Source organism: Salmo trutta, chromosome 16 (genome assembly GCF_901001165.1).
Source record: "Salmo trutta chromosome 16, fSalTru1.1, whole genome shotgun sequence".
NCBI classification, from domain to species: Eukaryota; Metazoa; Chordata; class Actinopteri; order Salmoniformes; family Salmonidae; genus Salmo; species Salmo trutta.
Window position 1 is genome coordinate 21260299 of NC_042972.1, and position 72089 is coordinate 21332387.

At 41.2% G+C, this 72089-nt stretch overlaps 3 protein-coding genes across 11 annotated transcripts in view; 1 reads left to right on the top strand and 2 right to left on the bottom strand.

Annotated features, from left to right (window-relative positions):
- Window positions 1–5900: 5900 nt before the first annotated feature.
- LOC115150302 (uncharacterized) lies at window positions 5901–34006 on the top strand. Its single transcript, XM_029693441.1, has 10 exons — window positions 5901–6155; window positions 15774–15887; window positions 16197–16259; window positions 17307–17477; window positions 18727–18916; window positions 26121–27032; window positions 27322–27512; window positions 27674–27720; window positions 31716–31778; window positions 32069–34006. The coding sequence occupies exons 1-9, from the start codon at window positions 6123–6125 to the stop codon at window positions 31768–31770; spliced, it is 1776 nt and encodes a 591-aa protein (XP_029549301.1). The 5' UTR covers window positions 5901–6122; the 3' UTR covers window positions 31771–31778; window positions 32069–34006.
- Window positions 34007–51748: 17742 nt separating this feature from the next.
- On the bottom strand, window positions 51749–58716 carry LOC115150303 (vesicle transport protein GOT1A). Its single transcript, XM_029693442.1, has 5 exons — window positions 58393–58716; window positions 58007–58098; window positions 53819–53997; window positions 52967–53030; window positions 51749–52510 (listed from the first exon to the last, which is right to left on the bottom strand). Exons 1-5 carry the CDS (start codon window positions 58415–58417, stop codon window positions 52469–52471), a joined length of 402 nt encoding a protein of 133 aa, XP_029549302.1. The 5' UTR covers window positions 58418–58716; the 3' UTR covers window positions 51749–52468.
- A 9529-nt stretch (window positions 58717–68245) lies between these two features.
- Window positions 68246–72089, bottom strand: part of LOC115150306 (pleckstrin homology domain-containing family A member 6) — a 179434-nt gene continuing 175590 nt past the window's right edge. For all 9 annotated transcript variants that reach the window (XM_029693453.1, XM_029693447.1, XM_029693452.1 and 6 more), the window contains one exon: window positions 68246–69071. The gene's annotated coding sequence lies outside the window, so the exon portion shown is untranslated. The remainder of the gene's footprint in view (window positions 69072–72089) is intronic.

The following is a 72089-nucleotide window of genomic DNA, read 5'->3' on the forward strand; positions in this document are numbered from 1 at the left end:
GCTGATTTCAAGGTTTTACTGCTAACCTACAAAGCATTACATGGGCTTGCTCCTACCTATCTTTCCGATTTGGTCCTGCTGTACATACTTACACGTACGCTTCAGTCACAAGACGCAGGCCTCCTAACTGTCCCTAGAATTTCTAAGCAAACAGCTGGAGGCAGGGCTTTCTCCTATAGAGCTCCATTTTTATGGAATGGTCTGCCTACCCATGTGAGAGATGCAGACTCAGTCTCAACCTTTAAGTCTTGGCCGGTTCCCCTCTCTCCACTGGGATTCTCTGCCTCTAACCCTATTACAGGGGCTGAGTCACTGGCTTACTCGTGCTCTTCCATGCCGTCCCTAGGAGGGGTGCATCACTTGAGTGGGTTGAGTTACTGATGTGAACTTCCTGTCTGGGTTGGCGGCCCCCCCTTGGGTTGTGCCGTGGTGGAGATCTTTGTGGGCTATACTCGGCCTTGTCTCAGGATGGTAAGTTTGTGGATGAAGATATCCCTCTAGTGGTGTGGGGCTGTGCTTTGGCAAAGTGGGTGGGGTTATATGCTGCCTGTTTGGCCCTGTCCGGGGGTATCATCGGATGGGGCCACAGTGTCTCCCGATCCCTCCTGTCTCAGCCTCCAGTATTTATGCTGCAGTAGTTTATATGTCGGGGGGCTAGGGTCAGTCTGTTATATCTGGAGTATTTCTCTTGTCTTATCCGGTGTCCTGTGTGAATTTAAGTAATCTCTCTCTCTCTCTCTCTCTCTCTCTCTCTCTCTCTCTCTCTCTCTCTCTCTCTCTCTCTCTCTCTCTCTCTCTCTCTCTCTCTCTCTCTCTCTCTCTCTCTCTCTCTCTCTCTCTCTCTCTCTCTCTCTCTCTCTCTCAGGACCTGCACTCTAGAACCATGCCTCAGGACTACCTGGCATGATGACACTTTGTTGTCCCCAGTCCACCTGGCCGTGCTGCTGCTGCAATTTCAATCGTTCTGCCTGCGGCTATGGAACCCTGACCTGTTCACCGGCCTCCCTCTCCTCTTTCTGTTCTGGTTAGAGACAGTATACACTGTTCTGTGAAGGGAGTAGTACACAGCATGGTACGAGATCTTCAGTTTCTTTGAAAATCCTTGCATGGAATAGCCTTCATTTCTCAGAACAAGAATAAACTGACGAGCTTCAGAAGAAAGTTGTTTCTGGCCATTTTGAGCCTGTAATCGACCCCACAGATGCTGATGCTCCAGATACTCAACTAGTCTAAAGAGGGCCAGTTATATTCTTTCTTTAATCAGACCAACAGTTTTCAGCTGTGCTAACATAATTGCAATAGGGTTTTCTAAAGATCAATTGTCCTTTCAAATTAATAAACTTGGGTTAGCTAACACAGGAGTGTTTGGAGTGAATGGACCTCTGTACGCCTATGCAGATATTCCATAAAGAATCTGCCGTTTCAAGCTACAATAGTCATTTACAACATTAACAATGTCTACACTGTATTTCTGATCAATTTGATGTTATTTTAATGGATAAAAAACTAGTGACCCCAAACTTTTGAACGGTAGTGTCAGGTTATGGTAAATAATATCAAAGGCTGCAATGAAATCTAACAGTACAGCTCCCAAAATCATCTTATTATCACTTTCTTTCAACAAATCATCAGTCATTTGTGTCAGTGCAGTACAAATTGAGTACCCTTCTCTATAAGCATGCTGAAAGTCTGTTAATTTGTTTACAGAGAAATGGCATTGTTTTTTGGTCAAACAGTTTGCTAAGAGCTTGCAGCTAGCTGATAGGTCTGCTGTTAGAACCAGTTAAGGCCACTTTACCACTCTTGGGTAGCAGAATTACTTTGGCTTCCCTCCAAGCCTGAGGTCAAAGGCTTTCCTCTAGGCTCAAATTAAAGATATGACAGATAGGAGTGGCTATAGAGTCAGCTACCATCCTTAGTAGCTTTCCGTCTAAGTTGTCAATGCCAGGAGATTTGTCATTATTCATCGAGAACAACAATTTTTCCACCTGTCCCACACTAACTTTACAAAATTCTAACTTGCAATGCTTTTCTTTCATTATTATATTTTTGTATGCATGAATACGATTTGATGAAAGATGGAGTAGAATTTCTGGCCATCATTTAATTGAAATGAATCTAAAGTTTCTTTCCATCATTCTTTATAGGATTGATCTTGGCTTCATAATACAGTTTCTTCTTCTTTTTGTTGAGTTTAGTCACATCATTTCACAATTTGCAGCAAGTCAGCTAGTCAGATGTGCAGCCATAGTTATTAGCTACTCCTTTTGCCCCATCGCTTTCAAACATACAGTTTTTCAATTCATCAAAGGCGGATAGTACTGATTCAACTTGTCAACTAATCACCAAGCCCTCAATGAGTTGAATGAGGTGTGTTTGTCCAGGGCTACAATGAAAATTTGTTTTTTTGGGGATACTTGAGGACCAGGGTTGGGAAACACTGCTCTACTTGATTGTGGTGTTGAAAACACAAACATTTGCCAGGGCAACAGGGCACAGATTCCCTCTCCTTCCTACGTTCTCGTAGCCGCCCATCAATCGGGGGAGTCAAGGTCCATTGGCAGCTTCCGGGCTGCGAGTTCATCTTTGATCATCTCCAATAATCTGTGAAGGAACATGTTGAACAATGCTTATGGGTTCCAGGCACTCTCAGCTGCCAACATGCAAAAATTCACCATGTAGTCTGCCACACTACGGGAGTCTTGACGTAGCTGGAGCAGCTTATGAGCAGCCTCTCTCCCGGACAACGGAGAATCAAACACCTTCCGTACTTCTGCCACAAACTCCTTCAGAATGAGGCAGATGGCGGACTGTTGCTCCCACACCTCTGTAGCCCAGGCGATTGCCCTCCCGGACATCAGCGTTATGAGGTTACGAGCGGTCTGAGGGGAACGAAGAAAGCTGCAGCTCAAAGATGAGGGCGCACTGGGAGAGAAAGGCCCTGCAGGTTCCAGAATCTCCAGTGTAGCGCTCCAGAGGAAGTAAGTGGGGTTTTCGGGACACTGGGGTAGGCTGGTAAGAAGAATCGCTGGTGGTGGGGTTGCTGAGAGTCTGGGGGATTACTGGTGTGGCCCGCTGCCTAGCAAGGAATCCGTGGAATTGCTCCAGCAATGTATCAATCACCTGGTCATGGCATTCTGCCAGAATAGTCAGAACCGAGAAAACTAGGAAACAGAACTTGAGAAACAGGAAGACGGGAAAGTACACTTGTAAGACCTGACAAGACAAGAGGAACTGGCTACAGACAAACAGAGAACACAGGTATAAATGCACCGGGGATAATGGGGAAGATGGGTGACACCTGGAGGGGGATGGAGACAAGCACAAAGACATGTGAAACAGATCAGGGTGTGACAAGGTTATTATTGTGGAGTAATTACAATGTTGTTGATCCATCCTCAGTTTTCTCCTATCACAGCCGTTAAACTCTGTAACTGTTTTAAAGTCACCTTTGGCCGCATGGTAAAGTCCTTGAACGGTTTCCTTCCTCTCCGGCAACTGAGTTAATAAAGACACCTGTATCTTTGTAGTGACTGAGTGTGTTAATTCAACATCTAAAGTGTAATTAAAAACTTAACCGTGCTCAAAGGTCTATTCAATGTTCGCTTTTTTTTACCAGTCTACCAATTTGTGCCCTTCATTGTGAATACTTATTGACTCAAGACATTTCAGCTTTTCTTTTGAAATAATTTGTAAAAATGTCAAAAAACATAATTTCACTTTGACATTATGGGGTGTTGTGTGTAGGCCAGTGACACAAAATCTACATTTAATACATTTTAAATTCAGGCTGTAACACAACAAAATGTGGAAATAGTCAAGGGGTGTGAATACTTTCTGAAGGCACTGTATACATAGCCAATAGGGCCTGGGGACTATAAAGACAGATGGGATGTTCAATGGCGATACAGATTATTCGATATGAGATAGAGGACCGCAATTATTTGGAGCATTATTGTCTGTGGCTTTGGGTATGCCAGAAGGCTAATGTGATCAGTGATGTCCAGTCTGCCAAGTGTTATAGCAGTGATTGGCTTTACTCTGGGTCAGACACCAATCTGAAAGTGAAATCTCAGCATCCTGACTTTTCCCCATGACCCAATGTACTGGAGCTGGGTCATCACTATATTATGTACTGACTCTGACAGCCTGGTCTCATGATTTAGTGGTCATATATTGACATTTTGAATGTCAGTATGTAATGAAAAAGGAATTTGACCAGTTATCTAGTTATTAGACCAGTTATTTGACCAGGCTATGGTTGAAACCTATGACCAGAACTGAAGAATTCACCTTAATAATAAATAAATACATAATCTGGATAATAAAGCATATGCATCTATCATCGCATTTGCAGACAAACAGTAAAATACTATTCCTAATGTGATGACTAGGCCTATGTCTAGATTTGGTACCAGTAGCCTAGTCACTGCAGGTTATTGAACTCAACGACTATTTGCAAAAATTACCTTCTGTACAGAGCGCACATTCGAGGCCCAGGGGTAAATTATTTTAGGCTGTCCTGGAAAATGTTGTCCTTTTACAAAACAATTGACCTCATTTTACAGACTGGAGAAATTAGCATCATCTTTTTTTATACCACAAAAAGACCAAAATGACAGGCTACTTTGATATTGACAAACTGAAAACAATAAAAACGATCTCCTCTTGAATGCAACCAATAGCATATGTGTACAAAAGGGAGACACATAGATTGTACAATATGATGTCAATCTAATCTAATTACATAATTCTTGCTATTTTTATTCAATTTACCAGGGGGTGCTGCAGCATCTCCAGCACCCGTACTTCCCGCGGCTATGAATTGCAGGCTTTGGTTTCAACCTACAACTAACTAAAAACACATTGCTCATATTACAAGGGGAAGGATGAGAAGATAAAAAATCCCATATAATGTCTGTGTAAACCAATAAGGATGATCATAAAACTGGTGTCACCAGTCTTTGACCTCTGTGACCTCTAGGTATGAGGTAATTTCCTTTTCTGTGTTAGTCAACTCCCTGATTTGATTGGAGACAGCATCTGGATATAGCAATTGGCAATTGCCCAAAAAAGGGCAAGGGAAATCTAATGTGAACCCATCTTTTTCAGACCCTCAGCATTTCAATTAAATTCAATGAGTGAAATCAAAATGATTTCACTCATTGTAAAAATGCACTGAATTCAAGGATTTTCTACACAAAGGGTATTTTCTAATTCAACTCTACAAACAAGACAGAGCTTTTGTGTTTCAATAATGTCTCATTAAAGATCACATGATCAGGCTGAATCCTTATAGCAATAGTTTACCATTGTGAACATACCGCCACCATGTTCACAATGGTAAACTATTGCTATAAGGATTCAGCCTGATCATGTGATCTTTAATGAGACATTATTGAAACACAAAAGCTCTGTCTTGTTTGTAGAGTTGAATTAGAAAATACCCTTCATGTTCACAGAGCTGCTCAAAGTACAGAGTCTTGAAGATATTACGGGCCAGTTACAAAAGGTCGTACAAGACAAATAACAAGTGGTCATACTGTGCCAAAGAGTTGGACTAAGATAGACATCTGATAGGACTCTTACTGCATTGGGTTTCATGTGTGCTCAACGGGGGCACCGCTCCATGTGTCAAGGAAAGTATGACTTGAGAAAGAGAGATTGATACACTAGATTTTGACAGCAAGTTACAGAGAGGAGATTGAGAATGAGAGAGCAAGTAAGAGGAACAAGATAGAGAGAGAGGGTGGCTGGGGGAGGGACGAAGACAGAGAGAAATAGGAGGGGTTTTAATACTGCCTCTCAAAAAAAAATGTAATGAGGTACCAGTGAGGAGAGGCGGTCACACACACACCCACACCCACACCCAATCCACACTCAGACTCGCTCAGTCATTCAGTCAGTGAAGACAGATATGGCTAAGCAGAGCTGAACTTCTTGTCAGTCAACATCCGGACATTGATCTTTCCCTCATTTGGTGTCACTTCTTTCCTTCTCTTTTCTCCTCATCGTTATGCACTTCAAGTGGGAAATAATTGAATCATCACCAGAGACAGGAACTCTGCTCCAATGACTCTAAACCTGGACTCTACTCTTTTCTACTTGCCTAGGTCAGCCAGATGAACACACACAAACCAGCCCACAAAGCCAAGGTAGGTCCCCCACTCTGGAACCTTGGCATTTTGGGCATCTCATTCGGATTCAACTTGTATCATTCCAAGCTTTCTTTGTTGTGGGCAAAAATGATGGGCTGGAAATTGTAAGCACCTGCTGAATGCTAGATATTTTGTTATCGACCTTTGTTATTGACATTAATGACATGTATTTATTTGTTTTAAATGATGTATTCATCATGGCTGTGCATTTTGTTTAGAGTATAAGGTCTAAGTTTGCAATTCACACAGAGAGTGATGCTTTGACTTGATTGAAGGCAAGTTTATTTTATTAAGCCACATACTTTATGTATGAATTTGACAAGACAGTTATTGAGTTGTAATTAACTGCATTTACTGTAGTAGCCTAGGCAATGCACAGAGAGTGGTTACTGTTACTGTGAAGAAGATCGATGGTTCCAGTCTGTACTGTGAAACACACCCAGTGAAGCCAATGGATCTTAGGGAGTGAGAAGAAATATTGGAAGCATTTTTTTGTTGCTTATGAAATGAGCTTGGGACGCGTCACAGGTTTATGAAACAACTTCTGTGGTCCAGCTAAAACACACAGTACCACACTGAAAAATTCACATTTAGGATGACATAAGAACACTATTTTTTTAAACGTCTCTTCTTGAACTTATTTGCTAAGCTCAGCAGAGATCTCTCTCTCCTGTGGTTCTTGTTGGTTCTTTGAGCTTCTAGTTTGTGTAACCATTGTAATGCCAGAAAGGCAATCCTGTAGGTTTATTCATAGTCACAGGAAGTTGTTTGGGGGTGGGGGTGCTGCGTTTTCCCCGACAGGCAGGCTCTGGGTGTATCATACATGTATATAACCGTAGTGAATGGGCTGGATGGGGAGATGTGTTGTGAAAAGAGGAGTGATTGAAGCAGACAAAAAGCCACATCAATGGAATTAGTCAATTTCCTGCACAAAGACTTCACAAGTTTAACCCCGTAAGGTCAATTTGTGCCCCCCGTGGAAATGTAATTAGCGTAAAAATAAATATATCAGTCCAAGTTAGAGATACCTGCTGTTTTGCATTAGATGCATCTCAATCCACCACATCCGCTATGTCTCACTTCCGCATCTGTGTAGAAAGGTGACAGAGCGAGAGCAGTGTTTGTCAGACCATGAAACATCCCTAAAATTGGTCTTCTCACAAACTAGTCTCTATCTTTCGAACGGGTTGGCCTACAAAAGACAGACGAGTCTCTCACGATGTCACATCTGTCGTCAGGAATGGACCAAGGCGCAGCGGGTTGCGTGTTCAACAACATATTTATTAAAGGACGTTGACCACGGAAAAACAAGAAAATACAGCAACACGACAGGAACAGTTTTGCAGGCTAATAAAACGCAGTGCAAAAACAACTACCCACAAAACCCAAACCAAACACACATCTAATTATAGGACTCTCAATCAGAGGCAACTAGAAACACCTGCCTCCAATTGAGAGTCCAACACCCAAACCTAAACATAGAAAACTAAACTAGACAGAACGTAGAAATACATACAAAAACACAAACCCTCTGCCACATCTTGACCAAAACTAATACAATTACTCCCTCTGCTGGTCAGGACGTGACAGTACCCCCCCCCCCCCCCAAAGGTGCAGACCCCGACTGCACCTAACAGAAAAGACAAAAACCCCCAAACAACAAAAAATATACCCCTAAACTAAAGGGAGGGAAGGGAGGGTGGCTGCCGTCAACGACGGCACTGTGCTACACCCCCCCTCCCCAACCCACCTATATAGGAGGCGGCTCAGGTGCGAGACGTGGACCTCGCTCCACCTTCAGCGTCGCCCACTTAGGTGGCGCCGATGGCTGCGCTGGGCAGACGGGCCACTCTGGCTGACCCGGGCAGACGGACCACTCTGGCTGGGCCGGAGGACAGGCGGGCAGCTCTGGCGACTCCTGACTAGCGGGCAGCTCTGGCGGCCCCAGACTGGCGAGGCTGGGCTGACGCACTAGATGCCTGATGCGTGGGGCTGGTACAGGACGTGCCAGCCTGGAGACACGCACCTCAAGGCTAGTGCGTGTAGCGGGAAACGCTGGACCTTAGAGGCGCACTGGCGGTCTCGAGCGCAGGGTTGGCATCACACCTTCAAGCTCGATGCCCACTCTCCCCTGGCACATGCGGGGCGCTGGTACTGCGCATACCGGCCTGAAAATACCAGGCCTCACCACAGCACCTACCCCAAAGCACGGGACCTGTCCAGTCTGTTTATGTCCAAAAAGGGTACGAGGAGCTGGCCTGGGTCTCTAATCTTGCCCCGCCAAACAGCCCTTGTGCTGGTCAGGACGTGACACACGAACACGTAGATGTCGGTTGTTTTGCTCTAGAATGCTCACAGGCCTCACAAGACTCGCCTGAAGGTCCCCGGGTATCAGTTGAAATATTCATGGAAGTATACTGATCAAAAATATAAACGCAACATGCAACAATTTCAAAGATTTTATTGAGTTACATTTCATAAAAGGAAATCAGTCATTTTAAATGAATTCCTTAAGCCCTAATCTGTGGATTTCCTATTACTCAGAATAAGGATATGCATCGGTTGGTCACAGATACCTTAAAAAAAATTGGCCACACAATGTGCCTCAGGATCTTGTCACGGTACCTCTTTGCATTCAAATCAAATCAAATCAAAATCTATTTGTCACGTGTGCCAAACACAACAGGTGTAGACCTTACAGTGAAATGCTTACTTACAAGCCCTAACCAACAGTGCAGTTTTTAAGTAAAAAATAGGTATTAGGTAAACAATAAATAAGTCAAGTAAAATAAAAAGTAAAAAACTATCAGAAATAACAGTAGCGAGGCTATACACAGGTGGCAGCGGTACAGAGTCAATGTGCGGGTACACCGGTTAGTCGGGGGGGTGGAAAGTTTGGGAGGGGGGGTTACCATTTGATTAGCTGTTCAGGAGTCTTAGAGCTTGGGGTAAAAGCTGTTGAGAAGCCTTTTGGACCTAGACTTGGCGCTCTGGTACCGCTTGCCATGTGGTAGCAGAGAGAACAGTCTATGACTGGGGTGGCTGGAGTCTTTGACAATTTCTAGGGCCTTCCTCTGACATCGCCTGGTATAGAGGTCCTGGATGGCAGGCGGTTTAGCCCCAGTGATGTACTGGGCCGTACGCGCTACCGAGCAGTTGCCGTACCAGGCAGTAATGCAACCAGTCAGGATACTCTCGATGTTGCAGCTGTAGAACCTTTTGAGGATCTGAGGACACATGCCAAATCTTTTTAGTTTCCTGAAGTGGAATAGGCTTTGTCGTGCCCTCTTCACGACTGTCTTGGTGTGTTTGGACCATTCTAGTTTGTTGGTGATGTGGACACCAAGGAACTTGAAGCTCTCAACCTGGCCAGGTCTCTGACGCCTCCCTATAGGCTGTCTCGTCGTTGTCAGTGATCAGGACTACCACTGTTGTGTCGGCTGCAAACTTAATGAAGGTGTTGGAGTCGTGCCTGGCCATGCAGTCGTGGGTGAACAGGAAGTACAGGAGGGGACTGAGCACGCACCCTGAGGGATTCCAGTGTTGAGGATCATCTTGGCAGATATGTTGCTACCTACCCTCACCACCTGGGGGTGGCCCAACAGGAAGTCCAGGATCCAATTGTGTTTGTTGTCCGTAGCTCATGCCTGCCTATACCATAACCCCACTGCCACAATGGGGCACTCTGTTCACGACATCAGCGAACCACTTGCTCACCCAATGCCACACACGTGGTCTGCTGTTGTGAGGCCGGTTGGACGTACTGCCAAATCTCTGGCAACAGCTTTGGTGGACATTCCTGCAATCAACATGCCAATTGCACACTCTCTCAAAACTTGAGACATCTGTGAACATTTTAGAGTGGCCTTTTATTGGAAAAACGCACCTGTGTAATGATCATTCTGTTTAATCAGATTCTTGATATGCCACATCTGTCAGGTCGATGTGTTATCTTGGCAAATAAGAAATGCTCACTAACAGGGATGTAAACAAATTTGTGGACAAAATTTGAGAGATAAGCTTTTTATGTGTATGGAACATATAACGTGTATGGAAATATATATGGGATATTTTATTTCAGCTCATGAAACATGGGACAAACACTACATGTTGCGTTTATATTTTTGTTCAGTGTAGATATGGAGACTGTTTAGTGACAACAATGAGGGGGTAAATACACTATATATACAAAAGTATGTGGACATCCCTTAAAATGAGTTGATTTGGCTATTTCAGCCACACCCATTGCTGACAGGTGTATAAAATCGAGCACACAGCCATGCGATCTCCATAGACAAACATTAGCAGTAGAATGGCCTTATTGAAAAGCTCAGTAACTTTCAACGTGGCACCATCATAGATGCCACCTTTCCAACAAGTCAGTTCGTCAAATTTCTGCTGTTACTGTGAAGTGGAAAATATATGGAGGTTTCAAGTTCCATCCCAGTGATAGAAAGTTGTTTTTGAGATTTTAATGCCTAAACTTAACCTTAAACACTTCAAAATCTGACTTTTGCAATAACTTCGAAATGTTACATTTGAGAAAATGGATGAACGTCTAATTTTGACATGAGACTATGAGAGCTAGTTGGTATATAGGACCTGCTGATACTAAAGGTGTCCTATTTCAGATACCAGACACAAATATGATCATTCCAATGGCATGTATACATCTATGGGATCAATGATTCGCATGAAAAGTTCAACAATTTGCCACAATCTGGTGTCTGTTACTATGACTGAAGATGTGAATTATGTCTGAATCCTTAAAAGTAAAGCATTTTTTGCTAACGTTTTCACAGAGAATATGATTGATAAGCATTATGATAGACTGAATAATCTCCTCCTTTACTTATTTTCCTTCTTTCCCTTCCTGTACTATTGGGTGGAATTCCCTGGCACTGTGGTATGGAACCTGGCTCAAACTGCTCAGACACAGGGTATTCTGCAACATGCAACAGCGGTAACCCCAATAGAAGGGTGTCATGTTGAGACAGTCACATTTTCGAATGCAACATTTTTCAACTATTCTGTTAGAATCTGGGTACGATAGCAAATTGAAGAAATTATGAATGATTGTATCGTCCTTTTTTGTAAAACGGATTAAATAAGCTTGGATGATACATAGGTGCTGTCCTATGGTTCTAAATATTCTGTGTTCAAAATATGATCCACTCCCTCAAACAGTGCTTTTGTTGCAAATGTCAGAAAATGCACCCAAACCTTAAAAGGGAAATCAGCAGTTGCTACATACATTTTTTTTACTTATAAATTAATACCTATTGATTCCTGAAGAATATACAGTGTCTTCAGAAATTAATCACACCCATTGACTTGTTCTTCATTTTGTTGTGTTACAGCCTGAATTTGAAATGGATTACATTTAGATTTTGGGTCACTGGCCTTCAAACAATATCCTATAATTTCAGTGGAATTCTGTTTTTAGACATGTTTACCAATTAGCAGAACATATAATGTCTTGAGTCAATAAGTATTCAACCTTTTTTTTATGGGAAGCTTAAATACGGACTCACTCTGTGTGCAATAATAGTGTTTAACATAATTTTTAAATGACTACATCATCTCAGTACCCCACACATACAATTATCTGTAAGGTCCCTCAGTCGAGCAGTGCATTTCAAACACAGATTCAACCACAAAGACCAGGGAGATTTTCCATTGCCTCGCAAAGAAGGGCACCAATTGGTAGACATTGAATATCCCTTTGAGCATCTTGGAGTTAGTGATTACACTTTGGTTGTTGTATTACTACACCCAGTCACTACAAAGATACAGGCGTCCTTCCTAACTCAGTTGCCGGAGAGGCAGGAAACCGTTCAAGGATTTCACCATGAGGCAAATGTTGACTTTAAAAGAGTTACAGAGTTTCAAATCAAATGAAATAGTTTTTGTCACATACACATATCTAGCAGAGGTTATTGTGGGTGTAGCGAAATGCTTGTGTTCCTAGCTCCAACAGTGCAGTAATATCTAACAATTCACAACAATACACACAAATCTAAAAGTAAAATAATGGAATTCAAAAATATATAAATATTAGGATGAGCGATGTCGGAGTGGCATTGACTAAAATACAGTATAATAGAATTCAGTATATACATATGAAATGAGTAAAGCAGTATGTAAACATTATTAAAGTGACTAGTGTTCCATTATTATAGTGAACAGTGATTATATGTCTATGTATATAGGGCAGCAGCCTCTACGGTGCAGGATTGAGTGACCGGGTGGTAGCTGGCTATTTAACAATCTGATGGCCTTGAGATAGAAGCTGTTTTTCAGTCTCTCAGTCCCAGCTTTGATGCAGCTGTACTGACCATTTCAGATCATCAGTGATGTGTACGCCAAGGAACTTGAAGCATTCCACCCACTGCGGTCCCGTCAGTGTGGATAGAGGTGTGTTCCTTCTGCCTTTCCTGAAGTCCATGATCAGCTGCTTCATTTTGTTGACTTTGAGGGAGAGGTTATTTTCCTGGCACCACTCCACCAGGGCCCTCACCTCCTCCATGTAGGCTGTCTCATCATTGTTGGTAAGCCTACTATGGTTGTGTCGACTGCAAATTTGATGATTGAGTTGGAGGCTGGTTTCCCTTTGTAATCCATTAGTGTCTGTAGACCCTGCCACATACATCTTGTGTCTGAGACATTGAATTGCGAATTGCTGTGATAAAACTGAGGATGGATCAACAGCATTGTAGTTACTCCACAATATTAACCTAAATGACAGAGCGAAAAGAAGGAAGCCTGTACAGAATAAAAACAATCCAAAACATGCATCCTGTTTGCAATAAGGCACTAAAGTAAAACTGCAAAAAATGTGACAAAGAAAAAAACTTTATGTCCTGAATACAAAGCGTTATGTTTGGGCTAAAGGACTAGGGAGTATTGTTTAGGATGAAAATAAACAAAATAGAGCTAAGCACAGGTAAATTCCTAGAGGAAAACCTGGTTCAGTCTGCTTTCCAACAGACACTAAGAGACAAATTCACCTTTCAGCAGACAATGACCTAAAACACAAGGCCAAATATACACTGGAGTTGCTTACCAAGACGACATTGAATGTTCTTGAGCGGCCTAGTTACAGTTTTACTTAAATCGTTTTGAAAATCTGTAGCAAGACTTGAAAATGGTCAACAACTAACTTGACAGAGCTTGAAGAATGTTTTTAAGTATAATGTGCAAATATTGTACAATCCAGGTGTGCAAAACTCTTAGAGACTGAACCAGAAAGACTCACAGCTGTTTTCAATGCCAAAGGTGATTCTAACATGTATTGACTCAGGGGTTTGAATACTTATGTAAATGAGATATTTCTGCATTTAATTTTCAATACGTTTTCATTTTGTCAATATGGGGTATTTTGTGTAGATGGGTGAGAAAAAATATTTTTTATCCATTTTGAATTCAGGCTGTTACACAACATGTGGAATAGGTCAAGGGGTATGCATACTTTCTGAAGGCACTGTAAATGCCACATGAGCTTAGTTTAACTGTTGTACCCCATCAGAAACCAAAATATAATCTTGTTTGTAAACAAAATACATGTAAACAAGCACTGTATAGCCTCAAAACATGTATTTAAAACTATTGTGTTGATATCATGCATGGTCATTACTTGGATCCATATCTCTGTCTATGAGTTTGACAGGGATTCAACATAAAAGTTAAACATTTCTTCCACATGAACGGACGCTACTAATAGAATTATCTTTTTATAATTGTTTGATATGAGGCTGTTTTCTCAGAAAGGCAATTCTTGGAATTCCTCTCTTCAGGAAACTGCTTCAAGATGTAGTAATAAGATTATTTTATTATTCCATTAAACATGTTAGATTTCATTATTGCATTTGATTTTTTTCATGAAAAATACATAACACATTCATTTTAATGCTGTCATTGTGACATAAAAATCTCTATATGTACTTTTTTTCAACAAAAGTCCTGTTTTATACAGTGGGTCACAAATGGTCTTCATATTAAACAAAGAACTACTGTACTCATATTGTTGGGATAGTGGAAGCAGGGTGTTTACATGAGTTGAGTTAATTGAAATAAAAATACTTGACTCAACATCTTCAGTGCTGTTGGAGTGCTTCATTAGAACAACACCCACCCATCAATAACTCTAGTTTTTGGCCTCCACGGTGCTAGCCGATGTGTACATTAAGATATTATTCACATGATGATTTTTTTCTGTTCTGTTTCAATGCATGTGACCGGTGGCTGATGTCTGAGTATGTCTTGAAATGAAGTGTTCTCTGGTGTATGGTTAGGGCCATGACGGAATCTATGGAGGCAACATCTTCTGATGAACACGTGTTATTTCAATATTATTCATTTTTTATTATTATTATAACATTTTATACTGTTGTGAAACATATCAATCTTCATCATTTACATATGCCATTTTTGCTGTGAAAGAAAGGGAAATAAATAAGCCCACAGGTTCCATCTGGTCATGATTTTGGAGAGAATAACCATAAAATACAAATGCCGTATCGTAATTTGATCCTCCTGTTGTTGCAGGAAACGCAAACTTGTATAGCCACAGGAAGTGTGTGTGTGTGGTGGAGGTGGGGAAGCTGGGGAATGTTTGGCTGCGTTACAGATGGCTATGTTGGAGTAAAGGCCCAGTGCACTACTTTTTGAACAATTTTATTACATTTTTTAAATGTACTTCTTATGATTTTTCAAGGGGTGCTGCAGCACCCTCACCCCCCTGCCTTCCGCGGCTATGAACTTGTAGCTTGTAATGTATTCTATGTTTTAAAAGGCTTCTAAAGTTTGTCATTTCCCTGACGATAATTGTATCGTGTACGTGTGTGTGTGCATGTGTGTGTGCATGTGCGTGTATTTGTTAAAGATGACATCTTTACGTCCTTATAAAAAATAATAATATTCATTTAAATTACAATTTGTAAAAATGACAACATTGTCTTGAAACAAGTGTCTTCAATCAGGTAGAACCAAATAATTCGTATTCACTGCTGCAAGAATTTAATTTCTCACTCTGTCTTTCACTCTCTCTTTTTTGATGTGATGATATAGGATATACTGTTAGCTGTTCACTTTTCCAGATGTTTATAACCAGTGATCTGCAAGAGTATGGGAATTGGCAGCAGAGACACTGTAGTACTTTACAATCACTTTCAGTATGACCCTTACAAGTTTGCTGTCATCAAAAACTCTGTGTTCTCAAATAAACAGGATACAATTTGATTTTAAATGAAACTAGCATGATTTTATTGATTATCAAATTTGAAGACATATCCAAAAATGTGTCATACCCAATGTGACCTAGAATTGTATATACTTAATATGTAATTTAGTTATCACGTGTGGATAAAAGGCACCATTGTGCCTAACATTTTGGAACACATTATTGAACATTATTGAGCCCAATTCATGGCTTTGCTCTTCTTTATGGGAACATATGGTTCAGTGTGAACAACTAAACTTTGACTTGTTGTTCCCTGAGCAGTAGATGTAGTGGAAATATAAGTTATTGTTGTAGTACTATGTAGTAGTAGTAGTAGTAGTAGTAGTAGTAGTAGTGGTAGTAGTTATGTAATAATACTGTTCTGTTAATTTCAGGCTAGGCATTTGTGCTTTGTCGTCCTCCTCTGCTTCCCTTTGGCGTGGGCTGGCGTCCCTGGTCCATGTCGGCACTCTGTGACAAAGGGTCACCTCCTCAACCTCAATCGCCTGGTGAGGACACTTCATACCACACTAAATCATGCAGTGATATCCACGAACTAAAAATCAACTTGAGATATAATTGCTTTCAATCACTCAAACTGTCATATAACTCATGCCCGAACATATTGATGTTAATGAAAGGTTTCCTCCCAAGTTAGTTAATGTATTATCTAAATGTAGGAATTTTCCTTCTGTGACCCACACACATAACTAATGAGAACAAAATGAGGCAGATGTGAATTCTGTATGGCTGCATGACTACCGAATTCCATAATTCTGTTTTACATTTCACTGTTTGTATCTTTGTTTATCACGCAGATTGACAATCAGTTGGAGAATGGCTGTTCAATAACCTATGCATTTACTGAGCTCCAGAGTTTGGTGAGTACTTCCTTCCTACAACACTGCAATCACATATTTCACAACAAAATGAGTTTGATGCGTGTACATAAAGGACATTATACCATAGATATACACAACATCACAACCAGTCACTGTCAAGTTAGTCTTGTTCTTTCAAGATGTGCCAGGCTGGCTTACTGATTCAAACTAATGCTCTCACCTCTGACATTACATGTCCAAGTTCCTCACATCTCTTGCTCCATCCAGCCGTTATGCAAAAATGGAATTATATTTAGAAGAAAAAGTATAATGCCATGAACGAGCCAGGTTGTTCATCCCCTGGAAGGGAAATGTTTTGAAAATACCTCTGAACAGTAGATAGATAAAGAGAGAGAGCTGTGTGGCAGTATGGAGTCAAGTCCCCCCCAGTTTAACTTGACAGCGATCAGGAAATGGTTTACAGGTTAACTGTTTACTGCAGTGGGCTAAATCAAGGTCACACAGAGTGTTTCTTGGTAGTCTTAAACAAATGTACTTTGAAACAAAAGTATACACCTCACACTCATGTTTATGGGCTTAAAAAAAGAAGACCCCTGTACCATGTCAGATATAGAGTTTAAATGTATTTTGAGTTTGCATCCCAATATTATACTTTATATACATGAAATAAGACAATATTATACTTTATATACATGAAAGAAGACTGAAATATAACAAAACTGTTTGACATAGAAACACCGGCATTTACATTTTTTTAAGGTTTATTATGTATGACATTATGAAAAATATTGATAACATTCCACCCATGCGGCCACTAGATCATTTGACTGCAGGAAAGGGCTATCAAGGTTTCTGAAATGGTGAAGGTCTGTTTAAAGTTTGTGCCAATAACTACCACAAGGACCTTTCCTGCACCTCCAATTAAGTCTAGTGATACAGGAAGAAAAGTCACTATGGCTAAGTGGAAATGACTGTTGAGTCATGAGTGACTTTCCAGGTCTGCTTTGGAAAGGTGGTTCAAGCCTCATTGGAAATCTGTGTTAAAAAATGCAGTGATGATAGGTTTCTTTCTCCTTTGAACCACAGAGTGAAGTCTGTTATGTGAAAGCAACCTTTCCACAAATCCTGGAGCTTCTGAACACAAACTTCAATTATGTCATGAAGTCGGACAACGGGCGCTATGTCAAATCCCTGAAGAAGGTCATATACAACCTTTACTCCCACAACTGCATACCTGAAATCAACGAGGAGATTGAGGTGCGTGCTACTTACTTATGAGCATTGCTACTCTAGTCTGGGAATAGGCTTAGCTAAATCTCTTCCAAAGGTCTGTTGGATTGTGCCAGACTTCAACTTTTATTGATGGCAGCATAATTACTTCTCAGAAGTAAACAAAGTAAAACAGTGCTTGGGTTGTTGGTGCATGAAGTGCAGCCTTATTAAATTGGACTACTTGAAAAGGCATAGTAGTATGCAGTGATGTTAATAATGTTTATCTTAAATTCCAATAGGACATGGTAACTCTAAACACATTGCTTTATTACAATATGGCTCCTTAGATATATATTATGTTCTCTAAACATTTTAAGCTGTTCAGTGATCATGATGGTTAGATAGATCAAATAGATAAAGTAGGGATAAAATACAACCAACTCAATCAATCCAGCTTCCTCAGACCTCAAATCAATCCAATTTACAGAGTACAGAGGAAAAGTCACCAATATTCAATTTAGCATTGCATTCTTTCTTCAATGAGATTTTGACCCCTGATATGGCAGGGTTAATAGAATATGTTTAACAGCATGGAAAAAAATGTGATCTCTATTAAGTTGGCTTGGGGAGGTAGCAGGGCCCAGGAGACAGCATAAGCATGCACACTTCAGAATGCCAGTAAGTCTGGGCAAATCATCTTGTGTCTATATTAGATTAGTGTTAGATTAAGGTCAGACATGAGACTGGTGCCCCGGTATGTCTCTGGGTACCCTGTGATGATGGTATCAGACAATGGTCCCTCTTCAGGTGACCCCTGTCTCTTAAGAGCATGCTTGTCCAACATCTACACTGTAAAGTTTGGGCTGGCTAAATGTGTCTGTTTTGTGAATGGCTGTAGTCTTATCCAGTATCAAATATTAAATGAACTCCCATACTATTTTGAAATACTTTTACTTTCAAGTAATTTGTTTTAGAGTGCTTCACAAAACCCTTTTAAACTATGAAATACTGAAGACTTAAGCCAAGGTGGCCAATAGCCAATGAAGTGGTGTTGGAAATAGACACTTTCATTTTGTTTCTAATAAATATCTAGAATAGCCTGCTCCTCTTGCAACTCCCTTCACAGGATCTGAGTTTTCATAATTAGAGTTGATTAAACATTCATTAGGTATGAGACATTAACTGAGTGCCATTAAAAACAACTTGAAAGTATTTCAGGATGTTTTGAATTGTTAGTAGAGAATGTGACCCATCCCGTCACCACTCTCCCTCTCTCCTCTTGTCTCTGTCACAGGACAACCCAGTGAAGTTTGTGAGGGCGCACAGCACCTCGCCCAGAGAGGCTCTGAGGAAAGCCCGCGGGGTCATTGAGATGTACATGACCCTGATGACCAAGAGCAACGGGCCTGTCGACTGGAACTGTGAGGAAGAATACGCTGAGGATTACCCAGAATCCGCCACTGCCCTCCCCACCCCAACCAAAGGTAGAGTGAGATTAATTATACTATCCATTAATATCTATTCTAAGAGACAGTTGAAGTCGTTGTGAATTGTTTACTGTCTCCCATAACTACCACAGATTTTATTGATTGTTATTGCTGTTTGTCCCCCGTAGTGGAACATTTTATGAGCATAGGCTGGAAGGATCATCTTTCATTTGGAAGTGCTGGCTTAAAAGTTATGAGGAAAATATAACATTATAGCCCATATAAAAACCAGTCAAGGCCTAAAGTATCAACAGAAAATCTGGGAAACACGCACCTAAACAATGCTTCCTTTTCAAAAGCCAGCAAAGCTCCCAGCAATGATTTAGAGATTTTGTGTACGTGTTTACTTTGCTGTTTAGGAACCAAACATTTTTGCCACACATGATTACTCCAAGCTGTTTTCAGACTACTCTCCTAGACCTATTTATCATGACCATGATAGAGACTGTTCAAGGTGTCCCCACAAAAAATGCACCCCCCCTCCCCAACATAATTTTTTTTTTCACATGAAATTCCCCTTGTACTGTAAATAAAATTGCACACCCTCCCCCCTCATAGAATTAACTCAAAATAATGTTTACCACCACAAATAACAATAACTAAAGCGACCATGTGTTTATAAACGTGAATATCGACTTTGCAGAGCTACAGGCCAGAAAGTTGAGGGTTCACCGATCACCACGGATGAGCTCACTCTCCCTGTTTGTTTCTTTAGGCATACATTACAATCAGAGCCGGCTGCAGACAATGGCGAGTTTGGGGGAAATTAGATTTTCACAATTTCGATGCCATATTTATTAATGTATAAAATATATGCAACAAATTTTAAACCAACATGTTTCTGTGCAAATGCACCACACAACCAATAAACAAAGCATACTGACTTTGCGCACTTCGATATCATGGTTTGCGTTTTCAAGATCACAATAAACAGACTATGTCAATCTCGACAAACAGAAAATACATCCTTACCTACCTTGAAGGTCTACCCAGAATTAAAGGCTTGGACAATCTCCAAATGTCGTTAAACTTTTTGGTGTTCTGGTACAGATGTCTCTTTCCATTCAACAAATGGCTGCTGCGAAGTTTGTATTGATTGATTAATTTTATTTGTCAGTAAGAAGACATACAGTATATGGACAAAGTACATGCTCCTGACAATGCTCAACCTCCAGAGGAGTATGAGGGGAGTTTAAGCCCAATTCTTACAATCTTGTTTTGGATAGTCTGTAGCTTATTCTTTAGATCACATGTGTCAAACACAAGGCCTGTGGGCCGAATCCGGCCCATGACACATCTCTATCTGGCCGCCCAAGGATTTGGGTTGTCAATTCAATTAGGCACGCTTCCATACAGCCCACGACGCGCTGCACTCCAAGTCACAGTAAGCGCTGCCAATGTGCTGCACGCCAAATGGAATTGCCACACACACACAACCCCATCCTCCAAGGCTTGCTAAGGGTGCTGCAGCACTCCCTGGAAAATCTGCAAAAACTTTTTCCCACCTTTTTCATTTTTTAAGCATGGCTTTGAACAACCAAAAAACAAAACCTACAACACCATGCAAAGGAGAAACATGTAGACCTATTACAATCAATCAATCAATCTATCAAATGTATTTATAAAGCCCTTTTTACATCAGCAGATGTCACAAAGTGCTATACAGAAACCCAGCCTAAAACTCCAAACAGCAAGCAATGCAGATGAAGAAGCACAGCAACATTTGTGCAGTAGCCTAGGCTGGCTACTCAACTACAAGACATTTTGAGTGGCCATACAGCAATTCTGCATTCAACCGCATTGGTGATCCATGCATTCCAAAAAAATATATATATATAAAAAAAAGTTGCAACCCGTTATTCAGGGAAAGTGGGACAGAGCCCCACTTGTTTAGCAAAATGTATATATATATATATATATATATACACTGCTCAAAAAAATAAAGGGAACACTGAAACAACACAATGTAACTCCAAGTCAATCACACTTCTGTGAAATCAAACTGTCCACTTAGGAAGCAACACTGATTGAGAATAAATTGCACATGCTGTTATGCAAATGGAATAGACAACAGGTGGAAATTATAGGCAATTAGCAAGACACCCCCAATAAAGGAGTGGTTCTGCAGGTGGTGACCACAGACCACTTCTCAGTTCCTATGCTTCCTGGCTGATGTTTGGTCACTTTTGAATGCTGGCGGTGCTTTCACTCTAGTGGTAGCATGAGACGGAGTCTACAACCCACACAAGTGGCTCAGGTAGTGCAGCTCATCCAGGATGGCACATCAATGTGAGCTGTGGCAAGAATGTTTGCTGTGTCTGTCAGCATAGTGTCCAGAGCATGGAGGAGCTACCAGGAGACAGGCCAGTACATCAGGAGACATGGAGGAGGCCGTAGGAGGGCAACAACCCAGCAGCAGGACCGCTACCTCCGCCTTTGTGCAAGGAGGAGCAGGAGGAGCACTGCCAGAGACCTACAAAATGACCTCCAGCAGGCCACAAACGTGCATGTGTCTGCTCAAACGGTCAGAAACAGACTCCATGAGGGTGGAATGAGGGCCCGACATCCACAGGTGGGGGTTGTGCTTACAGCCCAACACCGTGCAGGACGTTTGGCATTTGCCAGAGAACACCAAGATTGGCAAATTCGCCACTGGCGCCCTGTGCTCTTCACAGATGAAAGCAGGTTCACACTGAGTACATGTGACAGACGTGACAGAGTCTGGAGACGCCGTGAAGAACGTTCTGCTGCCTGCAACATCCTCCAGCATGACCAGTTTGGCGGTGGGTCAGTCATGGTGCGGGGTGGCATTTCTTTGGGGGGCCGCACAGCCCTCCATGTGCTCGCCAGAGGTAGCCTGACTGCCATTAGGTACCGAGATGAGATCCTCAGACCCCTTGTGAGACCATATGCTGGTGCGGTTGGCCCTGGGTTCCTCCTAATGCAAGACAATGCTAGACCTCATGTGGCTGGAGTGTGTCAGCAGTTCCTGCAAGAGGAAGGCATTGATGCTATGGATTGGCCCGCCCGTTCCCCAGACCTGAATCCAATTGAGCACATCTGGGACATCATGTTTTGCTCCATCCACCACAGACTGTCCAGGAGTTGGCGGATGCTTTAGTCCAGGTCTAGGAGGAGATCCCTCAGGAGACCATCCGCCACCTCATCAGGAGCATGCCCAGGCATTGTAGGGAGGTCATACAGGCACGTGGAGGCCACACACACTACTGAGCCTCATTTTGACTTGTTTTAAGGACATTACATCAAAGTTGGACCAGCCTGTAGTGTGGTTTTCCACTTTAATTTTGAGTGTGACTCCAAATCCAGACCTCCATGGGTTGATAAATTGGATTTCCATTGATTATTTTTGTGTGATTTTGTTGTCAGCACATTCAACTATGTAAAGAAAAAAGTATTTAACAAGATTATTTCATTCATTCAGATCTAGGATGTGTTATTTTAGTGTTCCCTTTATTTTTTTGAGCAGTGTATATTCAATATGCTATGGGCTATTGTCTTTCAACAGTTTGGCTCAATTAATTCTGATCAACCTAGCAATTATGACACACCCCTCACTTTTGTCATTGGTTGCACTAATTGCACTGTTTGTCTACATAACCTGGTTCAAGCATTCATGGCATTACCCTGAAGAAGGCACAGTGATGCCGAAACGTTTGTGTTTTTTACCCAATAAATTACTGGGAGGTCATACATATGGAGTGTGTGACTCTCTTTGTTTTATAGCTTACAGTTTATTCACCGTTAGTCAGTACCTCTACACTAAATTATTGTCTCTGGGTGTGCGCCAGCTCATGCTTTTTAGTAGACATATCAGTTTGCAAACAATGTAATAAATAAAAATAAAAAATTGTTAATAAAGGCACCTACAAACATTGTCTCTTTTTTTCTTTTTTGAGGAAGGCAGCTCCAAAACGTAGGTGTTTCAGCCTAGCTCAGTGCTTTCTGTGGTGGTGGGGCAGCCAGCGGAAAATACAGAGTGTAGGGGTTGGTAATGTTCTGTAGTTGCTCTGTGATTGGCTCAGTGTTCTGTCAATCATGGGGACACTACCTCACCGCAAAATCTACAGGGAGAGCAAAACAATTCAAGTCCCGTGGGTGCTGCCAGAGATTTATATTAGAAGTGTCGATCCAAGAAGGCTCAAGGTCATTGGCCACAGATAAAATGATGTCAAATCACGTTATATCTATCATAGCTTTGATTGGACTGATCATGTCAACAACATACTTTCAAAATCTTAGCTAGCAAGCTAGAAATCTCAGACTTCAGTGAGATCAAGACAACTGGGAACTTGGAAAAAAACAAGCTCCGACTGGGAAAATGCATTTTGAACGGTCAAAGAACTCAAATTTCAAGTCGGGAACTCTGGCCTCTTTCTAGAGCTCTGACATAAAGATCACTGATGTCATGATTCAACCTTGTTTTTTTTCTTCTTCGAGTTCCCAGTTGTCTTGAAAGCACCATCAATCCAGAGAATGGCAGACTTTGATGACAAAGTTTGATGACAAAATTTTCCCACAAGAAGGACCGCCTCGTGTAATACTAAGTGTATGTTGTGTAGTAAGCTGTTAGTAGCCCATGTGCCTCACCCTAATAAACTGGTCCCTTTCCCTCTCATAACTCAGCCTACTGTTCTGAGTTAGTGGTGCACATTGCCTGGTTTAGAGAAATGTCATCATCGAATATTGTAAGACCGTTCATTGCCTGTTTATATGCCCCGTTTATTTATCCTACGGTTCTGGCTTGGTGTACAGGGAAATTACTGTAAGAACGGCCCATGTTCTGAGCTCTGTCGCTGTACATTTCAAAAGTGCTGAACAAATAGTTTTATTGACTACGTCTGTCTTAGCTTCCTCATTAATGTCTTAATAGAAAATATGGATTGCCTCTTATCACCTCATCATTCCCATATGCCATAGTTTGTACATCTTAACTGTCAGTAGAAACCACACTTGTTTAAGCAAGTCAGCCATATCAACTATGTTTTTTAAAAAGGCAGTAAATGAGGCTGAATTAACTGTTTGTTGCCAGACAAGGCTCCTCTGATAGTCAGGTGTAGCAGTGGTAAGGATTCACTACATGGTGCTGAAAAGAAAGCTCTGCTGTTGGGACAGCTTTATGTAGGCCCTAACAGTTTATGGGCACCGTTTGCCACTGTTATAGTGCAATTGCTTACTGTTGTGTTGTGGCATAGCTGGCATGCGTCTTAATTCATTTCCCCTCAAAGATTAACATGCTGAAATCGCCACTGACAACAACCTAGCTACATTTTTGTTATTTGGAGTTATTACATACTTTTTAGGGGGTCGTAGCATATTAAGCGCATCTGCAAGCATAGCAGCAAAGGCTGGACAAATATTATTTATCTCTTCTTTTGTTTTAATATGTATAAAAAATACTATATATAGCATTGTACATAAGTGGACATTATAAAGGACATATTTTTTCTAATAAAACAATGGCCAGTTTGGGTCGCAGCTGTATGCAATTTTTTTATTAAAACAAACATAGTAGCGTATGTCAGAACTGCAACTGTGTTGTTTAGGGTGTCTGTAGCTAGGTTAGCATCCAGTTGACCACAGATTGTCAAATATGCATTAGAACAATATATGCATTTTCCCATCAGTGTTTTGTGTCCATCAAATTAACTTGTTGTGGATAAAAGTCTGTGCTTAAGTAAATATGTAGTGAACATACAAATAACTTCTGCAGGTATAGCCTACACAATGAGATTATTATGGACAAAACTGTGAGATTATTTTTATTCTGTCAAATGGCAGCCAAACGTCCATCATCATGTCACCAGAATAAGACCCTCAATATTTATTGAAAGGAGCATCAAGCTCATCACCGTGCACTTTCACCACCCTGTGAAGTTCATCATAACTTATTTCATCTGTGGATTGCATGCTTTCCCATGATGTTGTGACATTTTTTATCCGATATGTACTTTACTTTGAGGATGCTGGAATTCTCTTTGGGACGAACGCGTGTATGCTTACAGGAGACTTTAGAAGTAGCCTAATCAGATTCAAACATTGTGACTGGCTGTGTTTATGCCACATATAAAAGCCAATACATTTTAAAAGTTAAATGACACACATTTAGGCTATATTGAAGTGTTAGGTTCTAGGTGCGTGAGCTGCTCAGATTGGAGAGGAGGCAGAGTGTATACTAAGATTTCCTGAATGAATGGGCCTGCCACGGTAGGTAGCCTAGTGATTAGAGTGGTGGGCCAGTATCCAAAAGGTTGCTGGATCCAATCCCCGAGTTGACAAGGTAAAAATCTGTCATTCTGCCCCTGGGTGCCAAAGACGTGGGTATTGATTAAGGCAGCCCCCCGCACCTCTCTGATTCAGACGGGTTGGGTTAAATGCAGAAGACACATTTCAGTTGAAGGAATTCAGTTGTACAACTGACTAGATATCCCCCTTTCCCTATTATAGGATCTGCAACAGACACCCCATCTCAGTATCAGAAGTAAAAATACAGCCAGACTGGCCTGCTACTGTGACTTTCTAGACTGTATAAACTGTGGAGAGTAGACTCACAACCAATCCAAATAGAATTAAACATTCAAACCACACAGCTTCTGCGCTGTTATTCAAATGATGTTTTCACTGCAGAATGTTGTACTCATTTGAAAACAATAATGTAATTATTCATAGCATTGTGGTGTTGTAGGCTAGTCTAGGTAGGATCATTGTATTGTCCCTAAACTGATCAACAGGGGAGCTTTTTGAGCTGCGTGTCTCATGTCTTCACTATTCTTTCATGCGCGGTGACGCACCTGGCTTCTCTGCTGCCTATCAGCTATTCCTATTTGTTCATGTGGATTCATATAGAAAATATATGCAGCTTTGAAGGCTTTTATGTGTGCCATGATTGCTAGTTAGCCTATTGTAGATCTGGACAAACAATCCACCTACCACTATTGTCGCTATGAATGGTGGATAGAGAGCAGGATAGACAGTTAGATTGGTTGACTATACTGACCTGTGGTATAGTAATAGTGTGTTGAAAAGCGTAGGTCATAAGGGAGTACCAAAACACCTTGATATAGGGGAGGAGCATGCAAGCAGATGAGGACATTTGGCTAGGATGGAAGAAATTATGTAGTAAAACCTGCAAAAGAATGAATGTAAACCAAACCCCTTACATCTTCCTCTCATCTGCCCCTAGCTGAACATGAACCGGAACACCAGTGTGCATGTTCAACAGTGGGTCCGGTGGCCCCTGATGTCTCCCTAGTCTCCCACAGTGTATGGAGCAGTCCCCCACAGCCCACCCTCTCCCAACCCACCTCAGCCATGCAACCCAGGCCTCCTCACCCACCCTTGGGTACCCACAGCGCTGACACTGGGGTGTTCCTAGGGAGTCCTGGTACCGTAGGACCCCCCTCCCTTAGGGAGCTGCAGGTGACTGTCCCCGATGGACATTCACTTGGACAGGGCAGAAAGGGGGAGTTACACTGGGACTCTCGTCCACCTCCACCCACTGGAACTGAGTCAGACTCTGCACTCCATAAAACAGGCTCTAACCCCCCTTCTGCCACAGACCACCCTTTAGTGTCTTCCCCTCCCAGCCTAGTTGTCCTGGAGACTGTTGGCTCCAAGGACAAGGCTTTTTACTACCCCCAGACTGAAAGGGCGATGGAGGCTTCTGCAGACAAACCAGCAGGGAGAGGGGCAGCAGGTTCACCCCACGATCTCTTTGCTGTCCCTGGGGTCAAGCTGGTCACACCTGTCCCTTTCTTGTACAAGGTGATGGGCATCACCCTCAGTAGTGATGAGAGCACTGCCTATGTGTTGGCCAAGAGGTCACTGGACGCCAGGAACTATGGAATATTTCAGGATGGAGTTTCAACAGAGACCCCTCAACTAGAGGACACTACAAAAACATACCGAAGCACAGAGAGATATTCACATGACTGGAACCATCCGATTGGGAGCACTACGACTGAAGCATCTCCACATTTGAAGATGACAGAGGAGGAGCCAGACAAACTACACACCACTACAAAGGTCCTGGGCCAAATCAGGAAGACTGAGTCAAAACATACTAGGACATACTATGAGGAAGTCTTGAGCACAGGTAAATACTGTAGCATAGCACCCTGTTTGAACTACTTTATGTGTCCTCCTCCTGATTCAAAATACACACATTCACTTGCATAGAGATTTGGCTGTTTTCTCTGATATGTACCTGATATTTACCTGATACTTTAAAGAAAGTATTGGTAAGTATGTGGTACTACCAAATTATGCTTTTTTAAATTAATTTTAAGGAAACAAAGTAATGCATGTTGCTGTGTAATACCATTTCACCATGTAGAATAATCTTAAATACCATGCCATTTAAATACCATGCCATCATCCCTCAGATATCCTGTCAGAGAAGACAGATGTGGATGACGCTCCTATTTCAGAAAGGCCCAGTGAAGGCTCAGAGAAGAAATTCCAGAATGGGAAAACTGGTCATTACGATTCCAGCACCTACTACCAGACAGCCTTTATCATTGCAGCCGTGTGCAGCGGACTTCTCCTCATCACAACTCTATTCAGTGAGAAGAAGGTAAGAGGGAACACACACTGAACAAACAATTGTAGTGCCCAACTAAGCTGTCAGAGACAACTAGTTTACATCTGCCTCCACATGTGGGGATTAACCCTGCTAACCAATCCCACTCTAATTCCTACATAGTAGTATAATTGAATATTTTTTTCATTTCTCAGAGACTCCGAGCCCTTCTTCACAGTGCCAACATAATTGAAAACCAGAGGTAAAAAACTATATTTCATATTATCCTTAAATGTCATGGTGGTAAAAACAGAAAACTGAAAAGACAGTGTAGTCCTTTGAAGGCTATTTACATTAATCAGGGCGGCACTATTGCTAGGCAACAACCACAACACAAACATTCAGACATGGTGATGGTGCAGTCAACAGTGACAGAAATCGTCAGGCAATGAACTCATGGTTTTGGCTCAAGATGATCATCTGCAACTTATACTCAACTCCAACTCAGAGTGATATTGATTTTTACTCAAACCTTCTCTGGAAATCAAAATCTATAAATAGGCTAACGTTTATTGGTACGTTCAGTCCTAGTGATCTGATGTCTTCCACGTGTTCAGATGAATTCATTCATTTAACCTGTCTGGGCTAGGGGGCAGTATTGAGAATTTTGGAAAAATATGTTCCCATTTTTAACTGCCTCCTACACCAACTCAGAAGCTAGAATATGCATATTATTGTTCAGGTTTGGATAGAAAACACTCTGAATTTTCTAAAACTGTTTGAATGGTGTCTGTGAGTATAACAGAACTCCTATGGCAGGCAAAAACCTGACAAGGTTTCAAGCAGGAAGTACCCTGTCTGACAAGGAGTCGTGCGTCTTGCATCTTTTTATTGAAAAGTAAGGATCTTAGCTGTAACGTGACAATTCCCAGGGCTCCAATAGGCTCTCAGAGCCCGCGAAATAACTGAAGGTTTACGAGGGAGCCTCAGGTTGAAACATATTATCGCCTTTTGTAAGTGGATGCTCCGAGGACCTTTGAATGATGCGCGTGCATGAGTCGCTTCTGAGGAGAAATTTTATTCGGCTGTTTAGGCTCAATGCATACTCCCGGTCGGAATATTATCACTTCTCTACGACATAAATGGCATAAAAATTGGTTTTAAACAGCGGTTGACATGCTTCGAAGTACGGTAATGGAATATTTAGACATTTTTGACACGCCAATGCGCCATGCGCGAAACCGGGAAGAAGCATTCTAGAACTCACGAACAAAACGTCGCTGTTTGGATATAACGATGGATTATTTGGGACCAAACCAACATTTGTTATTGAAGTAGAAGTCCTGGCAGTGTATTCTGATGAAGAACAAGCAAGGTAAGAACATTTTTCTTATAGGAAATGTGATTTTGGTGGATGCTGACCTGGGTGGGTATCTAAATAGCTAGCCCTGTAATGCCGGGCTATGTACTTAGATTATTGCAAAATGTGCTTCATCCGAAAAGCTATTTTAAAATCGGACATATCGAGTGCATAGAGGAGTAATGTATCTATAATTCTTAAAATAATTGTTATGCTTTTTGTGAACGTTTATCGTGAGTAATTTAGCAAACTGTTAGTAAATTCAACGGAAGTTTGCCGGGGGTTATGCGTTTTCTGAACGTCACATGCTAATGCAAAAAGCTGTTTTTTGATATAAATATGAACTTGATTGAACAGACATGCATGTATTGTATAACACAATGTCCTAGGTGTGTCATCTGATGAAGATCATCAAAGGTTAGTGCTGCATTTAGCTGTGGTTTGGGTTTATGTGACATGATATGCTAGCTTGAAAAATGGCTGTCTGATTTTTTCTGGCTGGGCACTCTGCTGACATAATCTAATGTTTTGCTTTCGTTGTAAAGCCTTTTTGAAATCGGACAGTGGGGTTAGATTAACGAGATTCTTGTCTTTAAATAGCTGTAAAATAGTCATATGTTTGAGAAATTGAAGTAATAGTATTTCTAACGATTCAAAAATCGCGCCACTGGAATATCAGTAGCTGTTACGTAGGTGGGACGAAATCGTCCCACATACCCCAGACAGGTTAAATAAATGTATTGTTGATTCATTTATTCATATAAAACTGCAGCAACTGTCTGTTCTGTTTAACTTAAGTAGCCTATATTTACACAACGATCACATGCTACCTCACCCTCACAATGCCATTGACTAGTCTTCACTAAAACCTAACCCATTGTGTTGTGTTACAGCCTGAATTCAAAATGAATTATATAGATTTGTTTTCTCACCCATCTACTCACAATACCCCATAAAGACAAAGTGAACATGTTGGGAAAATGAAATACAGAAATATCTCATTTACATAAGTAGTCAATACATGTTAGAATCACCTTTAGCAGTGATTACAGCTGTGAGTCTTTCTGGGTAAGTCTCTAAGAGCTTTGCACACCTGGATTGTACAATATTTGCACATTATTCTTGAAAAAAGTCTTCAAGCTCTGTCAAGTTGGTTGTTTCAAGTCTTGCCATGGATTTTCAAGCTGATCTAGGCCACTCAGGAACATTCAATGGCATCTTGTTAATATACACTCCAGTGTATATTTGGCCTTGTGCTTTAGGTTATTGTTCTACTGAAAGGTGAATTCATCTCCCAGTGTGTGTTGGAAAGCAGACTGAACCAGGTTTTCTTTGAGGATTTTGCATGTGCTTAGCTCTATTCCTTTATTTTTTTATTAAAAACTCAAGGACATTGCTTTGTATTCAGAACATAAAGTTTATTTCTATGCCACATTTTTTGCAGTTTTACTTAAAATATAAAAAAACATGCATCTTGTTTGCATTAAGGCAATATTCTGTACAGGTTTCCTTCTTTTCACTTTGTAATTTAGGTTAGTATTGTGGAGTAATGACAATGTTGTTGATCCATCCTCAGTTTTCTCCTATCACAGCCATTAAACTTTGTAACTGTTTTAACCTGTTGAGGATCTTATCCCGATCTTATCCCGGTATTGGGATTCATTGTCATGTGACCATGGCGGGGAATTCAAAACTGCAAGAATAATCATTTCAAATAATCAAATAATCAACTATTTTCCTCCATTTGAAAGATATATCTCCTAAATCTAACCACGCTGTCCGATTTTCAGAGGCTTTACGGAGAATGCATAAAGTTAGGTTATGTTAGGAGAGTACATTGACAATAGCTGTGTGTAATGTTTAGCCAATTCAAAGAAGGGCATCAACAGACAGAAAACTAGCTAGAATTATGCACTTACCTTTGACAATCTGCATCAGATGACACTCATAGGACATTATGTTATACAATACATGCATTTTTAGTTCCATCAAGTTCATATTTATATCCAAAAACAGCATTTACAGTCACGGTGAAATTCAGAATTTTTTCCGGCTCGAATGCTCCCAGTGAATCCAGCATTACAAATCACGGAATTACTATTCGAAAACATTGGTAAATTATAATATTGTCATTCAAAGAATAATATATTATCATCTCGTAATTGCTACCGAATGGCCAGATCTCAAAATAACTTTACATTTGCCTCATGGTGAAATCCCTGAGCGGTTTCCTTCCTCTCCGCAACTGAATTAGAAAGGATGCTTGTATCTTTGTAGTGACTGGGTGTATTGATACATCATCCAAAGTGTAATTAATAATTTCACCATGCTCAAAGGGATATTCACTGACTGCTTTTTTTAGTTGTAAACCCATCTACCAGTACAGTAGGTGCCCGTCTTTATGAGGCATTGGAAAACATCCCTGGTCTTTGTGGTTGAATCTGTGCTTGAAATTCCCTGCTCGACTGAGGGACCTTACAGTTTACATTTACATTTACGTCATTTAGCAGACATTCTTATCCAGAGCGACTTACAAATTGTATGTGTGGGGTACAGAGATGAGGTAGTCATTAAAAAATCATGTTAAACATGATTACTAATCACAGAGTCCATGCAACTTATTATGTAACTTGGTAAGCACATTTTTACTCCTGAAATTATTTAGGCTTGCCATAATAAAGGGGTTTCATACTTATAGACTCAAGACATTTTAGCTTTTTATTTTTTATTAATTTGTAAAAAACATAATTTCACTTTGACATTATGGGGTATTTTGTGTAGACCAGTGACACAAAATCTAAATTTAATCCATTTAAATTCAGGCTGTAACACAACAAAATGTGGAAAAAGTAAAGAGGTGTGAATAATATCTGAAGGCACTGTAACATGTTCCACAGGGCATGCCGCAGCATTAAGGACATTGAGCTGCAGTATTATAAAGCCAAGGATTGAGAGATCTGGTAAGAGCCACTAACATTCCTTTCCACTTCTTCAGCAAGAATGAATGCTAAATTATTTATTGAGTCATTAGAAAACATCCTTCATTCCTATCCAAGCACTTCAGATGGCAAGGGTTTGGTATGTTCTTTTTAATGCCCCATATGGGACTAATGCACCCCTATTGAGATCTGAGGGAAACAGTTTAAGATGCTTGAATTCCAGGGGAGTACACTGATGCCCTCAAATCATGACATGGTATATCATTCACACAATGACTAAGAAGTTAGACTCTCTCTCTCTCTCTCTCTAGGATTGGTTTCAACTGCCAGTAAGAGCCCAATAACCACGTCATTTGTCAATCAAGTAGAAGACATGGACATTTGGCGGAACTATTTTACTCGTGTCACTCTTTTGTATATAAATATCTAACAATATCTAAAGTAATCTATTTTTATACAAATTAAGTTTATTATTGCTTGAAATATTGCTGGATTTTTTTTTTACAGAGAATCTTATGCTATTAAAGTTATACAATATTGGCCTGCTTCCAATTTATTTTTTATTTTTTAAAGGTTTGAGTGAATTTGTCGCTCATAGACTATTTGGACGGTGTCATGTGCAACAGAATTTGGATCTTCCATGAAATAGTGGGGACCAATCAATCCTCCAAGGACTCTTCATCACGGCAGGGGTTAGCGACTTCACCTAATCCTGATGCTTTTTCACTGACACTGCCCTACCATCAAACATCTCCAAGCGTGAATGATAGATCCTCACAGTGAATTGCACAGTTCAAGAGGGGAAGAACCTCGTTTTTTATTACATCGGCATCTGTGTTTGGATGTGTCTCCCAAGTCAACATCAAACTTAAGAAAGTTTGTGACTGAAGTATTCCCATGACATTGTTGAATGGAGTTGGGTTCTTGAGCCAAAGTAATACCAGGTGGCATTACCTCAAGCTGACAGAGGATGTATCTTTGGGGATAAATAAATTAAATAGAAAAAAACCCACAATGTTTTTAGTGAATCCATAAATAAAATGATACATCATACTGGATTAATTTGCATTTAAACATTACTCTGTTTTGTCCCTTTCAAATTATGACAATGATTTAAACCTGTCTCTCATGCCATGTTGTGCTGATACCAATGAGAATGTATGACAATCTCCAGCAGTTTGTAAACCTATTAGAGCGCTCCATTCCATACAGTGAATCATGTCCATATACAAAGGAATGTGTTGTAGTCATGTGGCTTGAGGGTTTTTATAAATCACAAAAGTTGAACATGTTGAACATTTGTATGTTGGTCCCTTTCAATTGCTGAATTGTGAAGTAAGAGAATGCAATTGAAGTGCTGTTAATTGATGAATTTGCCGAGAACCTTCAACTAGCACTACACAATTAAAGAGAAACTGCAATTCCATTTTCAGTTTGTTACCTAAATTATGAAATGTTTCAACATGACTTGTGCCCTGTAATAAGTGCAATTGAACATCTTGACAGTGCTAACCCATATGAGTCACCCTTGGATTATGCTGTATTTCGGATAAATTGTGTTGATTCAATGCAATGTATTAGATAATGTTAAGCCCCAGGATCATTTATGTATTACTTTAATACTGTATACAATAATAATAATAATAATAATACAAATAATAATGAAGATTGACATGGAACTATTAAATATTTTGACTCATGTACAATTGCAGTAAATAGAAGTTGAGGTGTTGTCTGTTCATATTGGTCTTTGCTTAGGCCACGATTCAATCCAAAAAGGTATTAGAGCCATGTTATAGTGCATTTGACGTAAAGGTAATCCGATTGAGCTGACATCTGCAGCGTTTACCGTCAATGCAATCTCAGCAAAAGTGGGGACATTGCCTTTGAAAGCTGCATTGTCTTTAGATTTAGGAACATAATTTGATCACCCTGTTGTATAATAATTTTCAGGAAATTGCAGGAAATGTAAAACTTGTAGTGTTTTTGATATTTAAAAAGGTTTCTGAAGTTTGTAATTTCCACTTTGAAATGTCAGATTTGATTTTCCCTTAAAAATGTATCAACCCCTACAAAAATGTCCATTAATTATAATCCACATTATAATTGACATGTCCTGTTACTGTAGCAAAGTGGCTCATATTAAGATCCTACATCTATATATGCGTGAACTGCTTGAAGCCTTTGTGTCTAAATGCAGAAAGAACAATATATTAAAGGAATCCTCAATAAAATTGGACTGGAATGAATCCCTGGTTTTGCCTGTTATTGTGATGATTCTGTTCAGTTCGTTATTGCTTTGATGTCTTGGATCCTATGAAAATGTCACCAAGGTGTAAGATGACTTCAGTAAAAATAAAAAATAAAGAAAATATAGCAAGTACCCTTTTTGGAGCAGACGTTGGCTGAAATAGATGTGTATTTAGGTATTTGTATTTGAAAATCCTATTTTCTGTGTATTTGTCACGTCCTGACCAGTAATAGGGGTTATTTGTTATTGTAGTTTGGTCAGGACGTGGCAGGGGGTATTTGTTTTATGTGATTCGGGGGTTATGTGTATGTAGAGGGGTGTTTTATTTATGTGTTCCGGGGTTTTGGTGTATGTTCTTGTTTTGGTATTCTAGGGTTTTCTAGTTTGTATATTTCTTTGTTGGTCTGTGTGGCTCTCGATCAGGAACAGCTGTACATCATTGTTCCTGATTGAGAGTCATATATAAGGAGCTTGTTTTCACCTGGTTGTTTGTGGGTAGTTGTATTTTGCACCGCTGTTATTATTAGCCTGTGAAACTGTCGGTCTTTGTTTCTTATTTTTGTGTTCACTTTAATTAAATAAAATAATAATAATAATGATGAGGAGCACGCAACCTGCTATGCCTTGGTCCCATTCTCTCTTCAACAACAGCCATGACAGAACTACCCACCAAACACGGACCAAGCAGCGGAGGAAGGAGCAACGGGTGGACTGTCGTGAGTCATGGACTTGGGAGGAGATTCTGGCCGGAGAGGGCCCATGGAGGAAGTCTGGTGAGGACCGGGAATGCTACTGGGGAACACGGCTGTCGAGGAAGCCAGAGAGGCACCCCCTAATAATTTTTTTGGGGGGGCACACAGGTAGTTTGGCTGGGCCAAGGGTGAGCCCTAAGCCAGCTCCCCGTGGTTATTATGGGGAACGTATGAAGTGGAGAGCACCGAGGTATGCTGAAGTGCGCACAATCTCGCCCATACGCACGCACAGTCCGGTGCGAGTGATCCCAGCCCCTCTCAAGTGCCATGCTAGAGTGGGCATCCAGCCTGGTAGGAGGATGCCTGCGCAGCGCATCTGGTCACCGGTGCGCCTCCTAGGTCCAGGCTACCCTACGCCCGCTCTACGCACGGTAACCATCAGGCCCCTGCACAGCCCAGATCGCCCTATACCAGCACTCCGCTCGTTCAGGGCTACTAGTTCTATCCAGCCAGGACGGGTTGTGCAGGAGGTGCGATCGAGACCGCCAGTGCGTCTCCACGGCCCGGTATATCCAGTACAAGCACCACGCACCAGGCCTCCAGTACGTCAGCCCAGTCCAACTCAGCCTGTTCCCGCTCCTCGCCTTAAAGTGCGTGTCTCCAGTCTGGTAGCTCCACTACCAGCCCCACGCATTAGGCTTCCAGTGCGTCAGCTCAGTCTCGAGCTTCCAACGACAGTGTCCAGTCCAGAGTGTCCGGCAACAGTGTCCAGTCCAGAACCGAATGGGACAGACTACGGTCCGGAACCGAGTGAGTCTGCCTACGGTCCGGAACCGGATTATTTGTTATTGTAGTTTGGTCAGGACGTGGCAGAGGGTATTTGTTTTATGTGGTTCGGGGGTTATGTGTATGTAGAGGGGTGTTTTATTTATGTGTTCCGGGGTTTTGGTGTATGTTCTTGTTTTGGTATTCTGGTTTTTTTTAGTTTGTATATTTCTTTGTTGGTCTGTGTGGCTCTCGATCAGGAACAGCTGTACATCGTTGTTCCTGATTGAGATATATATAAGGGAGCTTGTTTTCACCTGGTTGTTTATGGGTAGTTGTATTTTGCACTGCTGTTATTATAGCCTGTGAAACTGTTGGTCTGTCATTCTTTGTTTCTTGTTTTCGTGTTCACTTTAATTAAATCAAATAATAATGATGAGCACGCAACCCGCTGCGCCTTGGTCCCCTTCTCTCTTCAACGACGGCCGTGACAGTATTTGAGTATTTTCAAATAAACAAGCCAATACAACGACTTCTTTAAGAAGTATTTCATCCAACACATACTTGAAACCAAATATTCTACCAGATTTATAAAACAAAGATCATTGTGACTCGGACTCCTCTTTTACATAATAATAGAAGGTTTAACTATAACAGTATTTGACTTCACATTAAATTGACCATGATATTGCCCTGGGGTATGTTTCACAGGTGTTATTTGGCAGTAGTTCTGGGAAAGGATAATGTTGTGTGATATCTCCCCAGGCATGTTCATGAGGATGCCAGTTTGTGTCAGTTTGAGGTGTTTGGTGCAGAGTGACAGTAGAGAATTAAGATGGTGTCTCACTGCCCTTGTAGCTGATGTACAGAAGAGCCAAATAATCTTTCCATAGCTGACAGGGTAGGACCTACTGTACACAGCAGTTCTTCTCTCCACGATCAGCCCCTAAAACGCTCCAACACTCCTAAAATACCCCTGACTAATCCCTTACCAACCCAACCAGCACAAACTCAGAGGAACATGACTTAAAGGGGCAGTGCAGTCAAACTAGATTTTCACAGATTTTTACTGATATTTCCACTCTGTGGTTGAAATAACACTCTGAAATAATAACAATTATGATAATGCTCTTTTTTGTAAACGCTGTCTGGAAAAAAAAAAAATGCCTGGAATTTCAGCCTGTTCAGGTGGGATGGAGTGTTTGGCCCAGATCATGACATCCTGAACTGATTGGAATAATAATCATTTATTTGCATATGTATCCTCCTACTTTGAAGGGATAAGCGGGGTAGACTCGAGTCTAGACGATCCTATCCGCCAACCAAGGCTGTGGATGTAAATATATTTCAATGTATATCAATACGCCCACACTATCAAGTTTCAAGGTAAGACCCAGGTGCAGACAACGTTGAAGTAACAAAAGTTGATTAAATCGAACACGGGCAGTCAAAGTTACAAGACGGCAGGCAGGTTCAGAGTCAGGTCAGGCAGAGGTCGGTAATCCAGAGTAGCGGGGCAGAGGTACAGGACGGCAGACAGCTTCAGGGCGGGCAGAGGTCAGTAATCCAGAGTAGTGGGGCAAAGGTACGGGACGATAGGCAGACACAGGGTCAGGGGAGGCAGGAAGGTCAAAACCGGGAAAACAGGCACAATCGACAGGCCAGGAGCAAGGGGAAAACCGCTGGTAGGTATGACTGAACAAAATTAACTGGCAACAGACAAACAGAACACAGGTATAAATACACAGGGGATAATGGGGAAGATGTGCAACATCTGGAGGGGGTGGAGACAATCACAAAGACAGGTGTAACAGATCAGGGTGTGACACATCATCAGACTGAGCATTTCATTGGCAAAAGGAGGCTCAGGTAAATAAATGATTACAAATATGTTTGGAGTTATTTTCATAAAATAAACACACAGTGATTTATTAGACATACTGCACAGTGATGACATAAAATTAAAAAGACAACATGGGAGCTACATGTTGGGGCTATGGGGCAGTATTTGCACGGCCGGATAAAAAACGTACCCGATTTAAACTGGTTACTACTCTTGCCCAGAAACGAGAATGTTTCTGGTGGCTTTAGAGAGCCTATGGAAGCCTAAGAAAGTTTCACGTAACAGCACAGATGCTGTAATTTCGATAGAGATGCAACAGAAGGACAACAAATTGTCAGACAGGGCACTTCCTGCATGGAATCTTCTCAGGTTTTGGCCTGCCATATGAGTTCTGTTATACTCACAGACTCCATTCAAACAGTTTTAGAAACTTTAGGGTGTTTTCTATCCAAATCTACTAATTATATGCATATTCTACTTTCTGGGCAGGAGTAGTAACCAGATTAAATTGGGTATGTTTTTTTTCCGGCCGTGAAAATACTGCCCCCTATCCCAAATATATTCTCACTTTATGACATTTAGCTTGTTTGATTGCCTTGTAGAGTGAATAACTACACTATTTATATTCTGCCATATTACGAGTCACCTTGTCATGGTTAAATGCGGTAGTTCGCACTTTCAGTTTTGCGCGAATGCTACTATCTATCCACGGTTTCTGGTTAGGGTAGGTTTTAATAGTCACAGTGGGTACTACATCTCCTATACACTTCCTTATAAACTCAGTCACCGTATCGGTGTATGAGTGTAGATTATTTTTGCAAGCTACCCGGAACATATCCCAGTCCACATGATCAAAACAATCCTGAAGTGAGGATTCCAATTGGTCAGACCAGCGTTGAATAGTTTGAAGCACGGGTACTTCCTGTTTGAGTTTCTGCCTATAGGACGGGAGGCGCAAGATGGAGTCATGGTCAGATTTGCCGAAAGGAGGGCGGGGGAGGGCCTTGTAAGCATTCCGGAAGTTTGAATAGCAATGGTCAAGAGTCTTAGCAGCACGAGTAGTACAGTCAATATGTTGATAGAACTTCGGCAGCCTAGTCCTCAGATTTGTTTTGTAAAAATCCCCAGCTACAATAAATGCAGCCTCAGGAAATGTGGTTTCTAGTTTGCATAAAGTCCAGTGAAGTTATTTGAGAGCTGTCGAGGTATCGGCTTGAGGTGGGATGTAAACGGCCATGGCAATGACAGAGGATAATTATCTTGGGAGATAATATGGTCTGCATTTAATTGTGAGGTATTCTAGGTCGGGTGGACAAAATGACTTGAATTCCTGTATGTTCCTAGAATTACACCATGAGTCGTTAATCATGAAACACAACCCTCCGCACTTCTGCTTCCCGGAGAGATATGCATTCCTGTCAGCGCAATGTACTTAGATTCCTGCTGGCTTTACCGACTCCGACAAAGTATTCCAAGAGAGCCATGTTTCCGTGAAACAAAGTATGTTACAGGCCCCAATGTCTCTCTGGAAAGATATCCTTGCTCTAAGCTCATCAACTTTGTTATCTAAAGACTGAACATTAGTGAGTAATATACTCGGAAGCGGTGGGTGGTGTGCGCGTCTCCTCAAGTTTCATTTTTGGGTGTTGTACTTTCGGTTTTGTACACAAGCTTCAAACATCTGAAAACACAATATTTTGGGTTATTGAAAATATATTTCACAGTGGTTTAGATGGTACAATGGTTCTCTACACTATACCCATATTGCAGGTGATTCTGGGCCACTTATGACAACTATTTAGCACTGCTGGCCCAGCCTCGGCTATGGCCAGTGCTATGTGGGCCAAAAGCGGGCCGAGCACAGCATACAATTCTGTATTCATTATCGCACGCCAATTTTGGGCCAATTGTGGCTTGTGATACAGTGGCTTGTGAAAGTATTCACCCAACCTTGGCATTTTTCCAATTTTGTTGCCTTTCAACCTGGAATTAAAATAGATTTTGGGGGGGTTTTTATCATTTGATTTACACAACATGCCTACCACTTTGAAGATGCGAAATATTTTTTGGTGTGAAACAAACAAGAAATAAGACCAAAAAACAGAAAACTTGAGCGTGAATAACTATTCACCCCCCCCAAAGTCAATACTTTGTAGCAATTACAGCTGCAAGTTTCTTTGGGTATGTCTCTATAAGCTGGCACATCTAGCCACTGGGATTTTTGCCCATTCTTCCAGGCAAAATGGCTCCAGCTCCTTCAAGTTGGATGGGTTCTGCTGGTGTACAGCAATCTTTAAGTCATACCACAGATTCTAATTGGATTGAGGTCTGGGCTTTGACTAGGGCATTCCAAGACATTTAAATGTTTCCCCTTAAACCACTCAAGTGTTGCTTTAGCAGTATGCTTAGGGTCATTGTCCTGCTGGTAGGTGAACCTCCGTCCCAGTCTCAAATCTCTGGAAGACTGAAACAGGTTTCCCTCAAGAATTTCCCTGTATTTAGCGCCATAATCATTCCTTCAATTCTGACCAGTTTTCCAGTCCCTGCTGATGAAAAACATCCCCACAGCATGATGCTGCCACCACCATGGTGTTCTGTGGGTGATGGGAGGTGTGGTTTGCATCAGACATAGCTTTTTCCTTGATGGCCAAAAAGCGCAATTTTAGTCTCATCTGACTAGAGTACCTTCTTCCATGTTTGGGGAGTCTCCCCATGCCTTTTGGTGAACACCAGACGTGTTTGCTTATTTTTTCTTGAAGCAATGGCTTTTTTCTGGCATCTCTTCCGTAAAGCCCAGCTCTGTGGAGTGTACGGCTTAAAGTGGTCCTATGGACAGATACTCCAATCTCCGCTGTGGAGCTTTGCAGCTCCTTCAGGGTTATCTTTGGTCTCTTTGTTGCCTCTCTGGTTAATGCCCTCCTTGCCTGGTCTGAGAGTTTTGGTGCGCGGCCCTCTCTTGGCAGGTTTGTTGTGGTGTCATATTCTTTCCATTTTTTAATAATTTATTTAATGGTGCTCCGTGGGATTTTCAAAGTTTTGTATATTTTTTTTATAACCCAACCCTGATCTGTACTACTCCACAACTTTGTCACTGACCTGTTTGGCGTTCTCCTTGGTCTTTATGGTGCCACTTGCATGGTGGTGCCCCTTGCTTAGTGGTGTTGCAGACTCTGGGGCCTTTCAGAACAGGTGTATATATACTGAGATTATGTGACAGATCATGTGACAATTAGATTGCACACAGGTGGACTTTATTTAACTAATAATGTGACTTCTGAAGGTAATAGGTTGCACCATATTTTATTTAGGGGCTTCATAGCAAAGGGGGTGACCACTTCTCAGTTTAAATTTGTTTAGAATTTTTTGAAACAAGTCATTTTTTTCATTTCACTTCACCAATTTGGACTATTTTGTGTACGTCCATTACATGAAATCCACATAAAAATAATTTTAAATTACAGGTTGTAATAAAACAAAATAGGAAAAACGCCAAGGGGATGAACACTTTTTCAAGGCACTGTATGTTGCCCAAAATATATTTGGTTATATATTTTTTAAATAAAAAAAAAACACATACATTTTCACTGTCTGAATGCCTAAGTGACACTGATTGAAAATATTAATCATCAGGAAACTTTGGGAACAGTTTGATTGTACAACTAGACAATTGTAATGATAAGAATAGCCCATATTTAATTGATCAGAGGTGTAATGTCAGCAGCATGCCAAGCCAACAGGTTCTGGGTGAGATCTTAAAACACATCAGTTTTCACTATCTGAACCCCTGAGTCACATTACATGGGTTATGGTTGAATATACTCATCAGGAAACTTAGGAAACAGTTTGATTGTATTACTAGACACTTGAAAAAAAATATTTTACACAAAGATCGCCATTTTTCCATTCACTATAATGGGGGATCCTATTTTCTCAAAGCAATGCCTGCATTCGGCATTGAACTTCCATGGCTTACATTTTAGTAATTTAGCAAATGCTCTTATCCAGAGCAACTTACAGTAGTGAGTGCTTACATTTTCATACTGGTCCCCCACGGAAATCAAACCCACAACTCTGGCGCTGCAAGCGATATGCTCTACCAACTGACGCCTTGAATGAGAGGCCCACCCGGACCCTCCCCTTTAGAGTCAGGTTTTGCGGCCGGAGTCCGCACCTTTGGGGTGGGGGGGGGGTACTGTCACGCCCTGGCCATAGGGAGGGTTTTGTTCTCTATTTTGGTTAGGCCAGGGTGTGACTAGGGTGGGCATTCTATGTCCTTTTTTCTATGTTTTGTATTTCTTTGTTTTTGGCCGGGTATGGTTCTCAATCAGGGACAGCTGTATATCGTTGTCTCTGATTGGGAGCCATAGTTAGGCAGGCAGCCTGTTTTCCTTTGGGTTTTGTGGGTGGTTAATTTCTGTTTTGTATTGCTTACCTGACAGAACTGTTTGGCTGTCGGTTTCCGTTTCTCTGTTTATGTGTTCTCGGTAAAATAAATACATGATGAGCACTAACCACGGCCAGGGCGTGACAATGCTTCTTGTCATTAAGTTTAGTTTTTGCATCTTTTTACTTTCAGTTTTGTACACCAGCTTCAAACAGCTGAAAATACTATATTTTTGGTTATTGAAAAGACATTTCAAAGCTGTTTAGATGATACAATGAATCTCTACATTTCATGTTTTGTCACATAAACTGAAATAAATCAAACAGTTTATCATTTTTATCCAGGTAATGCCGGAGCGATTTCTACACACTGCACCTTTACAACCATACTTTTGGTACAAGGTGACAACATACTGACAGACAGTGTCTGGTAGCTTCCCTCTTCAGGCTCATTTGATCTTGTTTCTGGGTTTGAACACCACAGTGGTGTAGTTCACAGAGTCATCATTATCATCACTGTCCTTCCCATCCTCCATGTCCTCCTTATCATCTCCTTTGTCTGTCTCACCCCCTCTCTTTCTTCTGTATTGCTACATTTCCTGGCAGAGGCCTCTTCTGTCTTCACCTCATCGTAATAGTCATCCTCCTCCTCCGCCTCTCTTAGCTATTCCTCCACGTTCTCGTAGTCATCTCCAGGGCGGATCGACCATGGTGCCTTCCTCCCAGGACAGATGCCACGTTCTCATAGTCCTCCCTCAAAGATGCCTCAGGGGAAACGTTGATGTAATCCTTGTCTTGGCCGAATGCTCTGACACTGGGATTAATGCAGGGGCCAAAGGTGAAATCCTCCGACTAGAAATATCACAGGGAAAATGTAAACTTTACACACTGTTTTTCCTATAGGACTTATTCTGTATTTTATAGAACTCAACCGTTGTCAGGATTGTGCACATCTCAAGTAAACTTTTCTAACAGAATAGCCTAACATAATGTTCTCCAAGATATATTATGTTATTTTTAGCTTCATGTTGTTATGGCAATAATCAAAAGCAGAGGTTTTAGAGGGTTCCTGCTTCATGTGAGGTCAATCACTGAGTCATCAGATCTCGTTGAGGAACTCTTGTCATCAACAAAATGGAGACATCCGTATTGAATTTAGTTTATAAAGTCTGTATGTACTTAAATAATGTCTGGTCTACATTGGTTAATTGTAAAACAAATATAGCATGAGAATGTACATAATGATTAGTATACCAAGTGGGAATGTTACATATATACAGGAGAGAGATATGTTGACCTGCAGCCTCTTCAATGACTCCGGTGAGATGATGGTGTTGGTGGTACATAATAAATGCAGTCTCCCAGTCATAAGCATTGCCATGAGCTGTATTTCTTGGGGTGGTCCTGGAGAATCCTACTTGGATTTTGCCTCCACCTTGGTTGGATTTGGCTGGATTTAGTGAAAGACAAAAATGTTTCATATGTTGATTTATGAGTGGATGTAATGGATAAGATAGCTGCTCAGATTTACCTAACAGATAATGCCCTGTACGTTACAGACATCTAGCTATTGTTCCCCAAACGGGACGAAGCGCATTAAGAAAGCTAGAGAAGAGTGCTAGTTTATGCATGCCATGTAGCTGATGCTTTTATCCAAAATGACTTAGTCATGATGCCTACATTTTTTGTATGGGTGGCCCCAGCGGGAATTAAACCCATTATTGCGCCAGAGGACCACATCTATCTTGAGATGCAGCCATTGTGTTTAACTTAAACTTCTGTGTATGTCATGTGTTACAGGATGTCAACTTCATTTACTCAAAAAGATTTCAAGTGAAAATTAGACTTTATGTAAGTAAATTATTGACACCGATGAGATTCTGATGTAACAGGACTAGGACCAATTCAAATTGAAGGCAGTCAATTCAGGAAGTGATCCAATATAAAATTCAAACATTAAAAATATTTGAAATATTTGGCTTCTTCTTTTCAGTTTATTGAAAATCATTGAAATTGGAAAAATTATTGAATTGGAATTTCAGTTTACTTCCTGAATTGACTGCCTTGAATTCAAATTGACCCCAACCTTGTTATGTAAGGAACAAGGTTATTGACATGTGAGATTATGATGACATCTGATTAATGAACCATTGTTTTAAGTTTAAATGATCACCCTTAACACTCAGCCCTTCGCTTCTTCAGAACCACCAACACGATGCTAAGGATATGGCAGTGCCTGCTCCTATGGCCATGTAGAACACCAAGGGGTTTGGGCCACTGCGAAAAAACAAATAACACAGTGGGTGAGGATGTATTGCCTTTGAGCCGAATACTAACTTATCAGATCTGTTTTTGTTCAAATCTTCGATGGACAATGCATGATTTATGTGAAAGTCTGAGTCAAGCGGACACATATCAACTTAGGATTTGTACCAGTTATGTCATTGAAATAACAACACTAACTATTGTCGGTCATTCCATTTCTATCAAACCTCAGGATAAGACCCAGATGCAGACACAGGAGGCAGATGGTTCGAGCCCCTGATATTTATTAAAATACAAGGGGCAGGCAAGAGGCAAGTCGAGGACAGGCAGAAGTTCATAAACCAGGTCAGAGTCCGAAAGGTCCTGTCACGTCTTGGCCAGTTTAAGGGTTAATTGGTATTGTAGTTTGGTCAGGACGTGGCAGAGGGTATTTGTTTTATGTGGTTAGGGGTGGTCTTTTTCTAAAAAGGGCATTTGATTTAAGTATTCCGGGGTTTTTGGGCACTGTTCCTTGTTTACGTATTTCTATGTTGATCTAGTTAGTTGTATGTCTATGTTTGGTTAATTGGGGTGGACTTCCAATTGAAGGCAGCTGTGTGGTGTTGCCTTTGGAAGTCCTATATTAGTTGGGTGTGTTTGTCTGTTTATTGTGGGAGATTGTTTCTTGTTTAGCGTGAGTGAGCCTAATAGGACTGTCTGTAAATCGTGAGTTCGTTTTGTTATTTTTGTATGTTCGTTTCGGAATTTATTAAATGTTCAAAATGAACTATCACAACTCTGCTGCATATTGGTCCTCATTTTCCGATGATGATTTCGCCATATCGTCAAACGACGAAGAAATCCCTGACAGTGGCAGGCAGGCTCGAGGTCAGGGCAGGCTGAATGGTATGGCATGGCAGGCGGGTTCGGTGTCAGGGCAGGCAGAATGGTATGGCAGGCGGGTTCGGTGTCAGGGCAGGCAGAAAAGGTCAGAACTGTTAACTTATTGTTTGTCCAGTCTCTGGAAACTTGGCAAAAAGCTGCTCACAGTTTTCAATGATAGGCCAAACTGGACATTTCCATAGCCAGTAAGCATTTGAACACTTAAATCCCACAGAGCCTCCAAATTTCCCATGAATCTACTGAACTCCTGAATCACCTGTTGAAATTGTAGAATTGTCGCTTTATGTTTTTTTATTTAGCTCTAATTTGCATGCAAATTCCGAATGAGGATACCAGATCTGTTATAATTCACACAGGACCGGTTTTGTGATCTGCTTTTTTCTACACTGTCAGTCATTTTCTTGTACTGTATATCAATTTCAGTGAACAGAACAGTAGCTTTAAACCATGCTAGCTAGGGCCAGCCACTCAACAAAATCTATGGGCTTTTAACAATGTTGTCTGCCTTTTAGTCAAAAAAACGAAATGTTTTCATGTTTGGTTAACAACTTAATTCAGTTAATGAATTGACTTTATTTAGTTACTTTAGTACCCCCCCATTTAACTCAATGCATTGTGGTCTATTCTGTTGAACCTTACCTTCCAACCTGGTAAGCAGAAGCATCCCGATAAGAAAACTGTCGACTCTCTTCATGTTCATGTACTGTATTAAAGTCCTACTACTCTAGCCCTAAGGTCTCTGACCCGGTAAATGTGCTGTTGTCTCTGGGTGTCTACATGCTTCGGCTACTTGATTCTAAAACATTATCCACTCTACACCGTCAGTACTTAGTTAATCTTATGCTTGAGCAGTTTATAGACCAATAGATCAGACAAAGAAGCCAACCCCCAGTGAAAACTTGTTGACCACAACCACTCTGTAGAGAGGAAATCATGTTGATGTTGAACTGATAACACATGAGGTGGAGTTGCTTGAAAGTATTGCTGAAAATAAATGACATTTCAGTCTGCTGGATTACAGTGACCATTTATTGAATGGTGTCATCTTTTTGATTTCCAGTCGCATTCATAAAACTATCACAGATATCAGAACGGAAATATGTTGCAAAACATAGGGTTCACACACACACGGGTAACACATGACAGTGGCTGTTGTAAACAAGAAATTATAAAGTCATTATAAAGTAATGTCATCAATAGCTGTCATGAATCGTCATAGATGATATAGTAATATTTCAAGTGTAGGCCTTGGAATTCTTTCTGTTTTTTACACATAAATATATCTACCTACATCATATTGTCAGGCACTGTTCAAAATATAATCAAATACATAACTGAGAGACGTAGAGCCCATCCTAATAACTATCATTTCCCGTAACGTAGGCCAAAGGAGTTATGGTTGTATGAGGACCTCCAAGCTCGATTCTGACGAATCCTGTTTTGTGGGTGGGGCTTCGCTGGGAACCACCACCACCACATCCTTCTGGGTAGTTCCGCCTCTAACAGTGGATTGTCTACGTCATTGGGAAGAAGAGCAGGAAGTTTGTCAGGGGGTGGGCCCTCTGTTGATGCAGTGGATAAATCTCTCAAGACCTTTAGCATTGCATTGTCTGGACTCTCCCCTGTGGAAACAAACTTTATATTGCATTGTAGATCTAAATATGAGCCTTAACAGTCACCACAGCAAAAACAACACATGCCTCAGTCACCCTTTATATTTCTGTTATAATACTGTCATGTCATAGTAAAAATTATGATTTTAGGACTAACACTCATGTGAAGCATGACCTTCATGCTTTCTATCCCATCTCATTTGATCTAAACCACTGATAATTTGTCCTCTTAAGGCACATACATACTGTATTTACAGACACTATTTAATTTACATGAGTGACTGTACCTTGGGTATAGTGGGAGTATCTGAGGCTGCTAGCGGGGAATGTCTCTGTTAGTGAAGCAATTAACATCAGAACCACGGTGAGCTGCAGCATGGTTGGTGGTGTTAACCTGGAACCCACCGCTTGGTTGAATGTATCTGTAAGGAGAAACAGGAGAGAAGTCCAGTACATTAAAGGTGCAGTAATGACCAACATTTGAATAGTCCTTAGGGTAGTAAGAAGGCCTTAATAAAAGTGAATTATCTAGCCAAAATAAAGCATGGTAAAAAGAAAACTGTATATGTACATAACTGTATATTGTCCACCTGCTCACCCATTTAGATCAACATGGATTCTGTAAATGGATACAGTGCATCTTAGCAGGGATGGGTTTAGTGTGAAATGCAGTTTGATGTATTGATACGTGTAAAACGCAGTTGACATATTGGGGATGTCTGTAAAGGCATTTTGATGTATTGGGGATGTGTGTAAAAGGCATTTTGATGTATTGTGGATGTGTGTAAAATACACTTTGATGTATTTGGGATGTATGTAAAAGGCAGCTTGATGTATTGGGGATGTATGCAAAAGGTAGTTGATGTAATTAAGAGATGTATAAAAGGCCGTTTGATGTATTGTGGATGTGTGTAAAAGGCTGTTGATGTATTGGGGATGTGTGTTAAAGGCTGTTGATGTATTGGGGAGGTGTGTAAAAGGCAGTTGATGTATTGGGGATGTGTGTAAAAGGCAGTTTGATGTATTGGGGATGTGTGTAAAAGGCAGTTTGATGTGTCAGGGATGTGTGTGGTTGCTGGGCAACTTGCCAATGTGACCTCAGTGTTAACTCATATCACCTGCTCTGTGGAGATGAAAGCAAGTCACCCTGCAGAGCACACAGGAGGAACACAGGGGAAAGGTTGGGGTACTGACCTCCCACAGCTGACTGAAAACTCCCAGAACTGCTCATACTCTTCTCAACGAAGACAGAAACTCACTCTTTCAGACACACACATAGATTGTCATGCATGCACGCACGGACGCACACACACACAAAACAAAATGATCTCCTCCTACCTCCCCTCATTCCCTCACATACACACACGCACACACACACCCTCAAAAACTCAACAGTTGACTTCAAACAGGAACATCAAAGGTCTGTGACATCATTACCAACCACTACTTCCTCAGTTATCTCTGGCTGACTGAAGGGATGCGCTTGATATTCAAGTGTCCCGTTTACTCACTTCTAGAGTCCCATTTCTGCCCAAACACCACATTGTAATGATGAAAAAGTAAACATTTCCAAATCTTTCAAATTCAAGGAGCTTTCCAGGGAGCCCTGAATCACTTTTTATTGGCAAATTATTTTTCCTGACTTGCTTACTTTGGACAGTTAAGCGGAAGGGAAACAATAGCTACAAATGTTTTAAAAGGTTTTCATATACCGATAAATCCTGAATTATATTAATGATATTAAAAAAAATCCACTTTGGATCCACATAGAATATTTTCATTAACCAGTTGAATGTATCTATTCAACACAGTACTCATAAATTCAAATTAAACGTGGTCTTATGTAGCTCAATTGGTAGAGTATGATGCTTGCAATGCCAGGATAGTCGGTTTGATTCCCAGGAACACCTATTTATGTAAAAAAGGTATGCACACATGACTGTAAGTCACTTTGGATAAAAGTGTCTGTTAAATGGCATAAAAAAACAAATAGAATAGCCCCAAAAAAATATTCTCTTCAGAAACCTCCAGATTGTGGTTTTGATGGAGGGGAACCTTGACTCAAGCCTTGACTCTTCTGGCTCGTTAAACACTAAAGAGGCCTGTAAACCTTGTAGTTTATCTGCTCCAGTCAAAGACACTGATCCTGCAGCGCAGATCTCAGTTAACAAAGGGATACTGATCACTGCTGGCCTCAGCTGTGGATCTGGTTAACCTGGTACTCCTCTGGTGCATTACAGTACACCACACTAACCACAACCTTTACTACATTCCTGAAAACCTTGACAAGGCATATGTACAGTACATTGAATGTAAATACAGAGAACGATAGACTGACAAAAATAGGTGATTCTTGACATCTTCAACTTCCTGGAAACCCAGTTTTTTCCTTGAATACTACTTGCTGAAATTTAAGCCAAATACCTTGTTTGTTTAGAAACAGGAGCAATCAATGTGGTTGATTTCAACACCAAGTTGACAAACCACTCAGTTTTAAGGCAATGGCATACATATTGTGTTCCCCATTTAAAATAAATCTACCACGGAAGGAACAACATTGGCTTACCCGTTTCCCTGTGGAGCTGCCTGAAGAGGAAAGATATGTAGACCACTCCGACTGTGTCCTCACTACCCACCCCAAAGGGGCTTTTGTAGGGTGACCACATGCGTCATCGTCCCTGTGTTGTAACCTGGTGTTCTTGGACCTCCTCCCTTATTTCTATCTCTCCTTTCATCACCCTGTTCTCTCTTCTGTTTGGTGATTGCCAGAATTTCTCAGAAGTGAATACTCTGAATTGGACCCAATTAAGTTTTATTTAGACCCATCCAGCACACAATGCAGGGTAATTGAGTTTTATGTCAAAATCATCCGGACAATAAACAAAATAATGGAACATTGCAAAGGAGAAACGGTTTGATGAATATGTAGCCTCATACCCAATGTCTTCTTGATGTTGTTCCTTGTATTTTAATTACACAAAAGGGGGATGGGATGTTACAAACTAGCACTGGCTACAGTTGCTAGTCCATTTCCCTCAAAAAGGAGTGGAAAGGTAATTCACTAGACATTCTGAATAATCAAAGGCATATCTATTATTATACAATGGGAATTCTAATCCTGAAGGCTGGTTAAAACCACATTCCAGCCGGTGTCTATTCCACAAGTTACCACCGGCTAAATCTATGATGTTAAAATGCCTATTTACTCTGTTCCATCTGACTGTGCAACCCATTGTCTTATTAGCCCAGCCAGGCAATTTATCAACTTGTCAACGTATCCAAACTTTTGACTGGTAATGTATATCCTCCAAACACAGGCTTCTCGGGCATTATCACTTAAGTAAATGTTATATAGGTAACACACAACACTTTCTAAATGTACAACATACCATGGAAATATAGTTCATTCTGAAACTATTCAGTCACCTTGGCTTTTTCTACATTTTGTTACCTTACAGCCTTATTCTAAAATTGATTTATTATATATATATTATTATATATATATTATTATGTATATATATTATGTATATATATTATGTATATACCTGGGGCGGCAGGTAGATAAGTGGTTAGAGCGTTGGGCCAGTAACCGAAAAGGTTGCTAGATTGAATCCCTGAGCTGACAAGGTAAAAATCTGTCGTTCTGACCCTGAACAAGGCAGTTAACCCACTGTTCCCCATTGTAAATAAGAATTTGTTCGTAACTGACTTGCCTAGTTAAATAAAGGTAACATTTTTTTATTAATCTACTCACAATGACTCTACAAGCTTGGCACACCTGTATTTGGGGAGTTTCTCACATTTTTCTCAGCAAATCCTTTCAAGCTCTGTCAGATTGGATTGGGAGTGTTGCTGCACAGCTATTTTCAGGTCTCTCCAGAAATGTTAGATTGTGTTCAAGTCTGGACTCCGCCTGGGCATTTAAATGTCAAGGACATTTAGAGACTTGTCCTGAAGCCACTCCTGCGTTGTCTTGTTTGTGTGCTTAGGGTCATTGTCCTGTTGGGATGGTGAACCTTGGCCCAGTGTGAAGTCCTGAATGCTATGGAGCAGGTTTTCATCAAGGATATCTCTGTACTTTCTTCTGTTTATCTTTCCCCCGATCCTGTTCAGTCTCCCAGTCCCAGTCGCTGAAAAACATTCCCACAGCATGATGCTGCCACCACAATGCTTCACAGTAGGGATGGTGCCAGGTTTCCTTCAGATGTGATGCTTGGCATTCAGGCCAAAGAGTTCTATCTTGGTTTCATCAGACCATAGAATCTTGTTTCTCATCATCTGAGAGTCTTTAGGTGCCTTTTAGCAAACTCCAAGTGGGCTGTCATGTGCCTTTTACTGAGGAGTGGCTTCTGTCTGGCAACTCTACTACAAAAACCTGATTGGTGGAGTGCCACAGAGGAACTCTGGAGCTCTGTGAGAGTGACCATCAGGTTCTTGGTCACCTCCCTGACCAAGGCCCTTCTCCCCCGATTGCTCAGTTTGGCCGGGCGGCTAGCTCTAGGAAGTGTCTTGGTGGTTCAAAATGTCTTCCATTTAAGAATGACGGAGGCCACTGTGTTCTTCGGGACCTTCAGTGTTGCAGAAATGATTTAGTACCCTTCCCCAGATCTGTGCTTCAACACAATCCTGTCTCGGAGCTCTAAGGACAACTCCTTCAACCTCATGGCTTGGTTTTTGCTCTGAAATGCACTGTCAACTGTGGGACCTTGCAAATCTGTCAACTGTGTGCCTTGCAAATCATGTCCAATTAATTACATTTACCATAGGTGGACTCCAATCAAGTTTAAGAAACATCTCAAGGATGATCAATGGAAACAGGATTCAGCTGAGCTTAATTTTGAGTCTCATAACAAAGGGTCTGAATACTTGTTTTTTATTTGTAATACATTTGCTAAAATGTCTAAAAACCTGTTTTTGCTTTGTCAATATGGTGTATTGTGTGTAGATTGACGAGTGGATAAAATGATTAAGTACATTTTAGAAGGCTGTAACGTAACAAAATATGGAAAAAATCAAGGGGTCTGAATACTTTCCGAATGCACTGTAAATAAATGAAATGTGTAGGGCTCGATTCAATCCGTAGCGCTGAAGAGCCACACTAGAGCGAAATTTAAAGTTCATTTCGATTGAACCAACATATACAGCATTAACCAAAAATGCAGTCTCTTCGAACAGCAGAACATTGCCTTTAAATTTCTATCGCACTTCAGCACTATGGATTGAATCGAGCCCAAAGTGTGTTTAACCAAAGGGCTCATTGTTGCTTTACTACAACTATAATAAAGGGTATGATAAACTGTAGATCAAAAATATGGTTTTATTATAAATACATAAGCAGGGTAGGGTAGGTTACTTTATAAATGATTACCCAAACTCAGTAATAATCTGCTAACTTTCAGTTGCTTTTTGATTGCTTTCCTCTAAAGAGGCATTAGAAGAAGACAAAAAGGATCCATCAAACGCATTTAGTGTGTCATCATAGTTGTCTCTGACTTGTGGTCAGACTCTCTCAGGCTGAAGAAACTTAAACGTGCCTTTTTGTCAATGCTGAATTGAAAAAACAGAAAGGTGTCATAATGTAGTTTTTTCCGCAAACATCCTTTCTAAATGTAAAAGTAATCCAAGAACTAAACAACTAGTTTTTCAAAAGTATCTGTAATCTGATTACAATATTTCTGCTTGTAACGTAACTGATTGCAGTTACAGTTTCTTGTAAATTATTACATCATTGATTACATGTAATCGGTTACTCCCAACCATGTACATTAGTGGTATGGCAGCTAGTCATTGCCACACATGTATTTGGTGGTTCAGGTTTTATGTAAACATTTCAAGAAGAAGAGTCCATCGGTTGGTTCATGGTTGGTGATGGGGGAAGGCTCTAAACTACCTCCCCGCTCCATCAGTCTCTGTCAAAGGTTATAGCCAGTCTGAGCCCAAATACACTTCACCTTTTGTCATCCATCACTTCCATCCCTCCATTCCTCTTCTTTTTCGGCTTCTCTCTCTCCCTTTCCTCAGACAATAGAAGGGCTACTTCCTAGGAAGTTGTTGTACAACTGGGACATGAAAGAAAGAATAGAGAAAGAGTAAGATAAATATAGAGAGCTTCCACTCCCTTTCTCTTCCCTCAGATCATAGAGGAACTGTTTCCCTTGGAGAATAAAAAAAGAGAAGCGAGAGAGAGAGAGATTTCAGTCTTTCACGAAGCAGCACTATCGGGAGACTATAACTTGCCACTAGACACATTGTGAAAATGTTATGTGGAAAAATGTTGTCTTTGTTGAAATATCTGGGGTGTACCCAAACGTCAAGTAATCTTGGAGACGGGCTCATGTATTGTTGTTGTTTTTCCATTGCTTTGAGAGCCCAAACAACGCTTCCCATATGTACTGATGGATCTCGACCATTTTGTGGGAGAATGAAAAAAATCATAATGTATTATGTTTATTCAAAGTGATGAGTCTGGCTTAGTGACAGTCACAGTTGAAAAAAATAAGGATTGTTGCTCTCACCACATTGAGATAGGGTATATTCACCAACGATAAAATGAATCCACACGCCACAGGGAAGAATGACCTGGAAGGAGATATAGACATACATATGAAGTGAGAACATTTCAACCCAGCAGACACTGTCACTTCAGCTTACAACTACCACAGAGTGATTCTGTCTTTGGTGTTGCCCAGGTTACAGAACTTCAGAACTTGAATGCCCAAGACAAATATCCCTTTAGAGATATCATACATTCTTTTTTGGATTGAAGCTTTCTCACGTGCTTTGACCACAGTTTGTCTCAGAAAGTGGTCCAGGGCTGGTCCCTGGACGTGGTCAGTAAAGTGATGTTGGCTTTCTTTGACCCTTCAGTCATGTCAGAACCTTGGATAAAGTGGAAGAGAAACCCTGACGTGGTAGCGTCTGTGATCTTCCAAACTGGGCGTTCATTTTGACAGTGTTGGGATGGCATCAGTCATATAGCTGCTGTGTTATACGCACTGTTTCCCAACAACCTTAAATGGAATCCCTCCTTTGCTTTGTCTGTTTTCAATTGAAGGCCAATATAGTTGAGAGGTCTGGGAAAGTTGATACTGCTTTCCCCTGGAACTTTCTAATCAGTTGGCATCAAAAAAAGGAAACGAGGAGAAGCAGGCATTTAAAAATATGGTGCTGCCACCAAGGTACTGTATGTCTCTCATATAACCTAATCGTCTCCCAGCTCTCCTGTTGCTATGTGGTTGTTCCACCTTGCTTTCTAGAAAGCATGTCTTCTAAGACACTCTGGATTAAAGTGTCTGCTGAATGACAAAAAAAAAGAACATCTAAAAATGTCCTCTCTATCAGTACCCCAGATGTGCTTTTGAACTCACCTGAACAAGAGCACAAAGCCGTAGCTCTCCACGGCCATGCCGATGATTGGCCAGCGGAACAGCACCAAGGCCACGCCTCCCAGGAAGAAGGTGGAGCCTCTGAGCTTCTGTCTCTGGAAGAAGAAGCCGGCCGTCCTCCTCAGGCCAATGATGAACGTCAGACCAGCCAGAAACAGAACCTGAAGGAAAGAAGTATGAAACAAGTTCTGTTTGAAAATATAGAAAACAGAGTTTTCCTGTTTGTGATGCTATTATTGTCACTGTTATTTCCTGTTACTGTGACTATTGTCATGCAACCGAATTGCCGACAGAGTTAGAGTTCCACGGTCGCCACCTTGGCTGCTGCAGATACATTAATCTCAGTCGATCTACAAACACAGAGCCTATTAGCTATACAATTGTAATGTTATACCCCTGAGAAGGGGGAAATATGGGAAATGATTCACACTGACACATAGCATCAGCGACTGTTCAGTGAGTTGTGATGATAAATTGCATAAAATCATAAACTCTTTCCATAGATATCTCTTTTCTTAAATTATGCTGAACCCAAATTTTAACAAAACAAGCAACAATTTCAACAATTTTACTGAGTTACAGTACATATAAGGAAATTAGTCAATTTACATGAATTCATTAGTCCCTAATCTATGGATTTCACATGACTGGGCAGGGGCACAGCCATTGGTGAGTCTGGGAGGGTATAGGCCCACCCACCTGGGATGCCAGGCCCAGCCAATCAGAATTAGTTTTTCCCCACAAAAAGGCTTTATTACAGACAGAAATACTCCTCAGTTTCACCAGCTGTCCGGGTGGCTGGTCTCAGATGATCCCACAGGTGAAGAAGCTGGATGTGGAGGTCCTGGGCTAGCGTAGTTACACATGGTCTGCCGTTGTGAGGCTGGTTGGACGTACAGCCCAATTTTCTAAATTGACGTTGCAGGTGGCTTATGGTAGAGAAATGAACATTCAATTTTCTGGTAACAACTCTGGTGGACATTCCTGCAGTCAGGATGCAAATTGCACGCTCCCTCAAGACTTGAGACAACTGTGGCATTGTGTTGTGTGACAAAACTGCACATTTTAGAGTGGCCTTTTATTGTCCCCATCACAAGGTGCACCTGTGTAATGATCAAGCTGTTTAATCAGCGTCTTGATATGCCACACCTGTTAGGTGGATGGATTATCTTGGCAAGGAGAAATGCTCACTAACAGGGATGTAAACACATTTGTGCACAATATTTGAGAGAAATAAGCTTTTTGTGCATACTGTATGGAACATTTCTGGGATCTTTTATTTCAGCTCATGAAACATGGGACCAACACTTTACATGTTAAACTTTATATTTTTGTTCAGTATAGTTTAGAAGATACTGAAGCACTCTGGGACTGGGGTTGGATCCTCCTGTTTTAGTATTAAACCCATGTGAAACCTGTAGTGCTCTGCCTTCCTCTGGCTCTCAGCCAACTCTCTCTGTTGGTATGAAGCTCATAATCACACAATGCTGAAATTGGAATTATAGTGTTCAAGAGCAGAAATGTTCTATTTTGTGAATCATAATCCCATGTATCATCTGTGTTGCTTAATGATTGTAACTGATTACAGTGTCTGTACTCATTCAACTGAAACGTATAATGTTGGAAATTGTGGTGGTACTTTCTATCTTGTTTTTCATATTCAGCAGCAGTCAGTGGTCTGTATCAGTACTACTAATCTGATTAGAATTGATCAGTATGTGCATTTATGCTAGCTCTCAGTGCAGGCATCTCGTTGGACGCCTGTGACCCTTCACCCCTGAAGTTCATTGGGGTCTGCATATGGAACATTTCTGGGATCTTTTATTTCAGCTCATGAAACATGGGACCAACACTTCACTTGCGTTTGGTGGGGTTATGGTATGGGCGGGCATTAGCTACGGACATTGAACACAATTGCATTTTATCGATGGCAATTTCAATGCACAGAGATACCGTGACAAGATCCTGATACCCATTTCATCCGCCACCATCACCCCATGTTGCAGCATGATAATCCACAGCCCCATGTCACAAGGATCTGTACACAATTCCTGGAAGTTGAAAATGTCCCAGTTCTTCCATGGCCTGCATACTCACCAGACATGTGATGCTCTGGATCGACGTATACGACAGTGTGTTCCAGTTCCCGCCAATATCCAGTACCTTCACACAGCCATTGAAGAGGAGTGGGACAACATTCCAAAGGCCCCAATCAACAGCCTGATCAACTCTATGCGAAGGAGATGTGTCGCGCTGCATGAGGCAAATGGTGGTCACACAAGATACTGACTGGTTTTCTGATCCACTCCCCTTCTTTTTTTTGAAAGGTGTCTGTGATCAACAGATGCATATCTGTATTCCCAGTCATGTGAAATCCATAGATTAGAGCCTAATGAATTTATTTCAATTCACTGATTTCCTTATATAGATTGTAAGTCAGTAAAATCTTTGAAATTGTTGCATGTTGCGTTTATATTTTTGTTCAGTATAAGAATGCTGTTCACTGACTATAACAGTTCAACATCATAGTCCCCTTCACTCTCATCACTAAGCTCAGGACCCTGGGACTGAGCACCTTCCGCTACAACTGGATCTTGGACTTCCTAACAGGCCGCCCCAGATGATGAGGGTAGGCAACATCATATCCAACCATAAACACGAAGGCCCCTCAACAGTGTGTGCTTAGTCCCCTCCTGTACTCCTTGTTCACCCATGACTGCGTGGCCCACGACTCCAACACCATCATCAAGTTTGGGAGGGGGTCAGAGACCTGGCAGAGTGTTACCAAGACAACAACCTTTCCCTCAACGTCAGCAAGACAAATGAGCTGATCGTGGAATACAGGAAATGGAGGGGTGAGCACGCCCCCATTCACATTAATTGGGTGGTAGTGGAGTGGGTCGAGAGCTTCAAGTTCCAAAGGTGTCCACGTCACTAAGAAATTAACATGTTCGACACACACCCACAAAGTTGTGAAGAGGGCACGACAGCGCCTCCTCCCCCTCAGGAGGCTGAAAAGATTTGGCATGGATCCTCAGATCCTCCAAAAGTTCTACAGCTGCACCATTGAGAGCATCTTACCTTGTTGCATCCCCACTTCGTACGGTAACTTCGTACGGTAACAGTTATTTACTGTGTATTGTTGGAAAAGGACCCGTAAGGAAGCGTTTCACATTTAGTCTAATCCTGTGATTTTATTTAAGAAAAAAGAGGTGTATAATGAGTAAACTTTCAACCCCTGTAGGCAGTCGAGATAAGGCGAACAACCACCGATATAAACAAAAACGTATGACATTTTTAGAGCTGTATTCTGACTGCATTTTCATGTAGGCCTATAGTGAAGATAAGCCATGTGGAGATGTTCATTTTATTTGAAACTTGTTTGAAAAGATTAGTACGGATTTTCTCAGAGGACCCCACATTGGGGTGTGACCCCAAGTTTAGGAACCACTGTGCTAACCTCTCTCTGCTTGCTTCCTTTCTCTCTCTGTATCATCTGCTTCCTCCTGTAGCCGGCATATTTATTGCTCCTGCTGAGGTAGGCTCTGTTTAACATGAGCTTTTTATGTAATCTTTCTAGCTGGCTAAGTAAAACTAGCCAGAGCCCTTCAACGTGACTGCAATAGAAGTCTCTGCCGGTAGCTAGCCACCTGACTGACTGTATCTATAAGCGACTCATTCTCTGAGAGTCGGTTTTTGTTTGTTTGGGGGATGTCTGTAGACACGGCAGTAGTCCCAGGACGGTTTTAAAATGGCCTTTTGTCCGGCATCTCACAAACACACTGTCAGCCGCCTACAGTATAGTTGCCTAGAGGGGAGCCAATTCCGAACTGGGGTAGTTCGTTTCATGTTTCAGGCTCTCTGCATGTGCCTCGAGAGTGCGGCGTTAGCTGTTTGAGAGAGTGGTGGATGTGCTGCTAAACAGGCAAATCTGGGAGGCGAATCCAGAAGACACAGGCCAACATGGTATACAAACCACTGTTCAAGATCCCACTTGTTCACAAAGAGGCAGGCGCGATTAGAACTCAGTCAGATCAAGAAAATAAGCGTTCTGAGCTTTGATCAACGCTGGGAGCAATATTTAGATGTTGACCCATAACTTATTTTCTTTATTGTGTACAAAATATATATTTGTATTCATATTTTCAAATTACAAAGATTATTACTCACATTCCCAAACGCCAGCAAGACAGAGTCAAAGTACAGCAGCACGCCAAAGAGCAGGAAGAAGAGGCCAAAGCCTGTGAGACCAACACCAATCTCTGGAACACACACACATAGAGAGATAAACACACACACATACAAATTAGCGAGACATCCCAAGTAGTTAAACCAACTCTACAGTCTGTTCCTACATTTAGGCAGTCTACAGAGTTCAAACTCACAGTATCCATAGCCTTGTAGGCTTTCACCACGACACACTTCAAAGTTAAAAGTTCACAACAAAATAACTCAAGTCCAGGTACAATATGTCGACTAGCAGATTTACCTGAGTAATCCTTTCAAGTAAATTAAAAACAAACTGATTGTAAGAAAGGCTGTTGTAAACCACTTACTCTGAGTCTCTGTGATTGAAACCATGATGTCCTTGTCTTCCCCTGAATTCTCTCTCCTTCTCTCCCCCTTCTTGCGTCTCTCTCTCTATGTCTCCGTCTCTTTGCGATCGGTGTGTAGATCTGTGCACCTCCTTTCTCTTCGGTGACCTTTGAACTGTGCTGTCACATCCTGCGTGCTAGGTGATCATCAACCAGACTGGGGGGTTATCCATTGATTTGTTCTTAAGCTGCCTTCCTGACTTGGTCTCTCTTGAATAAAGGATCCAGTTTATCATCATTGGACTTCCTAGTTTGAAAAAAGGATTCTGTTTATCATAATGGGACTTCCTAGCTTGAATAAAGGAGACACTTTGCAGGTTTTGATAGAGTGGATGTGAAATTGATTGCCTCTGTAGGCTTGTTATCAACTGATTGGATTGTCAGAGGCTCCTCTCTCTACCATGATCATTAGATTCACAGTTTTCACAGACTCAGTGGGATTGTTCTGGCATGGTTGTAATCTTTTCAAAAAAGGCTACAGGCACTACAAAGTCTTACTTGTGAAGAAACAAGATACCCAGCATCATGTGTACACTGGAGGTTGTACAGACCCCAGAGAGTTTAACCTCGTCTCGCCCTGTGTTTGAGTAATGAAGCAGGCTACAGTGGTGGAAAAGCAGCAGGATAGTGTCCACAGTGTGGACGTCGGGAGGTCGTCGGGAGAAGTCTTCAAAACCTGCCACTAGGGGCAACAGTGAGCACTATTACCATCAAGTAGGCTTGGATTTTGCTAGGGCATGTGGATAGGGAAGGCGGACAGGCGTAAGCTGCGAGACAAAGCTCAGAGGGTAGCGTGTTCAATCTTAACTCCTAAACTTAACCGTGGGGTTATTTTTGTTTTAACTCTTTCCGAAACATTAACCCTTAACTCAACTGAAAATGTGCCCAGAGTGTTCAAAATTGTACGTTTGGAGAAATGTGGACAAACTTCAGAATCTGAAGTCACGAGAGAGAGAGAGAGAGAGAGAGAGAGAGAGAGAGAGAGAGAGAGAGAGAGAGAGAGAATATGTGTCTGAATGCGTGTGTGCGTATGTCTCTGTGTGTGGGTCTGGCTTTAAACTTACTCTTGAAAGTTGTAATAGTAGAATGCATAAGGTATAATTTTATAATTGGGTAGTGCATCATCAGTTCCTCTTGCCATGGTTGTCATTGCATACCTTAAAGAGCTATTTATAACTTGTCAGAAATGTCCAGATCAACTAGCCCATCTCTGATAAAATTTTTATATTCAGGTTTTTTAGCCCATAGATATTGTTGTAATTTTTGTCATTCAAATTTCACATGAATACACATTAGACATGGCAAAATGTATAGAATTGCAAAGGGGCCTCCCGAGTGGCGCAGCGGTCTAAGGTGTGCCACTAGAGATTCTGGGTTTGAGTCCAAGCTCTGTCGCAGCCGACCGCAACCGGGAGATCCATGGTGCGGCGCACAATTGGCCCAGCGTCGTCCGGTTTAGGGGAGGGTTTGGCCGGCAGGGATGTCCTTGTCCCATCGCACACTAGCGACTCCTGTGGCGGGCCGGGCGCAGTGCACGCTGACATGTCGCCAGGTGCGCGGTGTTTACTCCGACACACTGGTGCGGATGGCTTCCGGGTTAAGTGTGTCAAGAATCAGTGAGGCTTGGTGGGGTTGTGTTTCAGAGGATGCACGGCTCTCGACCTTCGCCTCTCCTGAGTCCATACGAGAGTTGCAGCGATGAGACAAGACTGTAATTACCACGAAATTGGGGAGAAAAAGGGGTAAAAAAAATATTAAAGAATTTCAAGAAAATTTGCATCAAAACTTCAAAATATGTAGAATTTCAGGAAATAAGCTTTAAACCTGCAAAATTCTCTCCACCAACAAGAAGGTTGTGAACAGTTTGGGTCATGAACAGTGCTTGTGCCAATAGAAATAGACGTAGCGCGTGCACACAAGAAGGGGGGAGCAGGATGTTCCTCAGTGCTGGAAAGGGTGTCCAAAATTTGGGAACCCCTGCTCTAGAGATAGGCTGGAGTCATTACCAGTAGTCCATAGACCACCCAATACCCAGAGCCACGAAACAGAGTTTGGCATACTATACTATATAGCATTCTATTGGAGTTTTTTTGTTTTTGCCATAAATAACAAAAATGTAAATGCAACATGTAAGTGTTTGTCCCATGTTTCATGAGCTGAAATAAAATATCCCAGAAATGTTCTATGTGCAGAAAAAGCATTCCAAGTGAAGCTGGTTGAGAGAATGCCAAGAGTGTGCAAAGCTGTCTCAAATATAAAATATATTTTAATTTGTTTAACACTTTTTTGGTTACTACATGATTCCATGTGTTATTTCATAGTTTTGATGTCTTCACTATTATTTTACAATGTAGAAAGTAGTAAAAATAAAGAACAACCCTTGAATGAGTAGGTGTGTCCAAACTTTAACTGGTACTGTATGTCTGGTAGTTGTCTCGTTTGTCTGTCATTGTACCTTTTCTGTTTGTCACCTAAAACACTAACAAACTTTTGCAGATGTACAATCGAGAGCATCCTGTCGGGCTGTATCACCGCCGGGTTCGGCAACTGCACCGCCCACCGCCCACAACCGCAGGACTCTCCAGAGGGTAGTGTGGTCTGCACAACGCTTCACCGGGGGCAAACTACCTGCCCTCCAGGACACCTACAGCACCCGATGTCACAGGAAAGCCAAAAAGATCATCAAGGACAACAACCACCCGAGCCACTGCCTGTTCATCCCGCTATCATCCTGAAGGCGAGGTCAGTACAGGTGCATCAAAGCTGGGACCGAGAGAATGAAAAACAGCTTCTATCTCAAGGCCATCAGACTGTTAAACAGCCATCACTAACATAGAGAGACTGCTGTCAACATACAGACTCAAATTTCTGACCACTTTAATAAATGGACTTAATAAAGGTATCACTAGTATCTTTAAATAATGGCACTTTAATAATGTTTACATATCCTACATCCCTCATCTCATATGTACTACTATATACCATCTACTGCATCTTGCCTATGCCGCACGGCCATCGCTCATCCATATATTTATATGTACATATTCTTATTCATCCCTTACGTTTGTGTGTATAAGGTAGTTGTGAATTTGTTAGATTACTTGTTAGATATTACTGCATTTTCGGATCTAGAAGCACAAGCATTTCGCTACACTCACATTAACATCTGCTAATCATGTGTATGTGACTAATACAATTTGATTTGATTTGTTTAAGCTGTCTGTTCTTCAGCTTGTCTTGGAGTTCAACATATCATTAGGAGTCTCTAGGGTGGTAGAGGTTGGCAACTTGGACTTCAGTCGCCATCCCATTAGTAGTGCGGCTGGTCCTGTGTGGCTCAGTTGGTAGAGCATGGTGTTTGCAACGCCAGGGTTGTGGGTTCGATTCCCACGGGGGACCAGTATGGAAAAAAAAACATTGTATGAAATGTATTCACTACTGTATGTCGCTCTGAATAAGAGCGTCTGCTAAATGACTAAAATGTAAAATGTATAAACCTATGCCCTCTAGTGGTGTGTCGCGGTACTCCAGTAGACCTTTGCCGGGGTTACTCATGCTACTTTATGCCTTCTTGAGCATGTTCTTGACTGTTTGCACAGTCATCTCCGATTGTCCATTTGACTGAGCTTTCAGCAAAACATCTGAACTCGGTGCTTGCATATTGTAGATCACAGTCGGAAACGACAACATCTGCTATGCCATGCCTGGCGAATGTAGACTTCGTGGCTGTGATGACACTGCTGCTTGTAGTTTCACTCAATTGGGTGATCTCTGGATCTTTGAAGTAATAGTCGACAGAGGAGATACTCTGAGCCAATGTAGTGAAACAGATCAGTGCTGATCTTTGCCCATGGTCTTTCCAGTGGAGCGTGTGGAAGCAATGGCCCTCTCGGGTTGCTGTTCTTTTTGGCGGTACAGACAGCACACTGAGACACAATGTCCTCAATCTGTGTTGACATACATGGCCAATATAGAATGTATTTTGCTCTTTCTTTGCACTTGACTATTCCTAGGTGTGATTCGTTAGCTCTGTTCAGCATTTCTTGTCTCAGTTGATTTAGTACAATGAGCTTTACGGCTTTGAACCTCAGTCCTGATGTGTAGCTGATTTCCTCCTTGAATGTCCGGTATGGATGGATTTCTTTGGGAACTACACTCTTTTCACTGGGCCATCCGCTCATCGTTCTTTCTCTCAGCAGTTGCATTTTGGGATCTTCTACTGTTGCTTTTCTGAAAGCTTGTAGCTTCTCCTCTGAGATTGGCAGCTGAGGTGTTATCCATTTTACCTCCAACTCCTCTCCCAGCACATCTTCCTTCTGTTTGTTGAGGTAGGCTCTACTCAACACATCTGCTATGTACATTTCTTTGCCTGGCTTGCAGGTTACATTGAGACTGTATCTTTGACGTCGAAGCAACATCCAATGCAGTCTTGAAGGAGATTGATTTAGCGGCTTCTTGAATATGCTCTCGAGGGGCTTGTGATCACTCTCAACTTGTACCTCTCTGCCATATACATACTGATGGTACCTCTCACATCTGTAAACAACGGCAAGTAGTTCCTTCTCGATCTGTGCATATCTACGTTGGCAGTCTGTGAATGATCGAGAACCACATATGCAACAGATCTACCATCTTCCCAGACTTTTGAGTTTCTCAAAACTTTCCTTCTGTTTATGATCCCAATGCCATTCAGTGACACTCTTGAGTAGCTTTCTGAGTGGAGCGCTAGCTTCAGACAGGTTGGGATTGAGTTTGGCAAGATACTGTAGCATGCCCATGAATCTCTTCAGGTGGAGGCATCTGCACCTCGGCCCTCACATTCTCATCATCTGGTTTCAGACCATTGGCTGTTAGCATGTGACAATGTGCTTTATCTCTGTCGTTCTGATTTTACATTTCTTTCTGTTTAGTTTGAGATTGTACTTTCGCTCTATGTAGCAGCTTGTTCAGTCTGCGGTCATGTTCCTCCATAGTTTCACCCCAGACCAAAAAAATCATTGATGATGTTGACTACTTCTTCCAGGCCTTCAATCATCTGTGCCACGGATCTCCGGAACACCTTAGACGCAGATGAGACACCAAAGGGTAAACACAGGAATCAATATCTTCCTATGGGCGTGTTGAATGTACAGAACTTGGAACTCTCGTTGTCCAGTTTTATCTGCCAAAGTCCTTGGTTCGTGTCCAGTACAGATAATATCTTATCATTTGGCATGCTGGACGCAACTTCCTCAACAGTGAGGAGTGGGTAGTGCTCCCGTTTGATCGCTTTGATCAAGTCCAAACACAGATATCCTATCTTGTTTGGTTTGACCACACTACTATTCCAGTCTGCCGGTTCTGTCTGCTTAGTGATCACTTCCATTTATTCCATTCCGTGTAGTTCCGCAACTATCTTGTCTTTGAGAGCAACTGGAAACTTTCTTGGGGCGTGCACAACTGGTGCAACTGTATAATCTAACTGTATATGATGTTGTTCCATCATGCACCCGAGACCAGAAAACAGATCCTCAAAGTCTTTCAGAATGTCATTGTTTTTGACTCTAACATCATGTATTCTCTTCACCATGCATAGTTTTTGTCTCTGCTGAGAATTGCTGGAGCATCTCTTTAAATAATCTGGAACTCAACCTTGTGTCTCTGTCCTTTGTACATACAGGTTAATGATTTCTGACCCAATGGCGATATCTGGTGGCCAGAATAGGTAAACCGTTTGCAGGTGAACTTCTTCAACTTTATTTTTTTTAATTATTTTTTTTTAACCTTTATTTAACTAGGCAAGTCAGTTAAGAACAAATTCTTATTTACAATCCCTGGTGTATCCATAGTGATAATCTGTCAGTCAAATGTGTCCGAGATGCAGAAGAGAAAGTTTCAAAGAAATACTGAAAGTCAAGTGACAGTTGATACAGTGTTTTCCACAAATCCAGTCAGTCTTATTAAAAGTCTACATGATATCATCAGGTTTATTTATCCAGACATACACATGATATAATATAACAGAGTCCTTATGTTATTTTAAGTAAAGGTCTATTAATATAACAGACAAAAAGGTGAGCAATCAATCTCAGTAGTGTGATTTGTAAGTCGCTCTGGATAAGAGCGTCTGCTAAATGACTTAAATGTAATGTAAATGATTATTTTGGCAGTGATCGGCCTAGTCAACATCAATAACATGATCAAAACAATAACGCTAATGATATCAATGATTACGATAATAGTTTTTCTTATTAAGTACGGCGTGAATATTCTGAAAGCATCTAAAGAGTAAAACATACTTTATTGTATACATTCACTTTATTGCAAGAAGGTTTTCCTAAGCAAGCATATGATTTTTCACTTTTTATTTGCATAGTTCAAGCAGTTTGTGTATTTCCCCAAAATAGTAACAGTTAATGTTATTATTAAGATATAGCCTACGTAGTTGAAATTAGAAATATGTACATTGACTAATGTGCTAAATCTCTCCACATCATTATTAGCCATAAATGCTTCATTTTTTATCAAATATTGGACACCCCTTATTTGGCTGTTTTGTATTTCTCAACACATCTCATGCCAATTGTTCCAAAAATACCTATATTTTCAAAATCAACCAAAATCAACCATTTCCAAAATCTATTCTTAAAAGCAATAAATAGCCTAAATAAAATATTTCTACAACAATTGTTCCCCAATGTCGTAAAAAATGCTAAACATTCCTGATTACTTGTTAAAAATGTAACCTGTTGGCTGAAATCTTATTTTAATCATCAAATACCCATGTGTCTAAAAAAATATGTAGTGCATCTGTTTGACCTTATTTTTCCCTTTCTCAAACAATAAAAAATAGAACTATTTTCCTCAGACCTGTTGTTGTTTTTTGCTTCGTGAGATTGATAATCTGCTTTGTGTATACACGTTTCACCTATCATCAAACGTCTTGGCTTGTCTGAAGAAACATACCTTTCTGTACAGATACAACATTACCTCTTGAGCCAATATGACAAAGAGAGAGCGAAACAGAGGGAGATGGAGGGAAAAAGAGATGAGGGAGAGATGGGTGGATAGTGATGGAGGGAGGAATGAATGAAAGGCAATAAAACGGGCTGGACTTTCGCATAGGCCACAGGTTAAATCTGGAGACACTGACAGTGATCGACTGACAAACTGACAAACAGATTTTGTGTCAAGAGAGACAGCCCAAATACAAAGGATGGGTCAACAACTTGCATGGGAGGAACGCAGTAAAAGCAGAATAGGGCATATTACTGCACCATTAAACGTCCTTCACTCCAGATAGAATTCCTTTCCTCCAACCCTTACCAGCATATCTCTATCTGTTTATCTGTCTGATCAGAATGACAAGATAAACCATCTCTATATGCTAAAATAGCTTCAGACTTCATCATGGCACTGTTTAATATTGGGGATATGATACATGTAGGATGAATTTTGTTTTCTGATATTTATGCACTGTAAGCTGGCTGTGATGCAAGTTGCTGGCCCATCTTAACACAAGTGTTTCAACTGGCAGACTTACAATTCTAAGGTCACTTCTTTTTCCCACTGACATCTTTTCACATACTTTATACTGTACTATATGTATGTATATTTATATACCTGTATATGTACAGTACCAGTCAAAAGTTTGGACACACCTACTCATTCAAAGGTTTTTCTTTATTTTTACTATTTTCTTCATTGTAGAATAATAGTGAAGACATCCAAACTATGGAATAACACATATGGAATCATGTAGTAACCAAAAATGTGTTATAAAATGTTTGATTTATTTTAGATTTTAGATTCTTCAAAATAGCCGCCCTTTGCCTTGATGACAGCTTTGCACACTCTTGGCATTCTCTCACCCTGCTTCACCTGGAATGCTTTTCCAACAGTCTTGAAGGAGTTCCTACATATGCTGAGCACTTGTTGGCTGCTTTTCCTTCACTCTGCGGTCCAACTCATCCCAAACCATCTCAATTGGTTTGAGGTCGGGTGATTGTGGAGACCAGGTCATCTGATGCAGCACTCCATCACTCTCCTTCTTGGTCAAATAGCCCTTACACAGCCTGGAGGTGTGTTTTGGGTAATTTGTCCTGTTGAAAAACAAATTATAGTCCCACTAAGCCCAAACCAGATGGGATGGTGTATCACTGCACAATGCTGTGGTAGCCATGCTGGTTAAGTGTACCTTGAATTCTAAATAAATCACTGACAGTGTCACCAGCAAAGCACCTCCACACCATCACACATCATCCATGCTTCACGGTGGGAACCACACATGCGGATATCATCCGTTCACCTACTCTGCATCTCACAAAGACACGGCAGTTGGAACTAAAATTTGCATGTTTGTACTGATCTGAGCAAAGGATAGATCTGACGTCCATTGATCGTGTTTCTTGACCCAAGCAAGTCTCTTCTTCTATTGTTGTCCTTTAGTAGTGGTTTCATTGCAGCAATTCGACCACGAAGGCCTGATTCACTCAGTCTCCTTTGAAGAGTTGATGTTGAGATGTGTCTGTTACTTGAACACTGTGAAGCATTTATTTGAGCTGCAATTTCTGAGGCTGGTAACTCTATGAACTTATCCTCTGCAGCAGAGGTAACGCTGGGTCTTCTTTTCCTGTGGCGGTCCTCAGTTTCAGCGCTTGATGGTTTTTGCAACTGCACTTGAAGAAACTTCAAAGTTCTTAACATTTTCCGGATTGACTGACCTTCATGTCTTAAAGTAATGATGGCCTGTCTTTTCTCGTTGCTTATTTGAGGTGTTCTTCAGTAAATATGGACTTGGTCTTTTACCAAATAGGGCTATCTTCTGTATTCCAACCTTACCTTGTCACAACACAACTTTGGCTCAAACACATTGAGGAAAGAAATTCCACAAATTAACTTTTAACAAGGCAAACCTGTTAATTGAAATGCATTCCAGGTGATTACCTCATGAAGCTGGTTCAGAGAATGCCAAGGGTGTGCAAAGCTGTCATCAAGGCAAAGGGTGGCTATTTTGAAGAATCTCAAATCTAAAATATATTTTGATTTGTTCAACACTTTTTTGGTTACTACATGATTCCATGAGTGTTATTTCATAGTTTTGATGTCTTCTCTATTATTCTACAATGTAGAAAATAGTATACATAAAGAAAAACCCTGGAATGAGTAGGTGTGTCCAAACTTTTGACTGGTACTGTATGTATGGTTTTATCCAGACATTTAGCTATTGACGTACTGGACCACTGAAGTAAGGTCCTAGCAGTGAGAGGAGTAAGAGAAGACAATGGCTTTATTGCTAAAGGTGTTTGGGCTTTACTCACATCTAGATACACAGTTAGCAGAGTCAGAATGGGTCTTCCTGTAGACAGGGGTGTAGGCAGAAGAGGGAACCGAAGGGGATAGCCAAACCTGGAGAAGGGGCTGGGAGGCAGGCACAGTGGGTCAGGTAAGTGTTCAACAGGTGTGTTCCTCACCTGGGATGAGAGGGTTGGAAAGGAATAGGGGCGGGGGCGCTCATCAAGCACTGCTGTACACCCATGCCTTGACACCAGTGGATTGAGGTGGGAACGAATGGTGTGTGTGTGTGTGTATGTGTGCGACACTGTGCTTGCATGCAGTACAGCTCTCCCGCTAATGGCCTCTGAGGGTCAAGGGCTGTTTAACTGAGTTAGACACAATGACCCAGGGGACAATCAGAAACAAGACTACATGACCCAGGGGTCAAATAGAGAAGACCACATTGCTCTTAAGATGCTGTTTTCTGTTCTGGTACCATTCTGTTACTGTTGCTACTTTTATCTCTTCATGGTTTTTGAACCACCCTCCGTTCACCTCCTTCTCCTCTGTGACCTTTTTCTGTTACACTAAACACATCAGTCTGATTTGTTCTACTACTCTCTGCACCAATAAAAACCTTCCTCCCTTCTTCCTGAAGTCCAGCTCAGCCAGTCCTCTTCCCTAATCATCTTAACTGAGATCTGTGCATCACGTACGATAAGTGCCCTCCTGAACCGTTCAGTCACAAAACTCTACTGTCCTTGGCTTCTAGTCTCTGTGGTCCTTCTAATCTTTCCATAGCAGATACCGTTCTGAGCTGAGTAACAGAGAAACACTGTCTTACTGTCTGTTTAGCATTGCGGAGACCATGTTAGAGTAATGTACTGTACACACCCCTTGCTCTATGGCTAGTTTAGTAGCTTCAGATGCTGCATCAAAAAATTGTCTACATCCAAAATTGTGAACAATTACAGCATTGTGTTTCATTTGCTTTTGTTTTGTTTTCTTTTCCTACCCTCATAGAGATGCTCTTTTCTTCCAGGCCTAGGCTGAGAGGAAGAGTGTAAGTGCGGTAATTGACAGAGGGAGAGTGGAGGATGCTGTTATAACAGCCCCTGGGGTGGGTGGGAGGTGTGGTCATTAAGTTTAAGTTTCTCCATCATTAGTCTGTTTGGCTTGAAGAAGTCCTCAGGTGGCCAACTTTCCAGACTTCCTGTGACAGCTTCCTTTTTCCTGTTGTGTTGTTGTGGAGGTCGTTTGTTTTATACACTGGCGGGCGTGCGGTCAGAGACTAAACCAAACCAGTTTCTTTGGGCTTATTCTTTATATTCCAGTGGATCCTCAGAAGGATGCGCCATCAAACTTAACGGCAGCCAGAGCTTGAGCTAGAGATGAAAAAGGGAGAGAGGAAGAGAGGATTAGAGATAGACATAGACACAGGAATTGAGATAGAGATAGACACAGAGACAGACACAGAGACAGACACAGAGATAGACACAGGGATACACCGAGATACAGACAGAGATAGACACAGAGTTAGAGGCAGAGATAGACACAAAGATAGACACAGTGATAGACACAGTGATAGACAGAGTGATAGACACAGAGATAGACACAGAGATAGACACAGAGATAGATACATATATAGGCACAGAGATAGACACAGAGATAGAGACATAGATATACACATAGATAAACACAGAAACGGACACAGAGACAGACACAGAGACAGACACAGAGACAGACACAGAGACAGACACAGAGATAAACACAGAGACAAAGATGGACACAGAGACAGACAGAGATAGAGACAAAGATAGACATAGAGACAAAGTTAGAGACAGAGATAGAGATAGACACAGAGATAGAGACAGTGATATAGATACAGTGGTAGATAGAGGGAGGATGGGAAGGAGAGAGAGAGAATACACTTTAACTCCAGAAAAACTCTTACAAAACATTCAAACAGAGACACAATGAAAACTGAAAGCAAGGAAAGGAAATGCATCCGAACTCATATGAGATCCCTTTCTGTTATGTCTTCATGTGACTCTAAATGCTAATTTGACCACAGGACAACTCTCTATGCTGCCTCATTTTGGTCAACCGCTCCAGGCGAGTTTGAACCAATCACAGCTGAGAATTCTGTCACATAGTACAGGAGGTGCCCCTGTTATGTTGGAGAGTGGTTATTGAAAGACTTGAATAGTTGTCACAACCAGGCCAAGAAAGCCGCAGTGCAACATCAACTTGAGTAATTTTCCAGCGAACATACTTTTCCTGCATAGTTGTAATTTTGGGTAAAACAAGTCCACAATGGTCTTAGGAAATGTGCTGATTTATAATTTTAACAACAACAATGATCATAGAAAGTCATGGAAGTATGTTTGGTTTGAGTATATGGGCAATACACCCTGAACATCAAAGGCCAAGCAGAAAGACATTAGGTTTGAACCAAAGATACTTCAAGGATCTTTGGTCTTCAAGGATCATGGACTTCAAGGTCTTTTAAAGCATTGCAGTCTTGTGCCATTGGTGTACGTCTGCATTCAATTTGGCTTTTGTAAGGGCCATGTGTGATCCTGCCAATGTTTAAAAGTAAGGCGGATATCTGGAGTTGTTTTTGCCAAACACAATGAAAGGGAAATAAATCAGTATAGTTTTTGAGGTTTGATTTCTTGACCAGAAATGACAAGAATGTCTTCTGGAGGGCTCATAAAGATTTTGCTTGAATTACCGTCGTAACCACCCAGTATTAATCCTGCACTATTTAAACTAACTAAAAATATCTGGTATTCATCCCAGTCTGTACACATGATATGATTAATCTAAAGTGCTGACAGTAAGAGTGATCCTCTTCTTATTAGTTGAATGTGCTGTCTGTTAGCTTCAAAGTCTGAAACAGCAGTTTATCATAATTTGGGTTCATTGCTGAATATGTGTTGGATGTGGCAGCCTGGCTTTATTCAACGTGTAAAGCTCTAAATTGACTGGTCCAAGGCAGAAAAATAGAGGCTGCATCCCAAATGCCACCCTAGTCCCATAGGCCTCTGGACAAAATGGAGAATGGGGTGCCATTTAGGACACATCCCTACTGATCTGACCCTGTGATAATAGTAATAACAGCTTATCCATACTGATCTGACCCTGTGATAATAGTAATAACAGCTTATCCATACTGATCCGACACTGTGGTAATAGTAATAACAGCTTATCCATACTGATCTGACACTGTGATAATAGTAATAACAGCTTATCCCTACTGATCTGACACTGTGATAATAGTAATAACAGCTTATCCCTACTGATCTGACACTGTGATAATAGTAATAACAGCTTAGCCCCACTGATCTGACCCTGTGATAATAGTAATAACAGCTTATCCCTACTGATCTGACACTGTGATAATAGTAATAACAGTTTATCCCTACTGATCTGACCCTGTGATAATAGTAATAACAGCTTATCCATACTGATCTGACACTGTGATAATAGTAATAACAGCTTATCCCTACTGATCTGACACTGTGATAATAGTAATAACAGCTTATCCCTACTGATCTGACACTGTGATAATAGTAATAACAGCTTATCCCTACTGATCTGACACTGTGAAAATAGTAATAACAGCTTATCCCTACTGATCTGACACTGTGATAATAGTAATAACAGCTTAGCCCCACTGATCTGACCCTGTGATAATAGTAATAACAGCTTATCCATACTGATCTGACACTGTGATAATAGTAATAACAGCTTAGCCCCACTGATCTGACACTGTGATAATAGTAATAACAGCTTATCCCTACTGATCTGACCCTGTGATAATAGTAATAACATCTTAGCCCCACTGATCTGACACTGTGATAATAGTAATAACAGCTTATCCCTACTGATCTGACCCTGTGATAATAGTAATAACAGCTTATCCCTACTGATCTGACCCTGTGATAATAGTAATAACAGCTTAGCCCCACTGATCTAACCCCGTGATAATAGTAATAACAGCTTATCCCTACTGATCTGACCCTGTGATAATAGTAATAACAGCTTATCCCTACTGATCTGACCCTGTGATAATAGTAATAACAGCTTATCCCTTCTGATCTGACACTGTGATAATAGTAATAACAGCTTATCCCTACTGATCTGACCCTGTGATAATAGTAATAACAGCTTATCCCTACTGATCTGACACTGTGATAATAGTAATAACAGCTTATCCCTACTGATCTGACACTGTGATAATAGTAATAACAGCTTAGCCCCACTGATCTGACCCTGTGATAATAGTAATAACAGCTTATCCCTACTGATCTGACACTGTGATAATAGTAATAACAGCTTATCCCTACTGATCTGACACTGTGATAATAGTAATAACAGCTTATCCCTACTGATCT

Coding starts and splice junctions, on each gene's coding strand:
- LOC115150302 (XM_029693441.1), top strand. CDS start 6,123: ATGAACACACACAAACCAGCCCACAAAGCCAAG. Junction 18,917..26,120: donor CCTCCCCACCCCAACCAAAG/GTAGAGTGAGAT, acceptor ATCTGCCCCTAG/CTGAACATGAACCGGAACAC. Junction 27,513..27,673: donor CTCTATTCAGTGAGAAGAAG/GTAAGAGGGAAC, acceptor TTCATTTCTCAG/AGACTCCGAGCCCTTCTTCA.
- LOC115150303 (XM_029693442.1), bottom strand. CDS start 58,417: ATGGTTTCAATCACAGAGACTCAGA. Junction 58,099..58,392: donor TTCAATCACAGAGACTCAGA/GTAAGTGGTTTA, acceptor TGTGTGTTCCAG/AGATTGGTGTTGGTCTCACA. Junction 52,511..52,966: donor ATATACCCTATCTCAATGTG/GTGAGAGCAACA, acceptor TTCATGTCCCAG/TTGTACAACAACTTCCTAGG.